The sequence below is a fragment of the Saccostrea cucullata genome, unplaced genomic scaffold (assembly GCF_032062105.1).
Source record: "Saccostrea cucullata isolate Sc308-1 unplaced genomic scaffold, CSIRO_AGI_Scuc_v1 ctg659, whole genome shotgun sequence".
In the NCBI taxonomy this organism is placed as follows: Eukaryota; Metazoa; Mollusca; class Bivalvia; order Ostreida; family Ostreidae; genus Saccostrea; species Saccostrea cuccullata.
The window spans coordinates 223954-295362 of record NW_026927632.1 but is presented as its reverse complement, the minus strand read 5'-3'; the positions used below and the strand labels follow the sequence as shown (position 1 = coordinate 295362).

Below are 71409 nucleotides of genomic sequence, written 5' to 3'. Positions count from 1 at the left end.
TTTCATATAGATAAAACTTCGTTTTATTTTTGTGCTTTATTTAACGTTTGTATTATCTCAAAAGCGGTTGAGAGTAAGAACTATATTTTTGCACGTAACTTTAAAATGGCGACTATGGGGTTAACATCCTGCCTTGAACAGGATCACATAAGCCGGCAATTGCTCTTTGAGCAATAAGCCCGGCTAAAAATTCTCTATTCTATACATTCGCTCCAGTGATAGGTGAACAAAACTCATTATTTTGATTTCGATGGTTCTTTTAATTTTTGCTATGTCTAGTCTTCAATTTTGCTTTAATTGCCGAAAAGTACAACTTGAAAAATTCGGAAATAAAAAATTTTAAAAATGTCGAAAATGAAATATAGCAAATTTCAAAAAATGAAATGCAGCCGAAAAATTGAAGTCAGGATAAAAAAAAAATAAGTTCTGCATTTTTTTATGCTCCGTATTCGAAGATTCGAGGGTATATAGTTTTTGTGCTGTCCATCCGTCTCTCTGTCTAAAAAAGTTTGCCTGGTGTCCACGAAATCTTTAACCTTAGGTAAAAATCTAAAAAAAAAAATTTAAAATTCTAAAACCTGTTTGGAAATTTGAAAATTTAGATTTTTGAACTTAAATATTAAGTTTCAATATACCAAATCAGTTTGAGTTTTTGAAACTTAATTTAGAAATTTGAACTAATACATAAACATTCTAAAACTCTAAACATTCTAAGTGTTACACTGACCTAAATGTTCAAAATTCAAATTTCCAAAAACAATTTTTGTATTTTAAAGCCGCTTAACCCGAAACAGGCACATATTATCCTACTCAATAAAAGTACGTCATTACATAGATAATATATAAAAATAAATTATAAGATTGATTTAATAGTTTATTACAACAATCCTTACATGGAAAACGCAGATCAAAAACCTTATTGACAAACAGTAGTTCCTGACGGAAGTTAAAGATATGTTTGCCGTGTTAAACAGTATTTTTGCACAGGTGAAACCGAACAAAAATTTCTGGAGTATGATAAGCTACCAAAAATGAAGCATTCTTGCAAATTCGACGAAATTTTATTCGGTATTAACAAAGTACTGGTCAGGAAAAGAACACGATATTCTAATGCATATTATAAAGGACTGACGTTTATCCTGGATCTGCGCATGTGCGCGGGAAAAGCATCGCGAGAATCATCAGGTCGAGGAAAATATTTTTGTGACGTCTGTTCAGTGAGGGACACAAATAGACCAATCAGCTCAATGAGTTGCATTTAATGCATTTATGGGTTACTACATAAAATACTACATGTGTTTTTCAAAAAGGCTAGTTTTTTAAATCGCTCTCAGAAAGACTTGATGCATTATGTACATTATTATCTACTAATCCCATGCTCATATTTGCATACAAATGATTATTAATGATGAAAATTAAAGTTTTCCCCACTCCATTGTACAGATCCGTTTATTTAGAGTTTCCCCGTGCTGTACTGCTAGTGGACATTTTCGGTTGGGTGAACATTTACGGATCCTCAGTGTGGAGCGCATTATGCGCAAAAAATATTTTATGTCAAGTACTATGTATGGAAAGTAATTTAAACTGCTATGTTTACACCCTGAATGGGATATCGTCAATTATCCCTTTTGGTTTTTTAATATGAACCACATAACATATGTAGATGAAACTTACATACTATACATCTTGCCTTCTTAGAAATATAGTTGGGCTAATAAAATAAAATTGGTCAAGGAATTCCAGGCCTCTAAAAACTATTCCAGTTTGAGGGCACAACCAAGCATTTCGATGAACACCATTAAGAAAAATTAATTCAGGTAGGTAGCATCGGTTTTTTTTTTTAAAGTGGGTGGGGGGATAGAACAGTTAGAATAAAAATCAACTACCTAGAAGAAATCTGACAAGTAAAATAGGTTCCAATATCTTTCACTACTAAATTTTATTCATTCACTACAATTTACTGCCAAACTCCAAATTTCACTTTCGAATTATCCCGAACCAATGCTGATAACCTACCTGCAAGATTTTTTATATTATTTTCAAGGGGTCAGAAATACTGTGGTTCATATGTAAAGAATATAATTATATTATTTAGTAGTATTCTGGTTTTGGCATTCGGTATATTGTGCAGATGTATACATGATATTCTGTGGAATACTTTTTGTTGTTTTGAACCATTAAGAAATGCAGAATCGAATGCATCTAATAACCATTTTGATTGATCAAATTATATCATTTGTTTGTATTAGTTATTTCATTTTGGCACAACATGGTTTCCACACTTCTTTATCCATAGTTGCTGACATCTGTAGAAGTTCACCCAACCGAAAATGTCCATTGAAAAGACAATTGCACGTGATTATTCCTCGGTACAAAAAGCAACCAACTCTGAGGTGCTCTCAATATTGACTATCCCTAACTCATGTGTTTGTAGTAAAAACGTAGTAGACCGTCATGCTTTTCGGTTCATTCACGAGATTGGACCATTGTTTGCTGTAAACATGCGAGACAACGTTATCATGAATATTTCAATAAGAGGCGGTTTTTTATCCGACACGGAGAGAAAATAATTTTTACCAAATAATATTTCATACCTTTTAAAGGTGATGGAGTGGAATTGTCTTACTTGCAGAAAGTATATAACTTATATAACTTGATGAGACACCACATATATTTATTACTTTTAAAATAACACTAATACGGCATATATAGCTTTAAGATCTGTTGTGAAGTCAATTTTGAAAAAAATAAGTTTATCGGATATATCTAATAATGAAGATAATTCAAACCCGAGTATTTTTTTCTCTATTATTAGAAGCCTTAGTCATAATACATCTTTTCAAAATTAAGAAATTAATTGAATATAATCCATAGTAATTTTTATATTAATATGCATATTTAAAGAATAAAGGAAAATCAGATATTTTAAATGATTTTTTTAAAGGAGCTTAAATATTATCCGTGTACAGGTAATATATGTACTTTGTTGTGAAAAAAATGTTCGGGTGTGTTCTTCATGAGATAAACATGTAAGCGATAAATTCAATTTTTCGAAGGTGATATCAACAATGATCAACATAGCATTATTTTTTGTGTGGCCTAACAAAAATTATTTTTTTAACTTTTGAATTTTGATATCTTTTAAAAGAAAAGGACTTTGGGAATATAACTTGACAAAAGTTGAAACAATTTATGGACAATTATTTTTCAAGAAGAAAATCGAATATATATTTTTAGCGATCAGAATCGGACCAAGCGGCTTTAAACGTTTGACTTTTTATTCTACCGTTTGTTCAGAAAGTTTAATCTTAACAATCTAAAGTTCAGTAACATTTTTCGTAAAATTATTTAAGATTTACTTAAAACTTTTAAATTTCAACTTTCAAAACGTTTTCGGTTTTTTTTTAAATTTGTTATTTTGATTCAAACATTCAAATTTCAAATATCTAAAACACTGAGGGTTAGATTTTTACTTTAAATATCCAAAATATCAATTTCCAAACCCGATTTGAATTTTGAATATCAGTTCAATATTCTAAATATTTAAAACCTCTTTTGCAAAACCAAACGAGTTTTTGAAATAGTTTCAAAATTTAAACAAGGTTTGCAATTTGATATTTTGCATATTTGAAATAAACTTCTAAAAAATCAAAATGTAAAAAAGTGTTTTGGTTTTTTAATAGTTGAGTGTTTGAATCAAAATTCTAAATTTCTAAAAATCTAAAACGTTTGAAAGTTGGAAGTTTGAAGATAAATTTGAGAAATCGGAAGACGAAAAAAGTTACTGAATTTTAGATTGTTAACCGTAAACTTTCTGAACAAACGGTAGATTAAAAATTTAAAAGTTTAAAATGCAAACTTTGTTTTTAGAAATTTGAATTTTAAATATTTAAGATAAAAATCTGAAAACTTAAAATTTTCAAAGTTGTTTGGAAATTTGAAAATTCAGATTTTTGAACTAAAATATTAAATTTCAATATACCAAATCAGTTTGAGTTTTTGAAAGTTAGAAATTTGAACTAATATATTAACATTCTAAAACTCAAAATCATTTTAGAAATTTGAATTGTTAAATGTTACACAGACCCTTTACATGTGTGTTCATCGTGACAAAACTTTTTAGCTCACCTGAGCCAAAGGCTCAAGTGAGCTTTTCTGATCAAAATTTGTCCGTTGTCTGTCGCTGTCGTCGTCGTCGGTTTTGTTGTTGTAAACGTTTCACATTTTCATCTTCCTCTCAAGAACCACCGGACCAGTTTCAACTAAACTTGCTATAAAGTATCCTTGGGTAAAGGGGATTCAAGTTTGTTCAAATGAAGGGCTACGCCCTCTTCCAAGAGGAGATAATTATGAGATAATTATGAATTAGTGAAAAATTAATGGCATTCTTAAAAAATCTTCCCAAGAACCACTGGGCCAGGAAAGATGAAACTCATGTTCAATCATCCTCAGGTAGTGTACACTCACGTTTGTTCAAATCATGACCCCCGGGGGTAGGGTGGGGCCACAATGGCCGATCAAAGTTTTACATAAGAATATATACTAGGAAAAATCTTTAAAAATTTTCTTCTCAAGATCCATTGGGACAGGAAAGATGAAACTCATGTTGAATCATCCTCAGATAGTGTACATTCACGTTTGTTCAAATCATGACCCCCCGGGGTAGGGTGGGGCCAGAACGGCCGATCAAAGTTTTACATAGGAATATATAGGAAAAATCTTTAAAAATCTTAAATTTTTCTGAGGATCCATAGGGACAGGAAAGATGAAACTCATGATAAATCATCTTCAGGTAGTGTACATTCAAGTTTGTTCAAATCATGAACCCTGGGGTAGGGTGGGGCTAAAACTGCTTACAGCAATGTAATAATGGGTTATTTGTTATATTTTAAACTGTGAATAAATTAAACATAAAATGAGTTAATAAGCAAACTTACTGCCATAAATAAATAAATATGAATTTAAACTTAAATTCCATTTGATAATTACATTTACAAAACTTACTTCAGACACTGCATGGTAGTACTTATTTTATGTTTAGAGTTATCTTTTCTTAGTTAGAACTCTTTAATTCATTCAGGTAGTTTTCAGGAGAACCAGTTTAGGTCAAGCGTAGTCGATTGGCTATTCTTGTTTTGCAGAGTTTTTATTGGTAGGTCATTGAGGGTCAAATTCCTTAGTGAGTTTTCTTTTGTTATTTTAAATTTTAATTCCAGCCATAAGCCAGAGTGCTGGGATATATTGTCTGATATACATTTAGTTTGATATATATATAATTCTTTTGTGACTGGACATTAGACCTGCTTACAGTAAGTTCTTTATTTTCTTTTACTAACACTTTGCTTGGTTGAATGAATGAGTATGAATGAAATATAGTATTTGATGAGTTAATGGAAAATGTGTAAAATCATATAGTAAATGGTTTAAATGAATATAAATCTAAAGATCTGATTTTAAGTTACACTAATATATATGAAATATCTTTTATGATGAAATCTGACCTTAGGAATATGTAATTATTGTATACTAGTATATTATAAGATTTAGTCAATACAACCATATGTTTTATAATATAGGTCAGATATGGTTTGGAAAGGTAGATGTGACACCCAGATTATTTATTCGAGGACAGCCTAGGTCCACAACTTGGTATCTATTTATATTATTACTTATTTTGAGAACTGTAAATATTTTTGGTAAATTATATGAATTTACTTGAACTTATATGCATATGGTTAAATATGGTGAAATAAGAGTTATTTCCCTTTGATAATATTCATGAAGTGATTGTAAATATAGATTTTATGCTAATGAAATAATTTGTGATTAAGTATATACGGTAACCTATGTTAATGTTATGAAATATTTATTATGTTTACATGTTTTGTAGGGTTGTTATCCATCTATAATTATACTTTCACATATTAAAAAGAACCCACATCCAGAACTGATTTTCCTTATCATTATTTGGGAAAAACCCGGTTACAGCAACATAACAAAATACAGGAGCGTAAAGGATCTAATCTTGACGGATCCATTTTTTTAACATTCAGCCATGTAGAAGATATGTAATCTGGTAATTTGGTAATTTTTTAGAAAAATTGAAAAATATTGCTGTTTTCTTTATGATTTATGCTTAATTTGACTAACTTTATTGATTCATTTTCATTAATCCCCATTTTCAAAAGTGAGTTATCTCCCCTCAAAATCGGAACTCTTCTACACTAGCCTAACTTCCGCGGACTACGCAATACGATAATTCAACAAAATAGTGATCAACTTACACGCTGTATTTAAAAATTTTAAAAGAAGGAAATGGTTTGCATTTTTTTTAGATAAATTATTTTATAAAGGGTCTGTTAGCCCCCCCTTTCTAGAAAGCTATACGAATTAGCCAGGCATGTAGCATCGTCTTTAAAAGTGGGGGGGGGGGGTAGCCAAAGAAATATTTTTTTCTTACCTGGAAAAGTTGACAAGCGAAGAAAAACCTTGCCCAAAGTTGAAAAAGCTACTTATTTCAGTACCAGTTCCTTGGCATACAATACTACATTTCCCTTATATAACTTTACCGTGGTATAAACTGTGTGTGTGTGTGGGGGGTGGGGGGGGGGTTGGCAACCTGTCTATCAATGAAAATTTTCAATAGAAAAAGTAATATTGGGAAAAAGTGGGGCTGGGGCTAAGCCCCTTGACCCCCCCCCCCCCCCCCCCCGTGCGTAAAGGTACAGAGAACGAACATGCAAATGGGTTGAACAGTTGAATATGAACCATAGTTGTGAAAATTAAAAATTATTAGAATTATTAATTTTGAATTCAATAAAATTACTGTACATATATTTTTTCACAGATGTACATGTATGTCAGTTACACGGGTCTCTCTCTCTCTCTCTCTCTCCCTCTCTTTTACACACTTTAAAAAAATACATAACACTTGAGAAAAGAATGTTTTCCGTTAATTAACGAGAAATACGCTAGGAAATTATTGTATCAATTTCGTGTTTCTGCTCTCAATTCTCTGATCTAAAACAAAATGTGTGTTTTACTCGGGAATATACATGTACAAGATACAAGATATGCTTAGATCCTACACTAAAACTTTGATTAAATGCAGCTTAGACTTTATACGACATATGTAACACGAATTCAGGTCGATGCTATTTTAATTAGTCTTTCTTCGTTACATGAGCACATGAGATTAAATTATTCATTTAGAATTCCATTCAAAGTTTTAATACTATACAATGAATCAATTATTTTACTAATAAAAAAATTCTAGAAACACGGTTAATTCAAATGAAATAGGCCTTTAATTGTCACCAAATGTGTTCTTGTAAGTAAAAGTTCTATGTTATGACATAAAATCGAGCAAAAACGCAGTTTCTTGGTATCGGTCGCAGAAGACGAACTACTGCTGTATATATGCAGCAATGTCAGAGGTAAAACTGTAGATGGACACGTCATCAGTCTCCAAAAAAGTCCTAGAGATACAAAGAAAATATGGCTGCAGCAGGCTAGATTAATTCTTAAAAACTTTATAACTAAAAATTTGTTCCGGACATTTTTTAAATAATGATGTTCCGTCTGCAGAACATCCACTACCGAAAATTAGCTTTTGTTTTTTTCTTAAATAGGCCTATTCGAATATGTATCAGCATTTTATCAGTAATTTGTTTCGATTTTTTTTTTTGTAAGGGGGGGGGGGGGGTCACACAGCACCTTATTATAGTACTATACAGATTAATACAAATCCAGAAAGAGACTATGAGTGGGCAATTAAAAAAAAATACGAATCAGTTAAGATTTCTTTTTATTCACAAACACAATAACATTTTTCCATATGACAGAGGCATTACACCATGAACATGTTTACATCAAGAACGTCCGCGGAAGTGACTTTATTTATAGCGCATGCGTATTAAACACAGTAAAAGAGTTCCCTTCAGGGGAAATAACTCACCTTTTGAAAATGGGGAATAGAGGACTTTCATCTTTCAGCTTCCTCGGACCCGGGAGAGCTTGGTATCTGATCAGCGGGGGGGGGGGGGGGGTTCTCTATATAAGATTGTTAAACAAGGGGAGATAATCAGGAAAATAAAACCAAAAGTACTGGTTGCTAAAAAATCTTCCACTACAGATCGAACCACTAAGCAGATTTTCACCAAACTTACAAACAAGGATCAGAATATGTTCAAGATTTAAAATTATTCAAGGCATCACCCTGGGTCAAAGGGCGTGGTCTCAAGTTCACTTCAAAGTTGACCAAAATTTACACTTATTAAAAACGTTGATATTTTGCTTACTATAAAGACTAGGATCATCAAATCTTGTAAGTTGTTGCATCTTAGGACTTCACATCATGTTAAATCAAAAGTAGGTTACGGCTACCTACTTATTTTTTTTAATTTTGCGGGCATTTGTTTTCAAATTGATTTGCAGGCATATTCTGGACACTTTAGGCCTATGATCATCAAACTTTGTCAGTTGTTGCATCGTGGGTCCTCGTAGGTCACTGTGACCAACTTTTTGAATTTTGATGGCTAATCTTTTCTAAAACATTTAATCCCATTATTTCAGACACTGAGAGGTTCAGAACTATCAAATCTTGTAAGTTGATGCATCTTGGGGCCTTAAAACATATTTATGAAAAAGTAGGTCACCGTGACCTACTTTTTGAATTTTGCAGGCATTTGTTTTCAAATTATTTAAAAGGCATAATTTGAATACTTTCAGACCTATGATCATCAAACTTTGTCAGTTGATGCATCTTGGGTTTTCGGAGAACTTCAATCAAAAGGTAGGTCACGGTGACCTATTTTTGACATTTTATGATTATATTTAAGTATCTCCGGTACTTATTGGCTTAGAATCAGCAAACTTTGTCAGTTTATGCATCTTGGGTTTTCGGAGAATGTCGACCAAAAAGAATGCATCTAGGGGTTTTCGAGAACGTCGACCAAAAAGTAGGTCATGGTGACCTACTTGTGACATTTTATGGCTATATTTAATTATCTGGGATACTTATTGACTTAAAATCATCAAACTTTGTCAGTTAATGCATCTTGAGATTTCAGAGAATGCAGGTACTTTTTGGCTTGCAATCATCAAACTTTGTCAGTTGATGCATCTTAGATTTTTGGAGAAGTCTACCAAAAAGTAGGTCACGGTGACCTACTTGTGACATTTTATGGCTATATTTATGTATCTCAGGTACTTATCGTCTCGTCAATCTTTGTCAGTTGACGCAACTTGGGTTCTCGGAGAATGTCGACCAAAATGTGGGTGATGGTGACCTACTTTTGAATATCTGAAGTACTTATTGGTTTAGAGTTATCAATCTTTGACAATTAATGCATCTAGAGTCTCAGAAAATTTCAATCAAAAAGTAGGTCACAGTGACCTACTTATGGTATTTTAAAGCTATATTGAAATATCTTCAGTCCTAACTGGCTAAGAATCATCAAACTTTGTCAGTTGATGCATCTTGGGCCCTAGGATACTTGAAGTTAGAGGCATCAAATAGAAATGATAGTACAATTTATCAGAAGAGCGATTCAAGGCCCTTGGGCCTCTTGTCAGTTGGAATATTTTTTTTTTATCTTTTGACCTTGACTTTAGAGTTTGGCCCATTTTGTAAAAGCTCGAACCTTGACCATAACTTCTGAATGGTTAGTACTAGGGATTTCATATTTTACAAGTGTATTCCATGTGAAAAAAACTGTCCTCTAGATACCAACAATTTTGATTTTGAAGTTTGACTTGGACTTTAGAAACTTCAACCCTTGCCAAAAGTTTCCATATGGGGGCATCAGTGTTTGACAAACACATCTTATTCTATAAGAGAAATACGCTATGAAATATAAAATATAAATTCTGTCCCATATGCATATGTAACTTTAAAAGATTAAAAAATATATGTCTGTAGTAGAATTAAATATACATGTATAATGTATAAGGAAAACACTTATTATACAAGATACCTAAAAATTTTCCCATGGAAACTTGTACATGTACATCTGAGAAAAACTTTATAATCAGTTTAAATGACAAAATTGTAAACAACCACACATATTGAACATCATTTCTGTGCAAATCATTTAAAGTATATTGCATAAATTCCTGCTGATATTTAGATCAAGGAACGGTCACTCCACACTCGTACCAGGAATTGTAAAAGTAGGAATTGATCCTGTAACTTACGTCTCCGTACATGAATTGTCCCCCAAAATGGGAGTGATAATATCCTGAAAAACATACAAGAAATATTCAAATGAAATCATAATATCAATTTTATAAACACTTTTGTAATATTAATTTTATCAATACACATGTATTCCTTTCAAACTAGAGGTACTCTGAGCAATGAGCTCACTAAATGATACCCCCCGCCCCCATATGATAACAATATAATCAAAATTAGATCATTTACGCTCTTGTATTTTGTTATGTCGCTACAGCGACATACAAAATACAGGAGCGTAAAGGATCTAATTTTAATTAGATTGCATATGATTACTGTTTTGCTCTTGGAGACCTAAATTAACTAGAGGTACTCTGAGCAATGAGCTCACTAAATGATACCCCCCGCCTCCCTTATGAAGATAATGGTAGTGTCCATGTTTTGCTATAGGAAACCCAAAATATGTGTCGGATCAAAAAGTAAAGTAGGAGGTGCACAATGGCAAATTTCATTCAGTGGTATGAGAGGAGTTGCGGATAAGATATGGGTACCCCAAAGCGTAACAGACGGACGTAGAGACAGACCGACGGACAGACATCCCGAATACTACATACCCTTCTGCTTTTCAAGCGGGGAGTATAAAAAGTAACATAGGAGGTGCACAATGGCATTTTGTGAAGTATCATTAAATTTTATTCAGTGGTATAGTATAGGAGGAGTTGTGGATAAGAGTACCCTTCAATACTATTCAAAGAATGGCAGTGTCAATGTTTTGCTCTGGAATATGGCATGTAAACCGTTGCTGTCTTTGATAATCTTCTGATGTATATTCAAAATCGTGTGATGTATGTTCAAAATCTTGTGATGTATATTCAAAATCTTGTGATATATATGCAATATCTTGTGATGTATGTTTAAAATCTTGTGATGTGTATTCAAAATCTCTGGAAATGCCAAACTGCAAAACCCAAAATATGTGTCCGATCAAAAAGTAAAATAGGAAGTGCACAATGGCATTATATAACAAAGATTCTGTGAAAGTCTCATAAAATTGCATTCAGTGGTCAAAGAGTAGTTGCGGATCAGAAATAGGCACCCCAAAGCGTAACAGACAGACAGACAGACGGACGGTGACATACCGATTACTATATACCCTCCCGCTTTTCAAGAGGGGTATAAATCTGAAAATTTTCTCTTGCCTCCAATTTACACGCAATGATGACATTCAGGACTCTTCTAATCTAGATTAAAATTATCATTTTAATATTTTTTAACTATATATAATATAAATTCTATAGGTCTACAAGAAGCCTAGCTATGACTTCACAGCCTACTCCAAGTACGAATCCGGTGAAGCTTGAAGCGGTTCGAGGACTTTTGTACATGAAGTCCCACTATGACAAGATTATACCTGTTACTACTGGTGCGTACGGATAGTCGCCAGCTAAGTGAGCATTTCCCTCAGATCCGCCCACCAATTCACAGTGATCCGCTCCCGAGCCTGATCCGTCAGCAATATTTAGAAAAGTGTCTGTTAAACTCTGTCCTCCAAAGATTTTGTATCTAAAATTCAGAATACGGTTACTGCCCTAAACAATGCAATAATTTTATCGGTAAGTGTAACATTTCTGGGTGCAATAATTTAATTAGTAACTGTAATGATACTGACCTGCACAGTGCAATAATTTGATTGGTAACCGTAACGTTACTGACCTACAGAGTGCAATAATTTAATTGATAACTGTAACGTTACTGACCTACACAGTGCAATAATTTAATTGATAACTGTAACGTTACTGCCCTACAGAGTGCAATAATTTAATTGGTAACTGTAACATTACTGACCTACAGAGTGCAATAATTTAATTGGTAACTGTAACGTTACTGCCCTACAGAGTGCAATAATTTGATTGGTAACCGTAACGTTACTGACCTACAGAGTGCAATAATTTAATTGATAACTGTAACGTTACTGACCTACAGAGAGCAATAATTTAATTGGTAACTGTAACATTACTGACCTAGAAGTTCAAGTTCATTTATTTCACTTACACCAACATCAGTGGTACATGAGGTACATGTACAGTGTACAGTGTATGAATTAGTCGTCATAATTGTAAAGAAAATAAATAAATATAATTATGATACAATAGCATAAAAGGAGAGGCGCATACATATGTACAAAGTATAGCTATGGCAAGCCCTTTTACTATTTATTCGTGAAATAAAATTTTTTTTCAATAAGAGAGATATCTCTCTAGCATAGAGAGATATCGCTTTTGCTTATAGAGATATCTCTTAGACTAATAGAGATATCTTTTTACTTTAAAAAGATATCTCTTTAAACAAAAGAGATATCTCTTTTTGTAAGAGAGGTACCGGTATATCTTTAAGCGAGAGAAATATCTTTAATAGCTAGAGAGATATATCTTTAAGTGAGAGAGATATCTCTTAAAATTAGAGAGATATCTCTTTAAAAAGCTTTTCAAAAAGAGATATCTTTCTAAGCTAAAGAGATATTTCGTTAAATGAAAGAGATATCTCTTTTCCAGTCATCCTTAAAATAAAATAATTCGTCCTCCCTTTTAAAATGAAAGCGAAACAGGAAGTAAATATTAAAGTCTCTGGAATAAGTTCGTTGTTATAAGAAAAAAGACTTCGAAGAGCATGCAATACCCAGAATAATATATGTACTATGTAGACAAAAATGCTATAAATCCCTTGTTTGAAACAACAAACAATAATATCATGAATATGTCGAAGTTTTAAAATACTTTAATGTACTTCCGTGAATAAAATGCTTACTTCCGGTAAAGGGAGAAGTCATTTCAAATGGAATCTAAATAAAAATAATGAAGAGAGATATCTCCTTGCAATAAATAGATATCTCTTTTTGCTTAAGACATATCTCTTTTAGACACTTTTGAAAGATATCTCTTTCACTTTGGGAGATATCTCTTAATACAAACCAAGAGAGAAATCTCTTTTACTTTAAGAGATATCTCTTTAACTTGGAAAGATATCTCCAAAAGTAAAAGAGATATCTCTCTAGGTGAAAGAGATATCTCTTTCTCACTGAGAGATATCTCTTTTCACAGAAAAAGATATCTCTCAGGGAGAAAGAGATATCTCTTTCACATAGAGAGATATCTCTCTTATAAAAGAGATATCTCTCTACGTACATGTATAAAAGATATCTCTCTAAGTTTAAGAGATATCTCTTTCTCATAGAGATATCTCTTAAAAATGAGAGATATCTCTTAAAGTTGGGAGATATCTGTATTTTTTTAAGAGACATCTCTCTAAAATGAGAGACATCTCTGTAATTTTAAGATAAATTTTATTTTCCGAATAAACAGCAAAAGGGCTTGCCACATATAGCAATAAATATACAATGAAAGAAGAAAAAATGGTATGATAACATTTAAATTATGGAGGACAGACGGTGTCGTTTATTTTAGATATGAATATACATGTACATGTACAAAGGTTTTCTAAGATTTTTAAATTTGTCGTTGACATAATTTCAGAAAACTTGAGCGTATTTGGCGTTTTACAAAATCTGGGATGTATAAGATTCTTTCTGATCCTGTTAACATTATAAAATGAAATGAAATTTGTCTGCTATTTGCCCTGTATTTCACAATGTACAAACTCTTTCATCCAATTGAATATTTGACCATCTACCAGTTTGCAGTACTCTACTATACAGAGTGTAGTAGTTTAAGCGGTTATTGTAACGTTACTGCCCTACAGAGTGCAATAATTATAATGATTACTAGAACGTTATGACCAAAAAGTGCAATAATTTTTATGGTTATTGTAACGTTTAATGACCAACAAAGTGCATTAATTTTAATGGTAACTTTATAAAGTTACTGACCTGGTACTGTTGCAGAGCATTACAGCGACCAGAGGCATGGAGGTATATGCTGTTTTTCTGATATATGTTATGCCTCCAGAGCAATTATTCCAAGAGTTGTCCACGGTAACGTTGTATTGATACCAACATGACGAGGAAAAGTTTAAGCAATCTGAAAGGTCTTTCAAAAAGCAATGATTTAATTATGATATTCTTTGTGCAAGATCAATTACACTATAACATCTATGAACAAAATTTATATATGCTCTATGCATAAACTGATATAAAGTAAGATAAGTAAAATGTTACTTTTTACGGGGTCTATTTCTGAAATACACAGTATTACCATCATGAATGTACACGTATATTCTTTTTTTCCCTTTTGTTAATTACCCTTAATCATAGAGCAGAGTTCCAGCTGGGATGTCCATGTTCCATTAGGGAGACAAGTAGAATTCAGGGACACATACACATATACATTTGGGAGTTTCGAACAGTGATAGTTCAGAACCGTCCCTACAGCGGTGGAGGTCACAACTACAGAAGTATTACCTCTGTCTGGGTGAAGGCGAGGACAATCTATCAAATACAAAAATCAATCAGTTAATCATATTACATCCTTTTACTTTCCAAGTTGACTTTTTCCTATTAGGCCATCTTCGAAAATTCGATTGGTTGCCATCTCCGGTTGGCTTAAAATGATCAAAACTTTTTTAATCTTCATGAAACTACCGGGTATTATTTTTGTATGCGATTTTAATGTTGTATTTTTTCTGGAAAATAAATCCTTCCTACTTACTGACCCATATTTTTTTTTTCATCCCGAGCCAGAATAGGACAAATAAACATTAATTTATAGATGATCTTATCATAAATATGTCATCACCAATATCAAACCTGACTTGACGCAGACTGGACCTGAAGCTGTTTTCACACATTTACTCTCGGAGGAACAAGATTCACTGCATTCTTCAAAATATCTCTGGAAAAGCAATTTTCAGGTTAGAGATTTGCATAACCTTTATCTAAGACTATAAAGTGGAAATGCGAATGGATGTACTTTGAACCAATGGTAATTGATGTCTTACATACATTTTAACATATCAAAACAAGTTAAATGTCCCCTTTCATATGTTTTGTTTTCCATTTATTGCATGACTTTCAACTTTAAAAATATAAACGTTCGAAAATGAGAGAAAATATTTAGGGTTTAGTAATTTAGTCATTTTCTCATTTTAAGCAAGCCGATACAAATCTTGCATTTCTGTTAGCTCTTTAAATTAATATTAACATCAAATGAATATTACCTCCTTTATTTCATAACAAGACCATTGTATTTTATCAGTCAGTAAACACTGCTAAACATATCACCTGTACAGAGTCTTCATCACTAGCTTTTCATCAATAAACGCGCAAGGACGTACTACATATTAATAATACAATATCTTGATTTAAATGATTAATAGTACAGAAATTTATTTTTAATCTAAACAATAATATGCATTTCTCTTTTTTTTGTACTGGACTTATATCATGTATATATATATTAACGTTGCAGCTATATAATTGCAGAAAAAAAAATCACAAAAACCCGCGTAATTTTTCTGCAACACCTGCAACGTTAACTCCGGAATTAAAAAAACATTAAATAAAATAATTTTAATCTTTATTTGTTAACAGTTACCTTTGGTGCTTTTTTCATCTCAACATACACATATTCAGGGTCCTGGACTATATCTGTAGGATGTAAATCGCCAGTTGATGAGGAAAGTTCACATTGTAATTGTTTTCGGTAGAAATTCAAGGACGCACAAATAGATCTAGCCAAGCACTCTTTCAGACACATCTGTAATCCGATTGGCGATATTTTGTCTACAACATGTCCCATTAAACGAGTGTTCGGAGTGGTTAAATTCGAAATACAGCTAACATTTTTACAAAAAGAAAAACAGAAAACTGTGCCCATCAAAACTGCTCTTAAGAAAAGCATGATTATACAGTGTACTCACATTTTGTAAGGCAAAAATTTTTATCGACAGAAAATTGATTTGTCTAGGACTTATGACAAATAAATCAATGTGTTTTTGGTCAGATTTCAGAGTTTTAAAATTCATAAGAACATTGAATTATTTTTTTATATATAAAACTATACAGGTGTATTAGGATTGTTAATTTTTGATGAAATATCATGCAGTGGCATATTGATACTTTCACATTAAGAGCTGCACTATGAAATTAAACGTGTAATTATAATGTTTTTTTTTTTTAAATTGAGGATCTACCTTTTGGTATCGATGATCATTTACAGCATCTTAAAAATACTTCATGTATTATTAATTAAAATGAAAGGAACTTTTCCACCCACAGTTTAACATTACCTCTGATACTGACTGTATAGATTGAGTATTATCAAATATGATATCCGTTCGCTTTTAAAATAAACACCTCATGAAAAATTAAGTTCATATAATCATACACACAGATGTCTTTTTTCATAGGACAAAATAACATTTCCTGGAAAATTTACCTTACCCTTATGAAAAGCAACTATCACTTCTTTTATGTTAATATCATATCTCCTGCAAAGTGACTAGATATACAACTGATATATTATATGAATTTTGGCACAGGTTGTCTATCAATCTATCAGTAAAAAAAAAATTCAAAATAATTTTAGATTCCATGACGCAAAAAAATTTCAATCCTACTTTGAGTTCTTAATGCCAACCTTTGTGTACATTTAGTCCTTTGAGACAATGCCTTTCAATAAACCATTGGAATACCGATGGGCTCTTGTTGTGCTCCATTATGAGCCGACTTGTTTTTATATTCCTTTGAAGTTGAATTGAACAAAAAATCGATTAGAAAAAGAAAACACTTGCTGTGTCAACCAAGTCGACATTTAGATATATTTACGACTTTTTATCAAATGACAACAGTTACTTCCATTCCTTGAAATTCCAGAGGTTGAATAAGGCACCTTAAGAAGAGCTCTTCAGAAATGTACACATTACATTTTTATTTTACATTAATAGTATTTAAAGATTAACTTTTTTCTTTTGGGTACATGTTTATTTTTCAAGATATTAAAAACTAATAAAAACATACATGTGCTTATATCGACCATATGTATGTATTTTATGGATCAAAATGTTTTCACATGAGTCATTTTTCTGTCAGGTATATAAACAGCCGTCACTAGATAAGTCTTTATAAGAATACTCTTCTTTGATTCACTCCAGCTACATCATCGGCAACTTATTTTTAGCTTTGATCTGGATAGCAAATGCATCCGCATTGATTGAATCTGTAAAAATAAAATATTGAAGCAATATGTATATTGAAAGAATTAAAAATAAAATACAAGTATAATACGAAAGTACAATAAAAATATCCATTAAATGCATACTTGTGACTGTAATTACAGGCATTCATTCTTTTTAGCTATATGAGTACTACAATTCTTTAAATGAGTCTACACTCATTGGTTAAAAATAAAATTGTAATAGGATTATTATTTGATTATTATCTGATTATGAAATAAATAAAAAAAAAATAGAAAAGTACATGGAAAATAACAAATACAAAAACCCCTTACCTATGAAATCTGGATAGGACCATGCAGTACACTATCGCACCATCCAGCATCGACTTTAAAGGTCGATGGTGCGATAATGCAATGGCGCGATAACGATGGTGCGATGACGATGATGCTATTGCGCGACAATGCAAATGCGATGGTGCGAAAGCACGATGGTGCGTTAGTGAATATTGCACCATTGTCATCGCTATCGCACCATCGCTTCATCGTACTATCGCACCATCGCTTCATCACAGTATCGTTTCATCATACTATCGCATCATCGTCATCGAATTATCGCGCCACCGTATCATCTTCATCGCACCATCGCTTCATCTCTATAGCACCATCGCTTCCTCGTCATCGCATTATCGTGTCATCGCAATATCGACTCAAACTCGATGGTGCGATGATGCGATAGTGAAATGCGTGGGCCTATCCGGATTCCATGCTTACCTCTTTGCATATTGCACATTGTAGTTCCGGGACAGACGACGAAGTTTGGCATGGCTGATTCTCGTTTATCAAAGTCACATCCGGTGGGAGGGTAGAATGAGGTGGTAAACCAGGCCCTATCGTTAGGACATCCCCCAAAATTGTGGGAAATTGACCAGTGTCTGTTCACTCTGCCACTGAAATAAAGATTAAAAGAAGCTTAACTTTAATTTCCCTTTTTATAGCTAAAGGTAGGGACATCTCATTGGCAAAACAAGGTGGGTTCCAAATTCCAACAGTAATCCCTTCTTCAAACTATTTTCAATATTCCTATCCCTAAAATGGGACTTCAATATTTTTAGTGGTTTAACTGATTTTTCGCACTTTTCCCTTGAAGTAAATACTCTGGAATCGCGCTTCAAAAAATGCAACTCATATAATCTGACAGGTACTATCACTTCATCCAGTTTGCTGTATAACTGTCTGTATGTATGGTTTTCGAGTTCTGTATTTTTATTTGTCATAAATTATGCTTGATCTATATTCGTATAAATTTCATAATCTTTATAGAAATCATCCCTTTAGATCACATTCAAGTCATATGCGTCGGAAGCAAATTGAAAGTGTTGGGGGGGGGGGGCTAATTGAAAGTGAGGGGGTGGGGTGGCTAAACCAACAAAAAAAGGTAAACACCAATTTTCAATGCCTATATTGTCTATCTTTGCAACAAAAGCCCCCCCCCTTCCAACGCCTATGCAAGTAATTTCATATTTATTGATATCATTTATGTCTAGAGTCATTAATTACGTACTCTTGTATTCCTTGAAGAGAGAAAAGATTGTATGTTTGAGTTGGTGTGAGATCCGTCCAAGATGAATTTAGGATCCGCCGACTAGAAAACCAGTCGGTGTTGGTGCTATTTTTCCCGTCAAAAATAATTTCTCTCTGGACTTCACTGTTGATAATAACCAAAAATCGAACCTAAAGTGGAATATTATCAAAATCTGTAATTCCTTACGATCAAAAATTAGTTGTTTTTTTTTAAATCACAGACTAAATTTGCTATAAAATTTGAATTACAGGTATTAGTAGATCTGTATTGTTATTTCTTGGTGATTTTATCAAAATTACCTGTTGAACGTCTAGTTTTTGCCAGTCGTCGATCAAACCAGTTCTGTATGGAGTGAAACACCCTGGTACTTTAGCCAGCTCGGTGCAGTGTTCAGGAAATGAACCCCTGACTTCGTGCCGAACGCCCTGTGATTTGTAGATTTCATAGGGTGAAATCCCCGTCAGACTCTGGGCTCTAAAAACAAGAGTCCAATCCCCGTCCTGTATGTCTATAAATAGAAAGAGGTCATTTATTTTAACTAGAATATTTTATATATTTTCTATATATTCGATCAATGCATACTATCTTTGCAAGATATATAACTGTATTCAGCGGCAGCTCACACATATTGGTCCGACCAAAATAATTCCATCATGATAAGTAGATACAACATTATTGTTGATGATAAGAGTAAAGTTGTGTATGTCATACGTTAAAGAAATCAAAAATAACGTCAAAATATCATTAGAAAGTCACTTTCCCCCCGAAATGTAAATAAAAAATATCAATATTCCAACAAAAGCTCGCCCCTCCTCAGCCTTTTTTTTTTACGTGTTTGATAACAGAGAATAATTAGGTCATTCTTCGTAATCTTTTCACCAATGAATTGATAATACTATATCAACAATTGTATTAAGTACATGTTTATAGTCCGTTAATTATCATACAATTTGTTCTTAAAGAAAAAATTAATCATTCTGTGTGTGTGTATTATTAAATGACGGAATTTTCAATCCCTGGCCTGCTCGTGTGTACACTTTGTAAACTGTAGGGTATGTGTGGCAAAACGAGAGCTCTCTCTGGACTTCACGTGTTGAAGTTCAATACCATTATATATAGAACTTGAATAATGTAAGTAATTTCTGCGACAAATATATTAGTATATTTCAGTTATTTTCAAAACAAAAAAGGTTTTCCATGTTTTCAGTTTAGAATTTTCCGATCACAGTCCTGATTTTCCCAGCCCGGCCATTTTAAACACAAGTTGTTGCAGATGCAAATGTTAGAACAAACTGTATAAAGTTCAACAGGGATTGTATAATTTTTATTAATCAGAATTCGTATTTATATGATCTAATTAAGAAAAGAAAAGTTTTGTCTGACACCGTAACTTCTCGGCAAAACAAAACGTGTTTCTCCGAGCTCGCTGGATGCGTGTGATACCTCCATTGCACGTGTGTAGACCAAGGCTACAGGTACATGTAGGCCTATGTGTACTGTTTGTTAGGAGACTGGGTCCCCGTAATGCTATGGAATCACGATATTTACAACAGTTCCATAATTAGACAGTGCAGTTTTTTTTTATTAACGTCATTATAAACACTGTTAAACATATTAAATCTAACAGTCGAATATCTTTGGATATGGGGTAACCCATATCTATTCTTGTTTATAACGATTTGTGATAATATAAATTTATGGTATTTCTTGTGAAAGACAGAAATAATTCGAAGAGAAAAATATTTTCTCAATCTTTACAAACATTCATGTATTTTAAAAGACTTACATTTTATGACTGGTTCTGTGTTGGAAACTAGGGAAAAAATGCATTCATTGTTAACGTTAAAGTAGATGTTTCATTTCCTGCATCAATTTAAACTAACATTAAATTGTCCATGTCTTTTTTTTTTAAGAAACAAAATTCAAAGAACACAAAGATATTTCTACATATCATGAGAAAATTAAAAACAAATAGACTTAATTAAATTCTTTTATTAACTCAAATTTATACTCACATTTAGTTGAACTGGAAAGTTCATTAACAGAAACTGAAAATAAACACGATTATATCATAAATTAATCAAGATTAATATAGATTAATTTTTATTAAGAAAGTAAATTATCAAAGGATTAAATGAAATACAACATAAAACAGACATAAAAATACTATACCAAAACTATAGCTACTTCCAATGCTGAGCTTTAGGTCAAATGCAAAGTTTTCTATATTTTTAGAGGCATCATCTCCTGTTAAAATTATATTTCTTCCCTCGCCCAGGGTAAAGCACAATACACAGAATACGAGTTGTGTTTGAAATAGCAGCATGCTTAATATCTAACTCTGCTTCAAATCACGAATGACTTTATTATAGGTCTATCAAATCATATTTATACAAATAACGAGACTAAAAACTGAAATGATGTATTTACAAGTATTTCGAAATATTACGCTCATCATAACTAGATGCATTTCCAGTCTATTGTTGTCAAACTGCTTTGACCTAAATTACTGACGATCTAATACACGACATGATTTGCATATTTTTATTTACACATAAATAAAAATACGTCCATGTGCAATTTTTGTCGTATGAACTGATTTACTCATATGCAGATTCTGCACAGTTGAGTAAATTAACACCTGGTCAGGACTAGGTGCAAATTAACTTTTGAACACACTTTGTAGCAAATTATTAGTTCATGTGTGTAATTTTTGACGTATGAACACTCAGCAAATTTACTTATGTATTTATTTTGTTATGTTTATTGCAAAAATCTCCATTTTAAGTGTTGCTTTGGTTGTGTATGAATTGGCGTGTAAAATATCACTTGGTAAACATGGTGGATAGAAGGCAAAACTCTAAACAAGGAGCCATTATTTCCTCCGAGATGAATTTTCGAATTTGTCAAAAATGAGGGCATCTAGCACCCTTTCTGGCAAACCTATGTTTATGTCTCAAAAGTTATAGCTGTGGTCGGAAATAAGTGCCGTGTAGGATCAATAAGTATACTGCAGTGTCCTTACGATACAAGTTGTCTCCTTTGGAATGCTCCGAAGCTATGATAGGAACATACATTCCATCCATTGCTCGGGCCCCATTACCGTTTAGCTCTTCTACCTTTCTCTGTTTTTAATTCAGGCAAGCTACTCACATATCACATATAAGTTAATGTTACAGGAATTTCAATAAACCTGTTGAAAGTAACATGCAATCGTAAGTATCCTCCTTGGTATCTGATCCCAGTATGAATGTCCAGGGGTTCGTGTTAATTTCCTATTCACATATTTGTATTGTTCAAAGATTTTTGAGATCGGTCACTGTTACAGTTGTCTTCATCCTTTTCATTCTCCTTGAAAATACATAATTACATGACTGACTTTTTCATATTACTTGTTTAGTCAATTGTATATACATGTACACTGAATTGACGACGGATTTTTTCCGTTAGTTCCCGGTCATGACAATGAGCACACGACGAGTGTGACCGGTTGGTAGGGTATAATCATTCCTCCATGATACCTGATCCCACCTCTGATGTTTTGGGGGTCCATGTTTGCTGTGCTCCTATTTTTATTGTTTTTTTGGAATTTGATATTGAATTTTTGTTCGTTATTTCAATATCCTTCATGTATCATATTCAAGCGGATATTTCATATACTGGCCTCACACACTTGATATACTGTAGATTTCCCAACACCAAAAAGATTCCAATTGTCCTATTTCTGCTGAAGACGTCAATCAGTAGACGGCAACAGTCACCTTTTTCTTTACACCCAATGGCTTTTCTACAGTCTTTAGGACCGAGGCCAAAACATTTTCCAACATTAAACAAAAATTTCATTACCAATAAATTACTGGATCGGATTTCCATCCCAGTCTTTAAGGAACATTCAAAAGTTAGTCTTTTACCCAAACAGTAAGGAAATGCACTTTTCTATAAAGATTCACAATTTTGTCCATCTCATTTTATATGAAAATATATGAGGATTTACTAACAGTACAAAAATCTCATCTGAACGCATAGCAAATTAACTTTTACTTACGTGTGTAGATTTACTCATATGTATATTTGCACACTTGCAAAAATTCGTCGTATGAATGGGGTATAAGACACATACAATGATGCATTGAAGACAAGTACATGTTTAAGCACGTTTTTGTTTGTTTGTTTGTTTGTTTTTTTTTCAAAACTTACGTTGACTCACAGTCACTGACACCAGGGTGCTCATTTTTACTGTACACGTTATTAGGTCACATCACTTTTTCTCAAATCATTAGATATTCTTCTTTTTTGTTTTGTTTTTTTGCAATCTTCGATAGTTAGTTTTAACAGTATACAAAACCTAATGGTCATGTCTACCATTTGGTATTTTAATTCAGTATAAAATGATTTGCATATTATTTAGCTTTAAGCTTTCTATAAGGTACCTGATCCTAAATTGTACAGGTGTAATTTCAAGGACATCTTGCTTTGTTTCCCTCCATATTCTGGATTTGTGTTGTTTATGGTATTTATGAATTTGATTTCGGTTCGCTGTCTTCACCGTGGCCTTTTCTGTGTTTATCAACATAATCAAACTGATAAAACTTAAGAAATTTTCCCATCAGAAAACAGATCACATTCTATATGAACATTACATTTAAAGAATTTGATCAGGTGCCAAAGATCAGTAAAATACGATTTATTTGTTTCTTATTTATGTGCTGGCTTCAAAATTGCCTATGGCTCATAAATTTCGATCGGGTGTGGAATTCCAAAAAAAGAAAAACTCAAAAAGTCGACTGTCAAAAGTGTCCTGGATATTAACAGCTGTATACACAAGGAAGACGGTAATATGTGAACAAATCTAGCCAGCGCCGAGATTTTTTGTTAGAAATTGCAATTATAACACCTTCCATTAAATAGTTTTATCTGTTTTTGAAAGAGGAAGCCTCCTGTTTTTAACTGAACCTAGCTACCATCACATTGTGATTCACATTAGCTTTACCCGATCAGTAACCAGTATAACAAATTGAACTTGGTTGAATAATGAAGGGATCTGGGAATGTTGCCCTACAATATGGTGGCTAAGGGGAATAACTCCTGGACAAAATATGTCATAGGAAAAGGGTCAATAGGGGTACTACTAAAATGTAAATACTATTTAAATCCCAGAGAACTCTTAGAGAACGCAAATGATTTCTAGTTATTTATTGTCTGTAAATGAAATATATATATAAAAAAAAAATTATATATTTTAAATATTTCAATATAAAATAATTAATATATCATGCCTTCAAAAAATTGAATTTGAAAATAATATTCTGACAAGTATTTTTGCTTAATAAAATTTGATAAATTATGATATAATCTCTTAAGTCTTAATAAAGACTTTATAATAGATTTGGTGCTTAGTCTAATAAGAAATTAATTAATATTTTAGATCAGAGTAAATGGTTAAGAATTATACATAACATTAAAATTAACTAAAATTTGAAAATGGTGTGAAAAATAATTGTAAAATTACATGATAAAATTATTATTTCCATAAACAACGTTTTTTATATTCATTCGGGATCTTATAGAAGAAGACAACTCCTTACTGGGAGAAGAAGGAACCATCACTCTGGATGAAGCATAAACAATGCAGTTTCTGAGGTATAGCCCTATCAACAGTCAATCTCTGAATTTTATTTGAGAGAATTTCATTTGATTTTGATCTCATATATAATGGTAATGTACAATAACTACATTCTTATATAAATTAAATGTAGACTGTAAATAGGTCTTTACTAGCTGTAATAATGAAGCCCTCTCCAATTTTTTTTAATCTGATGTTTCTGGAGAGGGCTACAATGCCACAGCATCTCTGTAATGGTGCAAATATATTTTTTTAAATTCTGGTAACTGCAGGCAAAATAAATTGTTTTTACAATCAACAAACATCTGATAAGACGAAATCTTTATTATTCACTTTCAACAAGATAGCCATTAAATGCAAAAATTGTGTAAAATAAATCTGTGTTGTGTTTATCAGTCACTCTACTCAGAGCAGCTATGACAGTTCACACATGATATACTGAGACTTGCGCTTGAAATTTAGAATAACTCCATAAAGCAAATTTGGTGTTTATAAATAATTGTAATGAAAAGTATCACTAAACATCGATAAATAAAACCATTCCATGTGTTACTTTTGTTCCATGTGTTATTTTTTGTAAACAGCGATATATGTGCTTGAAATAAGGGAAGCCACCTCGATGTTAAACATGCCAAACCTGTACACAAAAACTAGGTATAAATTAATTACATAATTCTCTCGTTATCCGCTCCTACTAGATCCTAAATTCTCATTGGCTGTCCAAAAATAAAATCTATCAAGGTCAGTAAACATGGCAGATAAATTCAAGTTGCGATGTTGACATACACGAAAAATAACCGATATATGGATCTTTCTGTGTATGTTTGGATAGATTTATGTTTTGCATTAATTCATTTTTGGAGTTCAGGTAAGAAATGTTAATTAAATAATTAAATAGCCATTTACTGATAATTTAAGCCAAAATCCATGCTGGAGTGAATCACTGTCGCACTTGCACCATTACGGAAATCCTAAGGAGTTGTAGCCCCTCCCCCCCCCAAAAAAAGGGAGAGGGCTACATTATTGCAGCTAAATCTCTACATACTTGATCATGTTCGCTTATGAAATTACAGAATTTCAGAAGTTATTTCCTTTAATTCTAAGACATTGATTACATTTTGTGAAAAGAGAAGTGATTTGAGACAGTTATTTAAAATCATTTTTCTTGTGTAGTTTTCTGATAAGTCAGTCAAGATTCTATTTATTTTCAGAACTAGTACTTTTTTTGGGGGGGGGGATCAAGTTAAATTTCTGATTGTATACATAATCTTTTCCAAATAGATTTTGAAATTATGCATGAAAATAATTTATTTCACAGACCTGTTGCTCTATTACATGTTTACCAGGTGGATGCAGTTGTTTTGCAATAACAGGTTTAAGAAAGTCAAGTAGATTAATTGTAAGATGTTTTTATGTTTTATTATTGTGCCAAGTTGCCTGCCATCACATGGGGCCCTTGTTTTTAAGGACTCGCAACTTACAAGTGTTGTGCACTTTGCAAAAGATCAGTTGCAATCTATTTTTAATCGAATTCATTGCTACCAGGCCATTGTGAACACTGTACTGAGGGAATTAAAATTCTAAATATAAGAAATGTACATGTTTATGCCTGCCATCACATGAAGGAAAATTAACCCTTGTTTTTAAGAAATGTACTTGAAGAAAAATAAAACTAAACTTTTCACAAGTGTTGTGCACTTTGCAAAAGATTTTAGTTGTAATTTTTTATTTTTAATCACAAATTACATTTATTACATTAAGTGATGTATGTATGACAGTGGAATATTGTTTTTCTCTTTCCCCTATGTAACAGCAGGTTCAACCCATCAAAGCCTTGTGAACACTGTACTGACTGACTGCTAATTAAAATTCTAAATATAAGAAATGTACATGTTCATGTTATGGAGAACTCAACTTTTAAGAATTACACATCACTTTTAATTTGCAAGAGAAAACTTTCATATTGTAATTTTCAAGATTCAAGAAATGTACTTGAAGAAAAATAAAAACTATAACCACATAATTTCAATTAAGACAGACATATATATAAGCTGGGCCAGTGTACATAGATTAGTCAAGTAGTAATTCCTATAATCTGATCAATTGACGAGCATTTTATGTTATAATTTTTTATTATAATTAAGTCACAAATTACATTTATTACATTAAGTGATGTATGTATGACAGTGGAATAATGTTTTTCTCTTTGTTCCTATGTTTTAACAAATGAACAGGTATATAGTTATGAGCAAGGGACATATCTGATTGTATTTCAAGCATCAGCATAGAGGGGGGGGGGGCATATACAAAATGATACATGTACATTTTTTTTGAAAAGCAAGGCTTGTGTGGACCAAAGCCTGGAGGATTCCTGTGTGGTTATGATCATCAAGGATTACATTTGTTGAATCAGTCTTGATGGGTATTAAGTAACCAAACTAAGGAACTGCTACAGTGTAATAATATCAACTTGTAAATGTTAATTTCTAAAACAAATTCAATCACTGGAAAGTTGTTGAATAATGCTCAGGTGACCTATAAGGCCCATCCTTTTTTACTTCCACTATGATGATGTGCATGGTGAACATATTTTTTTGTTTGTTTATATTAAGGAATAAACATTAATACATAGGAGTAGTTATAACTATAACTAAACTTAGTAGGAGTATAGGGTTGTCTCAAAAGATGTATTGAAAGTCTGAAATCAAAACATCATCTTTACTAATCAATTCATGCAGTGAATTTATTTATGGTTGAAGAAATATCCAAATTGTATTTTTAATAGCCTCAAATTAATTTTACCAAGTATACTAAAATATTACTATAGAATGCTACTATATTGCTAGGTAGTTTGGTTCAGATTGTGTTTAAAGGGGAATAACTCTTTAAATTTATTTTCAAAAACATGCTTGAAAACTCTTCATCTCTCATAATCATTCTCCTTGAAGTGATGAAAAAATTTAAACAGAAATTTAGTGAATATTTTCATCTCTTTTTTTATATTATTAGATTTTAATCTTTTAATTGAGGTACAATTTTTTTCTAGCTGTACATGTAAATCATAGTATATTTTAGTCAATTGTTTGACAAAAATTATAATTTTCGAAAAGGACTTTAAATGTACATGAACTAGCTAGGAATTTAGGAATCTTAGGATGAGAGAACAACGAACTTATGCAATTTTTTTTCTTTATCCTGAATATTGCCCATTTTGGAGTCCTAAACTATGAAGTATTTGTATCCGTTCTGGCTTAGTTCTTAATGATTAAACACTTAATGACTTATGTGCAAAGTGGAGACGAAATACTTAAAGAATTAAGAAAATGCACGTGATTTTGAATTTGATAAATAAGAACATGATACTACGTAGAAATTTAATTATGTAGGTCATGTTTATGAAGTTCACGTGCCCTGGCATCTCTAAAGTAAACTCTTACATGCAGGGGAAAAATTTGATTCGATGGAAAAAACCCAGAAACTGTATAGAAATTAGGTGTAAGTAAAATTTGCAGTGATATGTCAATAAATTTTGTAGTAAAGAATGATCATTAAATTATAGCATTCTATAACCTACTTTCTTTGATTTTAAATGCGTTATGTTTCTGTTTTAAATAATTGATAACTCTTTATTAATTATAATTATGAACTTATAAAGTAGTGAAGAAAACAACTGCATGGTATTTTTGGTTTGCAAGATTTATTATTTTATTTTAATTGGGGGTTTAATTATTCTTAGATTGCATGAATACGCACTGACACTTTATATATTAAACTTTTCTGTTTGTATCTACTTCTTGACCTAGCCACTAGATCAAATGTTGTTAAACTTTTGATTCATATATTCAATGACGTATGTCAGATTAATCCCCCCTAAAAGATTTTGTTTTTGTTTTCAAACAGTCAGGAATCATGCGACATGGTTTATTTTTGCCTTGAGGGAAGGGCTTATGGCCAAAGCTGTAATCTGATTGGCTGCCTCTAATAGCATGACCTGCCAATATTATGGTGAGACTATATAACACTGGGAGTTATGAGACCATGTTATCAATGAGAACATAGTCAGAGGAATAAAGTACCCACTCAAAACCAGAAAAAACCAGCCGTTAACCGGCTTCAACCAGCCTTAACATCTGTCCTAAAGCAACCTAAGGCAAGTACTTGTTTTCTAAACGCTATGAGTTTGCATGGAAGTGATTTAAAGACTGACATGTATATTAAGTTTAAAGTGTCAATTGTCGATCGTTGTAAAAAATCCAGCATCTTCCTCAAAAGAAATTGAAGCTTTTTTTGCATCCTTCATTTGTACTATAATAAATGACCAAAACTAATGCCAATTCTGAATTCTATAGAGAGAGAGATTCAGAGAAAGAAGAGTTTTAATGGAAGTTTTTGAAAACTACTGTAATGATTTATTCGCTCATACTCAATAATTGGCATGGGAAATTTTTCAGAGTATTCATGCAAAAAACAAGCAGAAACTGTAGGGCCTTAATCAGAAGTAGATTTTGAGACATACTACTTAAAACTTAGATTTGCAATGGTTCAAATAATCTGTTTAGCACACTAGGGTGTTCATATCTGCTTTGTTTCAGTATTGAAACAAAGGAATCACGAACATTTAAATGTGATAAACAAATTCTATAAAAATTGCTACACTCTCTTTGTCTGCCTTAATTAGGTTATATGCAGATATTCCCTGATACAGAAATGGGAGAATTTTGCAAATCTATGACTCACTATTTTATGATGTTTTAATGGTCTTTCATTGCAAGTGCTTAAAAGCAAAAAGAAGATGAATATATTAAATCACCCAAACCCAATAAATAATAAAGGAATTTAAACTGGGTTAATTAATTAATGACCTTAATAATAGTAAAAAGCAAGTACAGATTACAGACTAGTTGGGTTTGAGTTAATCTTTGTAAATACACAGCTTTAATTAAAAACAGACCAGTTTTACTTGAGTTAAATTTATCTCGATCGTTAAATGAACTCAGTTGAAAATAGATCAGTTTTACTTTAATTTGAGTTAACTTCATTAAGAAAATACAACTCAAATGTATTTGATACTCAGAAATTAAGGTTTGCCTTTGTTTATAATTTGATGAACATATATTTTCTATCTTCACATTTATAATTCCCCCCTTTATTTTTGCTGACCTCTGTGAGTTGTATAAATTAAGGATTGAATCCTCTACATAGAAGCATGGCAGAGCATTCCCTGAGGAGATTTGGCCATAATATTTTTTTGTCCAATTAGGCTAAATATGGTAGATATGTCTATAATGGCTAACACCAGAATCTATCAAACCAGAGAATGGTATATCTCCTGAATAATTCATCAGATTGTCAGCTCATGGGACTACTGATGGCAGAAAATGTTAAAAACGCACAGTCTTATTGCGAGTCGATCTAGATCCATACATCACAAATATTGACGCAAGATTTCTAGATAACAATGTTCATTGTCCATGCTCTTACACATCAAACTGTGTTAGTCGCAATATCGCACTCTGTCAAATCCATTGTAGGGGGGTAATTGACAAATTCCTTGGGATTTTCAGAGAAAAAGATACGTTTTTTTAATGTTCTCAATATATGTAAGATACACCATCTGTCCTGTTTTTGACCAGAAAGTCTGAAATCAATATTAATGCTCCCTCCTCTTTTGGAATGAGGAGATATCGTATAACCTTAGTTTATTGACATTGTAATACGTTTGTTTGTTTAACATTAGTGACTGTAATGAAAGTCACCAGATAGTGACCACCATATGTCAATAACATGTCATTATTTTTCATTAGGATTCTAATGGGAGTGTAATTAATTTACCGTTCTCTACTTTGAAACACTAATACTGAAGAGCCGCAAATGCTTCAAGGCCTTTGTACTTCAGATAGTACCAATATTTTTTTTGTATGTTCTGAATATATATATCTACATGTGAATGCCTTCAATTATAAATACCTGCAATGATAAAGTCAATTTCTTTTAATAGTAATATTAACAAATCAAAAAAATTGAACAATATACAATGTAGGAGCTCTGTTAATATCAAAAATAAATTAAGGGATACCTGTGTTTCATGGATAAAAGGTAGAATTTAGAAAATTGAGAATATACAAGTCATAGTTAAAATATTGACATTAACCTGTCTTGTAAGGTGGACTAGCAATAGTGTCAGATATTTGAGCTAAGAATTAATAGGGTTCCATTCACCGAGTTAAATGAAGTGTGGGGGGTCCTTTATACCATACTGACCACGGTCTTACTCTGGAAACTAGGAGAGAGAGGGGGGTATGGAGTAGCATGGTACTGTGTTTATATATTCAAATCAAGTAACTCCAGTACGTGTTGTATTAAATAACAATAAATCTAGACAAGTCTGTCAAAATGTTCATTATGTGGAGTGGTAGTGTGTAGTTAAGTGGTCCCTTGAGAAATATAACCAGTACTGACTGGTTTTCTGTGTTCCATGGGGGTTTGTATGTTAACAGGATAATGCATAAGAAACTGCATGCAAAGGCACACCTTAAGGTTGTATTTGATAATCCATTTATTTCTTGCCCTGTGACTCACCGCAACCTGTCGAATCTTGCAAATGTTACGTAATTTGATCCAATTTACTTTCCTCACAAGAAAAATTTTGAAACACTAAGTTAATATTTGATATTTTGAATAAAGTTTCCTCAATATATAACGTAATTTGATCCTAGCACTAAAAATAACTTTCTTTTTCATATTTTCTCATCTGATTAAAAAGAGATTTGCGGGATAACATTGTGTGAAGGAAACCTGATTAAGTTTGAGATAATGCTTTATTGTAAAACTAAAAAAATAATTTATAGGTCGGGAAATCTGAGCATAAAAAAATATGAGGTTGAAATTTATGTTTAAAATCATTAAAAACATTTGCCAAAGTATCATATTTTGAAATCAAGCATAAAACATATGAACAGTATAAGTAGTTTATATGGTGATAAAAAAGCTCTTTGTTATGGTTTAAAATATTTTTGATAAAGAGAAAATAAAAGGTAACCTGAAACTGCTGTCCTCTTATTCAGAGGTTATAATTGTTTATACAGAATTACACTATTACCATCTTGACTTGTCTGCTATAGTCCTTGCCTCTGAAGGCATCTACATGATGTTTTTTTTTTAAATCAAAAAAAAAAAAAAAAAAAAAAGGAAAAATCAATGGTTTTTTGGAAATGTATTTAGCCCTGTAAAGTCACAAATAGTAATGTCCTTGATTTTTTTTTAAAACATGGAATTAAATAAGATTTTAATTTCATAGAAAAAAAATTTAAACATTTTTTGACAGTATAAATTTCTCCCTGGTAATGTTTTAATCCTCCCACCCCTTCTCCATTTCTTGAATGTATCTAATTTGCTTATTTATAGTAAATATAAAATTTATTTTACTTATTTTCCTTGTGTGTAATTTGTGAGATGCACTCTGATTTTTTTCCCCTGTTTCTAATTTTCCTCTTCCTTTCATGGTAACGATTCCATCTTTTACAGGATGAACACCAAGATTGTAGTACTGTTAGTGGTCGTGCTGGTGGCAGTCTCTGTAACTGAGGCTCGACGAAGGAGAAACAAGGCCAACAAAGATCAGGGTAAATATAGTAACATTAGGATTTTTCTTAATTTTATGTTATTCAGATATTTGTTATTCTCAGAAAATCATCATTTGTAACCAAGTATGTGCATGAATATACATAAGCTGTTAAATTTATAAATATAATTTGTAATAAAAAATAAATACCCCCACTCTTCAAAAAATATCAAATTTTGCAAAAAATGGTGTTTGGAAAAAAAAAAATTGAGCATGAAATTTTTCATTGTGTTTGCAGACAGATGTAGGTACAAGAGAGACAGAAGTGCGGGGAGACCCGAGTGTATTAAGGGTACTATGACCCTCACCCTGCAGCTGAAATCGGGACCAGCTGATTGTGAGCCCACCCTCACAAAGACCAAGAGGTGCCGAAACAAAGGTCAGTGTACAAATATAGAATATGGATTGATTTATTTAACCCCTGTCAGTCACTCCAGAGGAATATTTATTGAAAAAGACATTTGAGTATGTATGATAGATAATTACTCAAAGTTATTACCCATACTTCTTGGTAAAAGAAGGGACTTAAGAGACACCCCCCTACCCGTCATTTTAAACACACACTTATAAGTATCAATATTTGCCATATCTCTCTTTTTTTTTCAATATCTTAATTGGAACACCAAGATTAAGTATAATAGAACTAAATATTTTTTGGATTTTTTAGACTGCAAATATGATGTGGTCAGCTCAGTGTGCAACCAGGAAACCAACAGAATGGTTAAAACTATGCAGCTGAAGGAAGGAGGCGACGAAACCAAGTGTGAGAAAACCATCACAGTGGAGAAGAGGAGGTGTAAGAACAAAGGTAGGCACCTATCTGATTGAGAGATGGGTTTGGGAGGGGGGAGGGGGGCAGGAGAGATGAGAATCTATGGTGATGGGAGTCAGTTCATATTTTTTAACGTAAAATAAGTCTCAGCTGTATAAAGCAAAGGGAATTTCCCTCCATACTTAAGGCTGTACCTTATCTTAATTTCCTTAATCCCTATCCTCCTGTGATGTAAGGATTTTGTACTTTCTGACAGATAAATGGAGGTATTTATTTCATGTGCATTTCAAAAACAGTCTTATTTTTGTCTATGGTTACATTTGAGATAAATTAAACATCATTTACCATGACAATAAATTAGATTTTCGCTTTCTTGGCTCCCAGTATAGTTCATATATAGATATAAGTTGTTTACTAGTTTTGTGACAGGTTAGAGTATAGTGATTGGTGTAATATATTTGTACAAGCATTGGAGAAATTCTCCAAGGATTATCTCTAATTAGGGGAAAGGGTCACGGCAATGTCATATTAGGCAGAATAGCGTAATTATGTCCCGTATTATGTGGAGAAAGTGATGTCTGGCCTCTCTAAGCTTAAACAGTGAACCTGTCAAGATATTTACAGAAAAGGGAATTTGTATAAATTGGGAGCATGTCATAAAGGAGGAAGAATATAATGGATATAAAATATTTTGGTCAGTTCTGTATTGTTCTGCTCACCTCTACGAAGTATTAAAACTCAAAAGGCTATAAAGATTACATGGGCAATAAAACACTTTCTTTGATGTCAATTAAAGTCTGCAAGGAACATGTACAGTTGTATATTTGTCCTTAATAACCTTATAAGATGACCTGACACTTTAAAGTCTGATAAAAAAAAAAAATCGGAGGTTATTACGACTAGACGTTCCTTTTCTTAACTACCCAGGTAGGCATTGAATAAAACTGAATTTACAGGAAATGGGACAGAACATGTAAAGGATTTTTTTTGGTAAGAGCTTACACCGATAGTGCGGTATATCGATCTTAGTCAAGAGAAACCCAGCTACTGCAAATTAAAGGGTGTGAATGTTTTATCAGGAAGAAGCTGTTTCCGAGATTTTTATGAATGTATAGTCTCACTTTTGTGGCTCACTTCTTTGAAATTATTGATCAATATCTGGAAGTGAACAATATAAACGAAAAGCAATATTGAATTTAGAAAATCTTCCTAAAGTGCAAACATTGTGTTTCAGATTTATGGTCATTTTTTTTTTCCTTTGAACCTGATATAGAAAAGCTACATTGAGATATGAAAAACTTCCTAAAATGGTAAAATTTGAATAGATAATGTTTTTTTCAACACCCTAACCAAATTGATTTTATACCAAACTTTCCCGGGATTAATAAACATTGTGTAATCAATACCTTAAAGATTTAGCTATATTGAACTGAATCAACATGCCAAAAATTCTCTTCAGGATCATCAGCTATTCACCTTATCATTTTTACCTTACTCTCCAGCCAGATTTCATGAATTAAGCTAGCTAGGTTATAATTTACTTCATGTAGATAATTAAAACAACTCAGTCAACCTCCAGGTTTAATTGGAAGGTTCATAAAATAAAGTCTGCTAGTGCTAACTTACGCAGACATCTTGTTTAGGAAGGACCATTAAAGCTGAGTTAGAACTTTTGAAGGCTGTAGTTACGTTTTGATAAATGTCCTGAAAGAGTTGTTAACATGGTTAAAATTTGCCCTGAATATTTTCTGTGTCAGAAAGAGATGTAAAGAAGTCTATTTTGAAGAACATGTTATGTCTTGAGGCAGTTAGGTAGAGACTTGAGATATTATGTAAAAGAGTGGTCTAGTGTGTTTATGCAGAATACATCATTCTTTTTCATTTGAATCCCCCTGAGAGGAGACTGTCTAGAAGAGCTCCAAATCAATGCAGAATCTACTTTATCCATATTGCATGATCAATGTACAAGATCGCTCCTACAGTGAAGGGAAATAATTTTGTTACAGCATCAATGCTGAAACTTGCTGATTTTGATGCTTTATTTTGATGCTATCCTTATCCTGATCCTGGTTTGATCCTTATGATGCTGGTTTGAAACTTGGTCAATGTTATTGCTAATGATCCTGCCGGAAGTGGATAATTCAAAAACACAATTTTAAGCCATTAAAAATAATTTTTGGGGTAATTTTTATTTGTAATTTGTATTAAATGACTTTCCTTTATCTGTTTTCACTTTGGTCAATGCTAATCCTTTGCTTGTATGCTGATCCAAGAATGCTGTTTTTTTAAATGCTGATGCTTGTGTTCTATCCTGATCCTACTTTGCTGATCCTGATGCTGGTTTATGTAACAAAATTAGTTCATTGATAGAGTGTTTAATCATACCAGCATCAAAGAGATTTAATGACTTTTTTTCATAGTTAATGTGTAGCAGTTTTAAATTTAACTGGAGGTTTTATAGTAAAAAGCAGTTTATACTTTTTTGTGAAATTGTTGGGTCAGGCTTCTATCCTTAGAAAGCTGAGATTTTATTTTTTTGTGAAATTGTTTGGTGATTTTTATTCTCAAAAAAAAGTTTCTGAAAAATATATTTTAAAAACTTTTGAACAATGCTTTAAATCTTATTTCAGTAAATCAGGTGTTTATGTGCATTTTCAATTTTTAAAATTTCAGGTGACAAGGCAGCAAAGAAGGCTGCACGAAAAGAAAGGAAAAAGCTCTCAAAGGCCGAGAAAAAGGCTGCCAGGAAAGCAGCTAGGGCAGAAAGGAAGGGCAGAAAACACAACAGAAGAGAAGGTACCACCCCCGCAATGATTGAGGAGCCAACAGCATAAGCACAAAACCAGCACATTGTGCTAATGTGTGCTCTCCCATGTGCTTCATGCTCCCTGGTTCTTTAGAACAAACTTAATGACTCAATTGCACCAATGATTCATCTACTTAAATTTTGTTTTGGATTTTTTTTATCTCTCTCAGAATGCAAGATTAATTACAAAAATAACCAGCTTTTAAATTATTAAGATAAGATTGCTGTTTATAAATGCTTTTTAAATTTTTGAATTTTAACATGACAGCCTTTAGCTATAGCTAGTCAATTTTTTTTTTACCAGTCGACAAAGCACAAGGAATGAGTTAATTCATCATTTATCTTGAGGGAATTCATAGTTCATAAAGTGTTCACTGCATTTTTAGGCATAATTTATAATTTTTTTACATATAAAATTAGTCCCATGTAAGCATGAATTTAAACATGTATTTCCATATAAGTATTTTACATTGTATATGCATGTATGTTAGAGACTTTTCTATTGCACAGAGCAGAAGATTTTTTATGAGGAAAGACTTTTTTTCTTTTCGTTTTGAATGTTGTTAATTGTTGATTTTTATTTTTTTAAAAATTCTTTGAAAAATGTAGATAAAGTTAAACACAGGCCAACCTATGAATTGTTGGTTGGTGCACAAATAAATTCTTAATCCTGTAATTCACCATGGAAAAAATCAATACAAGATTAGTTTTCTCACCGATATTAAATGTACTGAAAGAATAGTTGTCCCAAGAATTTTGGAAAAAAATGTAACAGAGCTTGTACTTTAAACCAACAATCTAAGGTCTGCCAATAAATTCTTTGTTGGCTGGTGATTAGGGCTCTGCTAAAATTAATGTGATCTGCAGAAGTTTCCCTCTGTATTTAGAGTGATCAAAGATTTTTATATCTTTTTGTGTTTTATAGAAATTTTCAACTGTTTATAATAATATGAGCTGTGAAGCAATACAGCCTTTGTATTTAATCATTGTGTGTATTGTTTTATCTGTGCGGTTTCTCTTCTCATCAGTCAATAAAGTCTCTCTAAACTTGATCTCTGTGTTGTAGTTTTTAGAAAAATTTCAATTATTATGTGTTATAGTTCTATACATATAAAGTAGTTCTCGTGCACAAAATCCAGTCGATTCAATACAGAAGGATTTATTATACAGACAAACCTTGTCATCTCAAACTCAATGCGACTGAGAAAAACTTTGAGATACTTCAAGATATCCAGGATAAAATACTTAAAGAATTAGGAGTTGGGACTTCCAAATCACTTTGACATACCCATGCTACTCGAAATATCAGTATTTGAGATTGCGAAGGTTAATTGTATTTATATATAGAAGAATGTGGCCATAATTCATATTTGGAATGTTGTCTTTATAGTCTGAACAAGATACCTGATTGTTAGTTTCTCTGATCTAAATTCTTTGAAATCATTTTTTAATAGAAAGTGGAACTTAAATGTAAAGATAACTTGAGCACCCATACCTTAAATCATATCTGATATGTCAAATTGATTTTGGAAGTCTCAACATATTATTTCTATTAGTATTATCCTTGAATTCTTGGTTAGGCCATCTTTAATAAATTGTTTGCTTGCCCTCAGCTCCCAACCGACTGACTATAATGGCCCGACTCAGAAACCTTTTTTACATTCCAGGACATGATATTTTCTTTTTATTCCTCTTTTCCAGGTAACAAATATGTTGAAATTTTCTGGAAAAAGTTTTCCCACCAACATTGACCCAATAATTTTACCCCGCATTGGGAGGGGGCAAGCAAACATTATTTTAGAATGGCCTTATTGATTATCATAATTTTTTTTACTCCGTCCCATTGAGTTTGTGACAATCATTGGCAACAGAAGCAAATTGAAAGTGGGAGGAGGGGCAAATTGAAAGAGAAAAAAATCAATCCAAAAAAAATACTTCACATAATGACGAAAAAAAAAAGAAGGGAAAATAGTGATACTCCAAATGTGAAAATCCAATATTCTGGGGTGGAGAGGGTTGGGGTAGAATCAAACTTCTATCAATGCTAGTTTTTACTCGCACTCTACCGCTTACCCTTGTTTGACTACACTGAAACCTCTGCCTGTTGAAAGGGGGTGGGGGTGGATAATCCTACGCCCCTATGTGAAATGGCTAGATTGTGTATATTTTTGCAAAAAAAAAAAAAGAAGGGGGCAGCTTAGCTCCCCATCCCGTTCCGACGCCTTTGACAATGAAGGAGGTGTGACTATAAGATCAACAAAAGAAATTGGGAAGGGTTGTTTGGAGTTTATTTCAAAAGATGCTAATAAAGGTAGAGAAAGAGAGAAAATGAACATAAAGAGGGTTTTTGATGACAAAAAATATTGAGTGAAACTTTGTCAAATCTGGATGTTTTGTAATCCAAAACCTTGTCTAATACCATGTAAACTTAAAGTCTCATTGCAATGAATTCAATTGTTTTTAAATGTTGAATTTAAGATGTTGCCTCTTTGCAACCAGTGTTGTCTGGATCTGTGTGTACAAAACTTGTTTGATCGGATCAGACAAGTTTTGTACACAGACAATTAGAAATACAAGGTCAAAACATTAAAAACAACAATTTTACTATGTCTTTCAAAAGGAACAAAGATAAAGAGAATTTTTACAGTCAGGAGACTATTATGTATGTAAAGTTAGACAAAATTTCAATGGTTGGTTGTTTAAAATGTTATATAATACCCAATCCTTTCAATCTTGGATCCAGATGGAAATGAAGATAGTTAATAATAATGTGGCTATCAGATGAGAAAGTATAAGCAAAGTTGTAATTATACCTAAAAGAGTCCCCAAAGTTCTTCCTCAGAATCTACCACTATTTTTATGCCCTGCCATGAATATGAATGGCAGGGGGATATAGTGTTTGTCATGCTTGTCTTCTGTTCTTCCATCTGTCCTTCTGTCACACTCTGCATTTATCTCAGTTCAAAGCTATAAGTTTCAAAGAAACTTAATTCAAGATATTTTTATCAAACTTCAATGCCGATACATATTAATAAGAGCTATTCAACAGCAGCAACATTTTTTTTACCTTGACCTCACTTTTCTTAAATTTGTGTTTAGCTCAGTTTTAAAAAAAAAACATTCAAGATAGCGTAACCAAGCGTAATTATGCTGATACATGTTCAAGTAAGCTATTCAACTGCATAAAAAATGTTTGACCTTGAACTTTCCTGTGACCATGACATCACTTTTCTTAAATTTGCATTTTTCTTAGTTTTTAAAGAAATATTTTTATGTAAGCTTATGCACTTATACATTATTTGGTAAGAGTTTATCATCTACATCAAACTCTTTAGATTTCAGTTTCAACTGCAAAAAATTAAACTAGTCAGTAAAACTCATTTAGTATGAACACAGATATTGCGAATTCATGGATATCGTGAAGTTTTTTTAATCCACAACTATATAAGTTTTACGAATTTCTTAATTTACTTATACTGATATAAGGTATTACGGATATAGCAAAGTAATTTCACTGATCCCAGTGACTTCAGTATAACCAAGTTTCACTGTACTCAAGATATTCTCTACAAAGTTTTATGCACAGTTGCACTAATAAAAATTTTCATGTTGCATTATTAATATCCCCTCAGTGGGACATTCAAGTCCTATGGACATATTTTTGGTTTATGTTTTTACCAAAAGAAAATTAAGTCTAGTCAAGATTTTGATTTTACATAAGATCAAGGTCATAGTCATATAGGCAAAGGTCTAATACATGTACTATTATTTTTTCATTGCCGTCACTATAGAGGCGTACTTCTATTTGTCTCACAAATAAATAATTTTTTGTTGTAATGATTGGTTTTGAATAATTGAACAAGAATAATTATACAATATACCCTAACACCAGTATATGAAAAGTACATGACTGAGACAGAATTACCATGATTGTGAAATGTAATCCAAGATAGCCTGTGGTTATAGTTTTCAGTAGTAAATATATGAAAGTACTTTTATACTTAAAAAATAGGATTTTAGATAATTACGGATTTTTTTATGACAGAGTAGAATAATGGTTATTGGAAAATGAAAGATTTTTTTCTACATTTTACTGATCCAATAATTTTAACTATATTGCAGAATATGACGTTAAAATTTCCCATTTTCATAAATTGTACTAGTCTAAAGGCTCATTGTCTCCAAGCAGCACTATATTAGACCCTGGCAGATGACCAACTCCATGTTTAGTTAATATTTTTGGGATTTAAGGATTGATTTTGTGGTTGTGATGGTATAAGTTTACTCAGTTTCCAGTGGTATTTTAGAGTCTGGACCCATTACTTGATAGCAGTATTGAGCTTAGAAAGTGTCAATGGACCAATTCGCATAGCAGTTTTTGTCTGGGAAATTGTGATTGACACATCAAAAGGCTTCCAGCAATGAAACAATATTGATCTCGCCGATGCAATATTTTAGTCTGTAAAGAAAATTACATCTTTTGTGACATTGTGTAAATATTTTCTCAGATAATTGTTGGTATCAATTTAATATGGCTTGCTTTCTATAGATCATATAAGGCTTTGGCATTGGTATTTCTGTACAGAAAAAAATGTTTGTTTGATTAAAATGTATCTTTATCAAGAACCTGAAATTCAAATCAACAATACTATATTATTAAATAAGTGCCCTGTCCTTCAGTTTGAGCTTGTTATGCAATAGCAATATTAGTTTTAAAAAGAGAGTTGGAAACTGTTATTTAACAAAGGCCCTTTTGATCAGAGGGGGTGTCATATGATCCTCCCTAAAAATAGTTTGACAAAGGGGGGACTGGGCTAAATTTCTACTGGTACCTGACTTGAGAAAATAATGCTAATATAATCAAGCCAAGGTCATTTGTGAAAAAAGGAATATTAAAAAGTCATTTAAATAAAAGTGCTGGTACTCACATATTTGAATTAAGATTTTGAATGAAGTAAACAAATTAATTGTAAAGACTGGATTTCTGGTTTGATTCTTCTTCACACTATATACACAGCAAATTGTTGTCAACATTAAACAAAATGACTCCATTGCAGAGCCTGCAGAATTGGGCTATAATTGTGTGAGAGAACAATGATTTGGTTTTCTCATGTAATAACAAAACTCGGTAATTTATGTCCTAATCATGGGACAGTTAAATTTCAGTCAGACCTCTAAACTAACTCTAAAGTATTTTCACAGAAGGGCTGACCATATTTTAGGGTTCAGTAAATACAATGGAAACGTTACTTTAATTTATATAAGCTGCAATTAGTCTACGGTAAAGAAGAATTAAGGACCTGAAGTAACAGTGAAAAGTTTTTCATCACGTTTCATATGCTAAAATTACCATACCAGTATCTATTTTATTACAGGTAACAACATATACACCTGTGGATATTTAGATTCAATTTATTATGCCCCCTTGAAGAAGGGAGGGCATATTGCTCTGCTGCTATCTCTCTGTCGGTTCACCATCAGTTTCCTTTCGTTTTCTTTGAAGAGGTTGCTCATATTGAAATGAAATTTGGTACACAGATTTATTATAAAAATATCTAGGTCATGTTCTGTTTGGGACACCATCGGGTCTCTTTTGACAGAGTTATGCCCCTTGCATTTAAAATTTTTTACAGCATTTATAGGTAACCATAACCTTGTGGAAACACAGATGTAATTTATTATAACAGGTTAAAGCACCTGTGGATACACAAATCTACATTGTAATTTATTGCAGGTAACCACATTGTTCATTATTAATATGGTAACCGCATCTTTTGATACAAAGATATAAGTTATTATAAGTAATTATTACATGTAACATACCTGTGAATGCACATATATAATTCATTTTTTTTTCAGGTAACCACACCTATGGATAGAGAGATCTAAGTTATTATTACAGGTTACCTCACCTATGGATACACAGATCTAAGTTATCATTACAGGTAACCTCATCTATGGATACACAGATCTAAGTTATTATTACAGGTAACCACACCTATGGATACACAGATCTAAGTTATTATTACAGGTTACCTCACCTATGGATACACAGATCTAAGTTATTATTACAGGTTACCTCACCTATGGATACACAGATCTAAATTATTATTACAGGTTACCACACCTATGGATACACAGATCTAAGTTATTATTACAGGTTACCTCACCTATGGATACACAGATCTAAGTTATTATTACAGGTTACCTCACCTATGGATACACAGATCTAAATTATTATTACAGGTAACCTCACCTATGGATACACAGATCTAAGTTATTATTACAGGTAACCACACCTATGGATACACAGATCTAAGTTATTATTACAGGTAACCACACCTATGGATACACAGATCTAAGTTATCATTACAGGTTACCACACCTATGGATACACTGATCTAAGTTATAATTACAGGTAACCTCACCTATGGATACACAGATCTAAGTTATTATTACAGGTAACCACACCTATGGATACACAGATCTAAGTTATCATTACAGGTAACCTCACCTATGGATACACAGATCTAAGTTATCATTACAGGTTACCACACCTATGGATACACTGATCTAAGTTATTATTACAGGTAACCTCACCTATGGATACACAGATCTAAGTTATTATTACAGGTAACCACACCTATGGATACACAGATCTAAGTTATTATTACAGGTAACCTCACCTATGGATACACTGATCTAAGTTATTATTACAGGTAACCTCACCTATGGATACACAGATCTAAGTTATCATTACAGGTAACCTCACCTATGGATACACAGATATAAGTTATTATTACAGGTAACCTCACCTATGGATACACAGATATAAGTTATTATTACAGGTAACCTCACCTATGGATACACTGATCTAAGTTATTATTACAGGTAATCTCACCTATGGATACACAGATCTACGTTATTATTACAGGTAACCACACCTATGGATACACAGATCTAAGTTATTATTACAGGTAACCTCACCTATGGATACACAGATATAAGTTATTATTACAGGTTACCTCACCTATGGATACACAGATCTAAGTTATCATTACAGGTAACCTCACCTATGGATACACAGATCTAAGTTATCATTACAGGTAACCTCACCTATGGATACACAGATCTAAGTTATTATTACAGGTAACCACACCTACGGATACACAGATCTAAGTTATTATTACAGGTTACCACACCCGTGGATACACAGATCTAAGTTATTATTACAGGTAATCTCACCTATGGATACACAGATCTAAGTTATCATTACAGGTAACCTCACCTATGGATACACAGAACTATCATTACAGGTAACCTCACCTATGGATACACAGATCTAAGTTATTATTACAGGTACATGTAACCACACCTATGGATACACAGATCTAAGTTATTATTACAGGTAACGTCACCTATGGATACACAGATATAAGTTATTATTACATGTAACCTTACCTATGGATACACAGATCTAAGTTTTTATTACTGGTAACCATACTGTTGATTATTATTATTACAGGTAACAACACCTGTCGATATACAGATGGTCCATGGGAAGCATGTGATGTTACCACTGACACAATGGCTAAAACCCTGACCTTGACCTCTGGTGACACCAATAACTGCCCACAAACAAAGGTCATGCGTAAACCATGCCGAAAATGTTAGTACCCAAGTAAGCAAAGTTGATTATGCACACTGAATTTTGGTTGAGGGTTTCAATTAATTTTAAAATGAGTTTAATATTCATCTATTTATTTATTATCTCTTTGAAGTTTATAAAAATATTAAAATTCTTCTGTAACAATATTCTACTAGTAATTTATTATTGTCATCTTTTGTAGCCTGCCAATACAAGGCTGGTAAATGGGGGCGCTGTGATCCTAAAACTGGTCTTGTAGAACGTCAGGATCGACTCAAACCTAACAGTGCTAAATTCTGTGCTCAGTATAGAACTCTGACTAAAAACTGCCGGAGAATGAAAAAGAGTGAGTAATTTTTATTGGAGGATTTTCTTTTTAAAAACATTTCTTTTTCTAAAAACACCATTTATTGTCATGCATCTTTTTTTATATATATTTGTGAAAGTTTCTTTAATTGCAATGTGGTGTTCTGTTGTAAATGATATTTCAACAATTTGAATATTGATACTATAGCAATACCATGACACATCAATAGTCTTGTCCTGAAACAATTCCCTCAATAAAACTGTCACTTGTAGTTATGAACCTTATTTGTAATCAGAAGCTGAATTAAACTTCTACTAAACACTGATTCCCCTAGCTTTCCGCATTTCTTAATCTATTACTTCTGGCATGGAAACCTTGCACCAATAGCTTAATTTACCAAAGAACATTTGCATTCCTGCCCCAGAACAAATAATAAAAACTGAAGCGAGAGGAAATGAATATTTAAATTTGTAGCAATGGTCCCTTACTACAAGAAATTCATTCTACAAGTAATTTGTCAGGAGGAAGAAGCAATCAGTGTTGAACAAAGGCTAACAATTCTTTTCAATGTCCATTAATCTTTTAGCTTGACCTGAGCCCATGTGTGTGAATACAATGTTAGAACTATAGAGTCTATGCACCAGCTATTGTTTCTTAAAATGTACATGAGTTAATTTGTTCAATACCTATGATGTACGGTTTTACTTTTAAACTTTAATTACAATGTTCAAACTGGTGAATGTACATACTTCTTCTGTACTTAACAGAATGCCCTAGCTGTCATCTACTTTATTAATACTTATAACATTTTATAAAACTATGCACTATAGGAAACTCCTGCAAGTACACAGTGAGTCCATGGGGACCATGTGACCCGTCGACTAAGAAGAGGACCAAAGTCTTGACCCTGGTGAAGGGAAACGCCATCAAATGTAAATCTACAAAAGAGATTCACAGACTCTGTATCAGACCAGATGGAAGAGGTCAGTTTGTCTGTCTGTATTTGGGGGGGGGGGGGGGGGGTGGGGCGGGGGGGTGGGAAAGGGTGTGTTTTTTTGTGTGCGTGTCGAGTGTGTAATAACCTCATATGCCCTGTATCAATACATTTCACCTCATGTTGACCTTTATACATCAATTCTTTTTCATTTAAAGTTATTATTTCCATTTTTGTGTCCATATTTGATCAGATGTCATCAGAAAGTCTCGTAAATAGACCTCAGATGTGTTTGAATGCTGTGAAAATAAAAGAAGAAAATGAGGTTTGATTGATGAAAAAATCTTCAGTCCGGAATGGTCTTGTTAGAATAGAGAATATAGATTAATATTGTGGTCAGCTGAATCTCTATCAGTGTAGCAGCTGTGAAATCATTCCCTGAACAAATTGATCGTATTTCACTCTTTCATTTTCACTAATCACATCATGGATTGACACTAAATTGTATATAAAATGTACTAGAATATCACGTTCACTTAATCTTACATGGTTTTTCTTCTTTTCATATTTTTTATGGCAGTTTTGGTGGGGGATATTTCAGTGGTATTTTTTTTAAATAAAAGAGTCCAAAGGGCTTTATGGATCACCTTAGTATATTTACTATATTACAGATGTAATAAATCCACTTTGTAGTATAAAATAAAATAAATAAAAGTATTAATGTGGATGTGCCCCGAGAGCAAGATATTCATCAAGAGCCATGAATTTCACAATTTCAGAAGAGACACCCTAGCTGACTTATCAAAGGCATGTAGACTACATGTACCGGTATATTGTTTGTATGATAAATACCCAGGGACAGGCCTAGGATCAAGGATTTTCAAAGAATTTTTGCATCATATTCACCATATAATCAATAGAGAGCTGTCCTAACCGCAAACCCTTGAATCAGGAGCCATGATTTTCACAAGAGGCACCCTTCTTTTCATTATCATGCATGCACTCAGTTTGTTTCCCAAATACTGAGGGGAGAGATGAGGATTTTCATAGAGTTAATGAATTTTCAATTTAAAATAAGAGCCCCAGGGCTATTCAGAACTTCAGTCTCATGGCTATGAATTACAAAGTTTTGGAAAAAGCACCCTTGCTAGATGTTACAATATATTGCACTTAGTTTGTTTGCTAATTACCAAAGTGCATAAAAGATTTTCACACAAATAATGCATTTTCATTATGGAGGAGGCACAATTTTTGGCACAAATTGTGTTCTCTTTCAGCCATAGTAGCCATTTTAAAAAAATCCATATAATGGTTTAGGGGTTCCAGAGAACAAGTTAAAAAAGTAAGTAACGTAACCATGTGCATGACGTATGACACAAACGAAAAAAGATCGCAGAAGGTCACCCAAAAAACCTTTAAGAAACCATGCTGTTAATTTGGAATTCTAAAACTCTTTAAATTACTATAAAGGATTTATGCTTTTTTCTTTCAGAACGCTGTTTCTTTGGCCAGTGGAAGGATTGGGAGGGGTGTCTTAATGGGGTCCAGAAGAAGCAGAGGGAGGTCCTACAGGGGGGAGAGGAATGTCAGATCCGCGCGGTCAGGACGAGAGCCTGCTAGTCACAGAAACTCTGTGTAGAGGAAGGATCTCCCCTCGTGTGCAGTTGGATCACTGAAAACAATTATTATTAGTGGTCAGGAGCTGATTTTTTTATGTGTTAAACTTATTTAATTATTCATAGTGTCAATTATCTTCTGTTCATATTGAATGGGACTAAGACTTGTGGTGTTATATATGATGATGTTTCCTTAATCATTTGTTATGATATTTAGGATGCATATAGAGATATTTATTTTCAAACTTAATTATTAGACATTTTACATTTGATTAAACGTATGAATTTTGAAATTTTTACGCACAGGTTAAAAATATTAGACTATTATAGTAATTATTTTCAAATGAAAAATATTTTACGTCATCATATTATGGACGACAAGAAGACAGTGCAATCCACACAAGTATCATTTACTCTGACATAATTGTCAGTGAAGAAGTTCAATTTCAAAACGCAATGGTGCTGAATATTTTATTACGTTTCTCATTTTCAATTTTGATTGATTTTTCTCCTTTTAGGATGTGGAAGCCATGTATCTCAATTATTAATTTGAATTTATATCATTGAGGATGTATAATTAGAATAAGGTCTTGTTAAAATGTCTCCATATTCCCTGAAAAAATAGATGGAAATATCAGAAGTTTAAAAACAACAGATGTGAAAGAGAAAATTTTCTGCACTTAGACTCAATTTGATTTAGTTGAGCTGAAATGTTATTTCTTTGTAAACACACAAATTACTAAGGCTTTGCTTTTTGACTTATTATTAATCGCAGCCAGATGTTGTAGGGACTAAATATTTTGTCTGGTGTCCCTACGGCATCTCGCTTAAACCCCAGTCACATTTCCAAAAACGACCAACGGCCGACGGGTTTTGAACCAAAAATGGGATTCTTCGGGTGACAGTCGGCAGTTCATCGGCCGTTGTCTTGCCCGATTTTGACCACTCTTTTTTGTCGGCCGACCAATTTTTTGTCCATCGGTCCAAGTTATAATATTTTCTGCATCGGTGGCCGATTTCTTCACTTGAAGTTATCTGTCGACCAACCTTCGATCATCGTCCGACTATCGGCAGTCAGTTTATTAAGTCGGTCGTCCGTCGTTTGACAATAAGGGTGTTTAAAATTTCGGCCGATGGTTAAAATCAAACTGTAGCTCAGAGCTCGATGATCGGGCGACGGTTGGTCGACTTGAGAATATTTTACCTATTAAGGATGCAATAACACAAACAAAATTTTGATGCATGGATTGATGTATATTTTTTGAACGGAAATAACATAAATAATTAATCCGTGAGATATAAAGAAATCTTAAGTATTATTTGCTGCATAGATATGTTTTTATGCAATTCTATACAAAATTTTGCACAAATTTTAACATTGAGTCGCAATCTTATAAAATTCTGCCACTTTGCCTTGCAAACATTATTCACGTCATCTATTTGAATATAGATCTATGAAAAAATATTGCCAATTTCTAAAGAAAAGAGATTTTTTGTGTTATTTATCCAAGTCATCGGTGTTTCTAGGAATCAATGTGACTGCTCCGTGTCGCCCGATACTTGTTTCGGCCGATCATGTTCTTTCAGCCGACAAGACCAGAAAATTTAATCGCCCGACCATCGGCTTAAATGTGACCAAGGCATTACAGATATCAACTTATTATTTAATCTGAGAGATACATGAATTTTTTTTCATGATAATCTGTCAGAAATATCATTCCTCTTCAAACTGAAGTTTTATATATCCATTTTTTCAAATCAAATTTTAAATCAAATTGTTATCATGATTTTTACTTATAATTGAAATTATTACAGTGTACATGTACTTAAAGTAGATACATTTTTATTGTTGTAAATACAAATTGTTGTAAATACAAAATTTATATCGTGACTCTATACATGTAGTAGAAATTTGATTAAGTATAAATTAGCAATAAATGGAGCTGTGAAATACAAAAGGTAATTTTTGAGGGGTTTTGTTTGAGCACTCCATGCAGATTTTCTTTTAAATGTGAAATAAAAAACAACGAAAAAAAGTCTCAAATTACTGATTATTTATTAACAAACTTTTAGATGCTAATATCCTATCTATTCTGATTTTTGTTTTAATATTCTAATATTTCATTTGCTGTTTTTTTTTTTAATTAAATATTTAGATTAAATTTTGTTCAATGCTGCCAGACGGAAATGTTACAGTAACCATTGTTCAGACGTTACTTTCCAACATCCATTTTCAGATTATCCAGAAATCTTGTAACCTCATGTGAGTGCCGAAGAGAAACAGCATAACAATGTCTGTATACTCTTACCTTTTAGTGATAGATGAGACCAAACATGTTTATTTTAATAATTCAAAAAAGTTTTACCTATATCTGAATGAAATTTAAAGGCAAAAGAACAAGGTCAAAATAGATCGAGGTATTAATACATGTATTACATTTTGTCAATAAATTTTAATTTTTTAAGATTTATACAGCAGTTATGACATTACTTTTGAACCAATCCATGTAATTATTCCCTCAAGAACTTGCACAAACGTGGTTGTGAGATAATTTTATAGATTGTTAAACATTCAGAGGAAACTTGTTTGCCATTAGCAACTCTCATTTTTCATAAAATTTAACAACTTAATTGCTCTCTGTGAACTATATAATTAAGGATAGCTAATAAAATATCTGATTTTAAGCATACTTTCCTGAACTTATTGATTTCTAACCAACAGTGATAAAATCAGTTAGAGTTTAAAGAGAATACACTAGGGAAAAAAGAAAGAAAAAAAAATGATAAAGGAAAGACAACTCTTGACTTCTACATAGAACTTAGTAAAGGAAAATATACGTATACTTAAAATAAATATTACTGGTATATACTGTATGTGTACATTAATTGGTGTATTAAAAATTTAGCTCAGTATCTAAATATCGAGTTTTTGGCATATTTAAGAATTAGCAACACACACCAATGCAGTGCGCATCTTGTATTTATAAATTTTTTAAAGATTTCATAGCGGACTTCATGAATTAGCGCATCATTGTCTGCGCCAGATTTGCTTGAATATGAAGCCTGCTATTTTATGTAAAAATACAGTATGTGTGCTGTTATCTGCATACTTTATTTCATGCTTTTTATTAACATAAAATCCTGGATAAAAATGACAAAGCAAACAAAAAGAAAAAGACAGTATCTGGTTTTGAATTTTAAGTTTAATCATTAAGTAATCATCCTGCTCGGCAGAAATGTATGACACACCCTCTTATATCACAGTCATTAACTATCACTCCCAGAAAATGATCCAAACACACAACATGTACAACAAAACAACAATTGTAACAAAATTATGTCTTAACTGACAGACAGACGGCACCTGTTTCAAACTTATGTTGAATGATGGACAATAGTAATTCATTTGTACTATTAATAAGTGCTATGTGTATACGTTTAGTAGTTACTCGATTTTGAAGTAAGACTATGAATGGAAACATTTACATGAACCAGAAGTTATCAATGTATACATACATATATAGCAAAACTTTACTGTGTGTTTGTTGATATTATACATATGATAAATTATATGGCATCTAAGAGTTGTTACATACCAGTAAATAAAGAACATACAGTTAAAGGCTAAAAACAGCATATGTAACAATTTTATATCACTGAAACAAGAAAACTGATGATGATCTGTCTGCTACAAATACAAATATATGATGATATATCATTAACCGATTTATTCTATACTTTAGAAACCTACTAGTACAATTCTATTATTGAAACAGAGTCCTTATCATAGGCATTTTATAGTTTTAGTAGCATTGGTTTTTCACCTATAAAACAAAAGTCTGGTTTTAGCTGGACATTAACCTCAGTCACTGTTCATCTGTAGAAGGGAGTTGATGGTTGCGTCCTTGTTGCCACGGTTAGCCTCCAGCACTGACCTTATGACCTCGTCCTCCATATTGGGGAACATGTCCTTGACCTGCTTGAAGTCTTCCTCTGTGAATAGAGGGCGTTGTGGTTGGGGGGTTCCCCCTTGTTGAGGGTAAACGGGCATTCCAGCGGGCACAGGTTGAACTAGAAAACAAAAAAATTTAAGTTTGTATTAGACTGAAGTGTTGATTTCACTACCCAGCAATTGAGTATATCTTAAAATGATGGCTATGAAAATCTAAAGAAGAAGTATTTTAGGCATTTTAAACATTTGTGTAAAGTAAAGGGATTACAAAGTAAATGGATTTGGCATTTTTTATTTTTCCTTGATATAGGTTTACACTTGTATACCCATCTTACATTGGTTGGCCAGATCCAAGAGAATGAATCAAGATTCTTAGCTTTAAATCAAGGGACCATGTAGAAACTGATTTAAATGATACTTCAGGTGTGCAAAATTATAGAACATACAAAGGCAGGTTAACATTCTAAATACATGTAAGTTCTATGACTATGTTGTCTCACTGCCCATGTATTTATCTTGAACTACATATACATGTACCTTTTAATATAAATTAAAGAAGTGAAGAACAAAGACAAATTAATGTTCTGATTGACACAGTATCATACATTCAGGTTCATGAAATTACCATGATGTACTTAATTGTACAAATATTTTAAGAACTGCCATAACCAAATAGAAACTACAACAAAATTAGTATTGGTATATTTACATGTATATAGATAAACATAACTGTATACTAGTATATAAAGGAGCAATAAGAATTGCAGTACATCTATTCATTTTTGTCAAAACCATGCAAAAACATTCTAGACTAACCTAATGATTCTGAATATATGTACATAAACTTAATTTTATAGGAAATGTAAGAGCATGCACCAAAATTCCATACAGACACAACTTAAATGCAAGAACATCTGGAAAATAAAAAAGAAAGTGGAAACAAACCCTTAAATTTTTTTTTGGCTGAAATTGCTGACTTGCATAAGTTTATATATGCATGGTCACACTTAACCTCTTCCCTACAACACATTGATTTACAGAAAGGACGATAAACTTGTATTACATAGCCTAGGCTGAAACAATAATTTTCTTGTCAACGAGTACATTATCTAAACAATTTCAATGCTCTTCAGTTTACTATTTGTTTTCAATAACAAATATTTTTAAAACTACCAGCAGTGTGGGTAGGAGCAAGTGTCCATAGTAAATTAGTAACAGTTGTAAATGGCCCATTTATTACACCTGTACCTACACCGTGATTTTCGATTCTCAGATGGGGGATGAAAATTCCACTTAGGAATTAACCTAATCTTAATGTTTTGACTTAATCATTCATTCATCAAAGATATATTGTCAAGGTACTAGCTAGCCAGATGGACAATGTGATTGCTATACTTATGCCCCGCTTCTTAGGTCCCAGGTTCAAAAAAGGTATTAAAAAAAATAGGTACACAGACAGTCCCTAAAATTATATGAGGGGTTGTAATAACAAGAAATTAAAACAGATGCATAGATTGATAACACAAAAAATTCCTTTCTTTATAAAGTATGGCTATACCAAATAGAAGTTGACAAGGCCAGTAGATGTACATCAAAACGCAAAAAGATTTTTTAAAAACATTGTAAATAACAGTTAGTAAAAACCTAAATTTTGCCAACACAATGCACATTACCTGCAATGGGAAACCCTCCTGTAATATCGTAAGATTTTATTTATGGTTACTCTGCTCAGAATAATACTGCTAGGGATACTGAAAGCAGCCAATTCCAAGTTTTATAAAATCACACAATTCCAATGGAGGTTTCTAGTTTTATTAAAACATTGTTTAGATCCATGTATAGAATAGAATATGTTTAGCAAAAAGCAAAACAACTGCCTTAATACAACCATATTCCCTTTAAGCCTTGAGTAAAGCTTTTAAGAAGACAGACATCACTGGCATTGGTAGAGCTCTGAAGAGAAACAGCTCCTTAAGGACTTACCTATTGGTTGGGGGTAGTACACGACGGGCTGCTGGTATAGAACTGGGGTGGGTTGTACTGCTGGTTGCTGTACCTCCTATGAAAACATAAAGAAACATGCTATAAAGTACTATATCCTAACCTACTATATAAATTGTAATTAGGCATTATACACTTATTTCATGGCTACAAGGGGAACAGTCAAACTGTTGTCCTTCAGCCTCGGGCAACAGTTTCCAAAGTCTTCCCCATTACCTCGGGACAACAGTTTGACTGTTCCCCTCATTGTCATGAAATAAGCGTATACTGTATTCAAATTCATTATCAATACATTGTGCACACAGCGTCAATAAACACTGCACACTTCATGCCGATTTGATCGTCTTATAACAACTTTCTTTGAATTCTCGTTGGGGTCCATTTTCTTCATAAGTTTTCAATCTAGTTCGATTTTCTCACCTGGTTTACCTTAGCGCCATCAACTAACTAGATTACCAATCATAGTTTGGCACTTGCATTCATTGAAGAAGCCATTACAAGATACAGAAAAGCGTTTGAAAGATTACGATCAGTCGGTTATAGGGAATTCGTACGAAATTTGGTCAGATTGACACAAGTTCTTCTGTCAACAATTACCAGTCATTTGGACTGACACGGAATGCAAAGTAATCTGTCTTTGGTTGTTTCTATCGGTTTTGCTGACAGGATCGAAAGATTTCAAGAACTCTGAAACTATGGGACAGCTTATGTTCAAAAGAATAGCTTCAACCTGTAACTTACATTTAGTGACATAACAAGGTTAATCATTCCTTCCTTCTCGTCTCCTTGACGACCACTCAGGGGGAACCACTCATTCATTGTATCACCATTGAGGACAGATTGAGGAATGCTAATGTATGCCCAGGCAATGCGGTCATCCATTGTAAACTGTTTCTGTAACAAAAAATACAAACAAAAATTACCAAACTCCATACTACATTTTTATATTTCGAAATAATTAAATTTTTCATATGGTTATTAAAATCAGAACACTTGATACACATTTTCTGAAGGCACTTTATGTGAAAAATTTATGTTACATTTAGATCTTCTTTATTTATGGCAGTACATATGTATTTTTTTCATAGCTATATAATCGTATAATTTTTTTTACCTCATCAAAAATCTCTAAATACATAGAATCTACTCCATGGGGGAGATATCTACAAATAAGACAGAACAATGTTAGAAAATAAATTTACATTTTGATGAGTAAATCTTCAGGAAAAAGTCAATAAGTTCAAAGATAATGATGATGTCCTTTATGCAAAGATAAAAATTAATTAAAGAAGAGGCTTAAATGCTGTAACACCCACTCAAGTAACTTTGATAATGCGTTCTTCAGGAGCTGGTTATTTATTTTTTCATTTTTCCTCATAATGATTGCACAAAAAATATTGATTCAAAATTGTTGACAAAAGAGTTATGATAAATTCACACACTTTGGGATGCTTTCACCATTGCAATGATCAATACATGTATAGCCCTATTGTTCTGGGGAAGATATTTTCCTTTACACATGCATTACCAGTACATTTTGTATTACATAAATTTTGGATTTCCGATTCTGTCCCAACCTGCTTCCAATCTTCTATGTTTATCATATATATACTAAAAAAGAGTTTGGTGTTCTCCAGAGATTTTAAAAGATTTTTTCTTATATTCCTTTGTAAAAAAATTGCTCGTTTGTTGAAATTGTTCCATACTTCTGGAGAAGGAGATAATTTTTTTTGACAACAACGATATATAGTCAACAGACATTTTTTATCAGAAAAGCTCACTCAAGTCTTTGGTTCAGGTGAGCTAAAACAATATGGTATACAAAAAAATGTAACATTGACAAATTGTAATTTCACCTGCATAAACATAAAGTACTGTAAACCAATGGAACTTTTCCTACTGATTAACTAAATGATATATAAATTTACTGATACAGTATCACATCATATTTATAATGCCTACAAATTGATGTCTTTGTTCCAGCGTGGATTCTTTGACCCATTGTAAGCTGTTGGAGTCTCTATCACAGAGTGACCAATCCTGATTCGGACATACGGATCCATCCTTGTTATTCCATAATTCTTTGCTAGTTTAGCCTGAAAACATTCATTATCTGTCAATCATAGTAATAAACTATTATTTTATGAAACAAATGGCAAAATGTGACAACCAAATATAATAGATATAAGTATATTCATCTTTAAAAAAATCATAGCATATTTTAGACATCAGAGTTCAAAATACATGTCTGAACATTTGTGAAATTGTTCTCAATTTATCTCTCATTTTAATGAATGTAAACAAAATTGACCAAATGTTAATTTTGATGTTTAACTCGTGTGTTTTTTAAGCCTATGGATGATACAGTAGAGTTACTTTATACCTGTACAACCGTTAGACTAAGACGTCCCTGTATGTTAGCTGGGATGGGGGCCATGAACCTGCTTGCCTGCTTGCTGCTGAGCTTGGAGGATCATGAGCTTATGCGTATTACAGTCCCCCAATCACTTGTTGCTGTGTGTTGTTGTAGGACACTCGCAGGAAGTCATAGGTTCTGATATGACTGCAACTGGAGAGTGTGGTGGAATGTTCATTATAAGAAGAATCAAAGAATATTCAAATATTAATTGAAAACCACATAAAACTGTTCCAGAATAAAAACAATGTATTGTAAAATAAAATAAATCCAGTTTAATGGCTACTTCAACCATGTATAGAATTTAGAAATTAAAATGTGACATTTCCCTCTACTTGTTTGTAGGATGTAGATGGTCGGATGGGCATGGTGGAGTGTATTCTGTCAGAGAACAAGGAGAAGTGGCTCGATTCTATGATGTAAGGTTTAGTCAGTCAGTCCCTTCTAAGACCACACTAAATGATAATACTCAAATACAATGTATTGAGTTGGGATTTACAGGAAGCAAATACTTTTTAAAATGTAAACTCTTTTGTTGCAATTGAGCCTTGGTTTTCAAATTATTTTCCTTTCCAAGTTGAACCAAAGCAGAACTCACTTAGTACGTATTATGACTGTTAATGCAAAAATTCAATAATCTGTAAAAAAAAAAAAAATGCCCTTTTTTGTTGCATGAGACTTAAAATTGTGTGACTACAATAGCATGGTTTATAGACACTGATACCTCCCCTTTACATTGAAGTTATTCCACCTAAAAAATTATTTGCAACTTAAGTTAGCATCATTGGTCATGTAAATATGTATTTTTCATGCATTAAAGAAATAAAGAGATTTTGCAAATTTTGTGTGCCGTTACAGTTTGTTTATCATTTTACACATCATGTTATCTTTGGACCAGGAAATTCAAAATGATGTTTGCTGATTAAAAGCAGAAGGAAACATTTATTTTGACTGTTCAACAATAATATGAGTTTGAAATATAAATCTATATGACACTGTTACACGTACAACAAGTAATTTCTTTTCAAAATGCAATATCAGGGTGTCAGGCTTTTTTCATGATACTCTTGACCTTGGCCATCCTCAAAGGGGTCGGGGAAGACTGCATATTTATGAAAAGGATGGATTCCATCTCAAGCAATGCAGGCATGTAAAAGAGATACTGTAGAAGATTTGTAAACCATTATTAAATGAATGCAAATTGTAATGAATGCAATGAGAAATGAACTACTCTGTCTGCCAATGTTGGCAGCGTATTCACAGGCATTTTAAGTTTACTTTATGAAATAAAACATATAGTACTGTTTTCTTACATTTGCAGTCAAGTAAAGAACAGAGTTATTGGAAACAACAAACAAAAAGATGAAATCATCCACCAGGGGGTAATCCCAAGGTAAAATTGTTTTCACTCTTACACAATACAATAATTGTCAGTTCAGTACATTCCCTGCAAAATATAGTGATCACCTCAAAAATGCATTAAATCAACCTGTACCAACATATTCTGACTTTTCTGTTGTTGCTTGTTTAAAAAAATTCTGCTGGTTATTTATTTAAAAACAGGTGCTTCAAATTGTTATAGATATGAATGTATTCAAAATGTTAGAAGCTTGCCCATTAATTGGTAAGTCATTGTTTTATCAGGTTATTACAATGGATCATTGATGAAGATATTCCAGTTGAACTGCGTACAGAGTCGGCCATTGTTCTAGGCAGTCTGGCCAAGGGTACCCCAGAAAACATCAGCTGTCTCGTGGACTCAGGCTGTGTGGCAGTACTACTCAAAGGTTTGAATTCTGTCATTCCTGTCTGAGCAGTGTTGAACTCTTACTGCTGTCAGACCATTTATTTCAACATAACCAGAATGTTAATATTGTGATGTATCAGTAAATTTACTCCTTTATTTCAAAAATTCATAAAAATTATTTCTTGATAAAAATAGTCTTTTAAAAAAGACTTCATAGTTCTTTTGTCATGGAGATACATGTAGTGGGATTGTTTATCAAAATTAATAATATTTTATTTAAAAAAATCTATTTATCCACAGCAATTTTGCAAGAAAAGAATAAATTTATATGGTGGTAACTGACATTATGGGATGATTTGATGCATGATGTAATGAATCTAATTTTTCAGATACATGTATAAAGTACTGGTATGCATTTTGTAGGGTTATCTAGCAATAATATCAAGTTTATTGAAGCCTGCTTACGATGTCTAAGGACCATATTTCTTAGTGAGAATTCTCCATTAGATCAAATTTATCAGGTTTGTACCAATTCATCTTGCTGTGAAATCATTATATTCAATATCTGTTGGTGTCATGGTTAACCCTTCGGATAGATTTATACCAGGTAAATATGAATCTCTAAACTAGGTATATCTTACATAACTATACATTCGTCAAAAGAAATAACATCTCTAACAAATGTGTGCATATAAAGCAAGGAATAAAACTGGCTCACATAAATTCAATCAATTCTAAAGTACTTATTTATCTCAGATGAAAATACATGTCCGTATTTTAAGTCCTTTCTCGTGATCTGGGAATTAGTTTTATAATGCATTATGTTTGACTTTTGACCTTATTGTCTCTATCAGGATCCCACAGTAGTTCCACATCTCATCAACATTCTGTCCAAGTCCCTGTGTACTCAGGAGTGTATCACTACTATATTCAGCAACTGCTGTAAGGTAAGGGTTGTCACTCTGTTGTTTGTTCTTGACACAAATTGCCTTCCACATCATTAGCCTGTTTTCTATTGGCTTTCGTACTTTTAAAACCAATAAATTGAGCTAGTAAACCTTATAACTTTAAATGCTTTAATAGAAAAGATTGGAAAAAAATGGTTTTAAGTAAAATATAATTTAAAATGGCAATGCAAGGAAGGGGGACGGTATATGGTTGGAGACCAAGGGCGGAAAGCGGAGAAGCTCTCAGGCTTTATAGTTTTATAGAAAAAAGTTTTCAACTAATTCAGCTAAACTTAATGTTAAACTAATGCAATTTCCTACAAATTTTAATACTTTTATAAAAAAAAAAAAAAAAAAAAAAAAATTCAAAATAAAAAGAAAAAATGATTGCTGCACTACTCATAATATTTGATTTATTTAATTATCAGATTAAAGTAAACACCATTGAATTTCGACGTGACTTTAATTCACAGTCGCAGTGTTAAGGCTTTGCATGTTTCAAGATTGTCAATCATTTGTCGCTTAAAGTTTTCATTTAAAGATGTCATTCCGAAATCGCTGAGAATCTCTTCTACGACAGTTTTCTCTCCCGCCAGTTTAGTGCTTGCGGAACGCTGAAAATACGTTATGCTCATATAAAGGCCGAGGATACCCGCGTTCGCATAACGTAATAGTGAATCGACATAATGTAGAAGAGTGCGCACAGTATGGCATAGCTTTTCACATCAGTTAATAAAGACTAAGATTGTCATGAAAAGTAAACATAACGAAATGCAAGTTGACGAAATAAAATTGTAGTATGTGTAAATGTCATAAAGAGTTGATATATGTAAAGGAAAGTTAACACGATGCAAAAGTAGTGTGGGTTAATGTTATAAAGAGTTGACATAATGTAATGGAAGGTTGGCACAATGCAATAGTTGGGTTAATGTCATAAAGAGTTGACATAATGTAATGGAAGGTTGACACAATGCAATAGTAGGGTGGGTTAATGTCATAAAGAGTTGACATTATATAAATGTTTCTCCTAATATTGTTGACACCCCAAGGAAAACCATTGTCAACCGACGCGTCAGCGGAGGTTGACGAGTTTTGGGGCAATTTCAAATGTTACCCTACACAGGCACCATTAATCTTATTATACTGAATGTCTTATTGCTTTAGGACAAAAAAAAACGTCGATCGTCTTTACGTTCATGTATATCTGCTTTCAACTCACCGGTTCACTAATCTCCTTATTGTTTGTTTGATACTCGAATTAGAGTCATTTATCATATAAAGTTTCAGTTAAAGCATGTTTCACACTCGCAAGCATGTATCGTCTGTCGTTTGTTGTTTTCAAGTAAGCTATATCGGACAGCTTTATTGACGTCAAAACCGGTTCTTTCAAACGCGCAACTAAGTTTTGAGAATTCTACGGTGAACCGTACGCGCACAATTTCCACGCATGTGGCATTACCGTTGTGTTACCCGTTGTCACGTGTGTTGCTAAGGCTCAGGGTAATCGAACGGATTGTTAACTGCGTGTAAACCGAAAGATTTTAGTAAACATGAAAGTATAATAAAATGTCAATGGAAGGTTGACACAGTGCAATAGTAGTGTTCTGCTATAAGGCAGTGACGGCGTTCCATACTTTTGAGATAAACAGGCTGACTATATATCAGTTCACCATATAAACTTGAATGAAGTATGAGTCCATTCCTCACTATGTTAACCAAATTACAAAATCCTATTCTGCACATGGAGATTTTAATTTGGTGTATCCAATTTTAATGCAATGGAATTTTAACTTTGATCACTTTAAAAGCCCATTGGGGATCATGATTCCTCTCTGTACCAAGACAAATCCTTTTAAAAGTGGATATATCAGCAAGTTATGTACCGTACGTTTTATATTATTAGTTATAAATATTATATATAAAAGAACATTTATCATCATAAAGCAAGACCTTTATTACTTACGGCAGACTGATAGACGGAGTGTGTAAAAATATATGTCCTCTCTGGCTTCCGCTTCGATTTCTCAGAATTCAACTTTAGGCTCATTTTAGCGATAAAAACAAATGTTCATACATACATTGGTCACTATTTAATTTTCATATGATTGAAAATATTTCTTTGCACAAACATATATAATTATTGTATATTCTTAAAGATACAAACTTAAGGTCACCTTGACATTTTTTAAAAATAATTAAATGACAAACGATTGCTGTCTCGGATTACTTTATATCATGTAGGATATTAAAAAGTGTATGACTGTATGATCTCATTGTCAAACTACCCATATTATCATAGTCCTCTGCATCGATAGGTTTGATAAAACGGCACCTATATAGCGGAAGTTTGATCTCAAGCACAGTGTATATGGTAAATTAAGTCTGTAGCTCGATGATAGCTACTACAGCTCTATCCATAGAAAAAAATGTATATTTATTGCACACACAAAAATTAAGTGCACTGTTTCATGGATGAATGTTACCGAAGAAAGAAAATAATGGCAAACTATAACGACTAAAATTGAAAAATAACATGATGTCTTCCACAACTTTTCTATTGCAAACATCCTTTACTTATTTATGTATACTAACTTTTAATAATAAATATAGCAAAAAATACTATCATCACGTGTATAATACTTATCTGATCACGATTGGTTCAATCCACAAGTCATAGATCATGTTCTCGGTGTACATGTACCAACGATATCTAAACTAAGGTGGTGGTCTATTGTCAATCAAGTTGAAGCAGCAAGGTATCAACCGTCACGTTTTAAGTGAATATTTCACCTTTGGTCAACACAATGGCCTTTATCGACCGATTTTTGAGTTGATATGACGTTTACTAGTATTTAAAAAATGATTTGTCTACCGTGACGGTTTATTCCTTTTTACCCAATCAAAACAAAGCAAGGTTTCACGGCGAGTTTACACCGTAACCGGTCGGCCAAGCTACAGTGTATTTTCTATGGCACCCAAAACCACCACCGATGTTTACTCCGCTCTCAATAATTTGTATTATTTGTTTAAATATTACTTTTTGTTGTCTGCACATTTCATAAATTGACAAAGCCAGCTAGATTTAACTGCCTTTCTACATGATATATCCCCCTTGTCAGCACCATTGACATGTACATTAATGACACTAGATTTAAGATTTGACATCCACTGAAGTCTTCGGACCCTATTACACTAGTATATTAACAGTTTTAATAATTGTATTATTTTACTGAAGGGTTACCAAGATATGGCTTGGATTATCGTCGCAAGCCACAGCCTTTGTGTCCAAAACTGAGATCTATCACCACAAACTATATTTGTTATAATTAGAAAATTAAATGAATATTACTTGTAAGATGAAATTTGATTATAATTTTACCAAATCAACTTGAGGGATCAAATGAGATTGCTTCGAGGTCACGTGATGGTCAGTATTCAGAGATCCTTGGAAGTATTGAGGTAAAAATAATGATAATATCCATTTTGATTTAGATGATTTCCAGCATCCCATATACAAAGGGTGGGTATGGGATGGGCATTTGATCCCTCAGTACTAAGTTGATTTGGTAAAATTATAATCAAATTTCATCTTACAAGTAATATTCATTTAATTTTCTAATTTTACCAAATCAACAGTACTGAGGGAACCAATGAGATTTTAGAGACAATACTTCCAAGGATTCAAAATGTATTGTATATATTAAAAACAAATGCAAACAGTTAACTTTTATTTTCGACTAGCTAAATAAAACATAAACATGCATTTAACATGATGATGTATTGACATTTTAAAACAAAAGCGACACAATTGGATTTCATGACTTTGAATAATTTTCCAAAATAATATTTCCTACATTCACTTTTTCTTCACTACATGGCTTATTATATGCGAAATGTACAATCTGATTTCCAACCGGCAACATTCAAAATGGTCGTAATTGGTACATTTGCGGATTTTGCAGCACTCATTGATGCTGTGTGCTGTGAGCCTTAAACATTTTTACATTAATACCAGAATTTTCTAACACAGTCCTTATCCAGTTGCTAATTGTCTGTTTGGAAATCTTTTGATGAGGTGTCATGGTGCTAACGAACAGCTGTGTTTCTTCGCCACGCAAAGATTTTGTACAATAATGTAAAGTTTTCACTACACATAAGCGTTCATCTTGTTTGTATCGCACAAGTTCAATAGGTTGTAAATGACTGCCAGGTTTGGATTGTTTTAACAAGTCTCCGAAATGAATTTTTACAAAATCATTGCATATGAAAATATTTCTAATATCTATCAGATGTAAAGACTGACATCTTTGTCCTGTCAATAAAGCAATCAACATAGCTAACTTCCAACTCAAAAGTGACTAATAGTATTTACAGGAATAAGAGTTTTCAAATATTTAAAACTAATGAAACATCCCATGACATGCATATCTAGGCAATGATGGTCTTTTATTAAATATTTCATTCTTTTAATCAAACTATTGCTACCAAGACTAGTTTCTGGATTAATAATTTCAAACACTGAAGAAATACATGACTTTGCTGTGTTCACAGCACTATAACCTAATCCACTGTTGTACAATTGTAATAAGAACTCTAAAACATTATTTACAGATGCTTGAAATGTATTAATTGATTTTTTAGCATCCATTTATGGAAATACGTATATTGTTGTTGTGTGGATTGTCTCCAAGATGACAGCAAAATGTCTGCAATGTCCTCCGATATATTTTGCTGTCTGAGGCTCTCCCTGATATTTTGCACACAAAAAGTCGCATTTTTGACAGTGGAATGGGAAGAGTTAATAGATGATGTCGCTTAAATTAGAATAGGTGGTTCCACCAGTAATTGGAGTAATTTTGTGAACCAATGCTGAGTTGTCCAAAGAGGTGCCACCAGAACTGCTTTGCATCTGTCTGTCTCTACCTTTTGAATGACTCTTCCCAACAAGCTAAAAGGAGGAAACATATAATATAGTTTATCATCTGTCCATGCAAAGCTGAAAGCATCTACAGCAATTGCTGTAGGGTCTGGTAAAAATGACACATATGTAGTCAACTGTGTATTGATTCTGGAAGCAAATAAATCAATGTCAGGGGTTCCAAGCTGTTCACAAATATTTTGAAATACAGTCTTGTCTAACATCCATTCCATATCCTTAGATAAGTTTCTTGAGAGTTTGTCTGCTTCATAATTTTTCTTACCAGGAAGGTGACATGCAGTTAACCAAATATTTCGACGTTTACACCAAAGCCAAATTTCTCGTGCCAAGTTGTGTAATGTCCCTCCCATATTTTGCAAGTAGGAGACAGCTACTGTATTGTCCATGCACAGTTTTATATGACAGTCTTTCATGATAGAGCAAAAACTTTTTAAGGTCAAGAACCCAGCTAACAGTTCCAAATAATTGATGTGGTTTTGCTGTTCTGTTTGTCCCCCTGCTTGAAGAGTCACCTTGGAGTAGATCCTAAGCCTGAACTATCGCTCTCTAACACCACATGTGGTTCGGGTCTATTGATAGGGTAGAGACTTGTGTGGAGATTGTTAATCCACCATGATAAGATGTCTCGTGCTGATTCTGATATTTTGATAACTGAATCATAATCACCTTTAGCACATTTTAATGCTTGTTCTTTTTCATGTTCTAAGTCTTTCAAAAATAATGGTGCGAACTGGACCCCTGGCTGACATGCAACCAATTTTCCTATGATTTGTGAAAAGTCTCTGATAGAGATTTCAACTTTACTAAGAACTTTTTTGCACAGTAGGACAATTTTGTCTGCTTTTTCACAAGTTACTGACACATATTTTTTCTGAATTCAATAAAAATCCCAAAAATTCTATATTGGAACAAATATTGACTTCTCCGGAAATGAACTGTTAGTCCTAAATTATCCATAAGTGTTACTGTGTCTAACAATGTTGTTTTTACAATGAATCACCCTGTAGCAAACAGTCATCTATGTAGCACACTATTGAATGACCCAATTTTCTCAGTTGTGAAAGAACTGGTTTCAAAAGTTTTGTGAACACTCGTGGGGATGTAGATAATCCCATGGGTCCTTATCTTTCCACATGAATCAGATATTTTCTGTCTGCCCTTGTTAAAATAATAGGCATCTTTTAGGTATGGAAGCAAACCAACAGTCTTGTTTCATTAGGTTATAGCTGATTTTAATGTGTCCATCGTTTAAATGTGTCCAAAATGTGTTTCTACTTCTGAATTAAATTTTTTCAAATTCAAAATACTGATTGAGCCATCTTTTTTCTCACGAGGAAAGATTGTTGATATATACTGATCACAATAAAAATCATTCCCTTTTTCAATTATGTTTTTATCTAAGAATTTAGAAATTTCCCTATCTAGACCTTCTTCCTCAGCCATAGAAAATTTTATGTTCCTTGGAACCAATTTTTGTAAGGGTTCACTTGCAAGTTCAATTTCATAACCTGATACAACATTTAAAGTCCAGGGATCAGAGGTGATCTCTGACCATTTATTTCTGAATGAAGAAATTTTTCCCCCCACAAAATTGTCAGGGTTATTTTTCAGTCTCATGTTTCTTGTATCAGTACTTACAGTTGTAGGGTTTTGTTCTATTCTTTTTTGTTCCGTTGAAATTTTTGGAACTGTCGCTTCTCTAAAAAAGAGCTCTTGGTGGTGTTGTTCCTGTTCATTGTATGTCGTCCATAAGATGGAGACTTAAAGCTGTTCTGCCTGTTCTGTGTGTAACGGTTCTTGAAATTTGAATAAATGGGGGAGTATCGCTGAGACTGGTTGTGTTTGTCAGTGATTTTCCTGCTGACTTTTTTGGCATCCGTTATTTCTTTGATTTGTTTCTCTAGTTCGTCCCCAAACAAATGATCTGTGACAGGGATTTCTGCTGCACATAATGCCTTGTACTCGTTAGACAGCTCAGGTCTGAGTGACAATCTTCTTCGTTGTGACATCTCCGAGAACCCCAGTTGTAAAAGTTTGAAAGTGTCATTGCACAGAGCAAAACAGTCTGTAACATCTGTCTGTGCAAGTCCCTGTTTCGCTGTCTGTGCTTTCAGAAGTTTGTCCATTAAGTGTATCAATGGATAAAAAGTTTTACACATAGTACTCTGTATGTGTTGTAATTTTAAGTCTTGGTCCCGTGCTTTCCTTGGTAGGCTTGACCAGATGCCCTTGTTAATTCTTGGGACTGTTATTTTCTCACAGTTCTGTGGTTTCATGTGTTTTGCCAGTAAGTCTTTCTTTTTTGTTTCTCCAATACGTGTCCTCATGCTATCATTTACAATTTTTGCTAGTCTGTCTTCAATTTTACCAGAACATTTTTCTTCCTGTTTATAGAATAATTCCATAGAAGAAAGTAAGTCATCAGAGTCCTTTTCTTCTATAATATCATCCTCGATTGCGCATCCGGTTCTTCAGTTTGATCTCAAATAATGATCAGCTATTTTGTCTAGTATGAATTTTCCTTGTATAATGCGATTGAGTATGAATTGTTTTCATTTTCGTCCAGTGGTCTAGTTATGGTTGCCGTTGGCTGGCTTATTTTTGGCACATGGCTCATATTAACCATCATTTGCTGCATTAACTCAGTTTGTTTCATGAGAAATGTCTCCAATGCCGATGGCATCATTTCTCCAGCTGCATTGTTTTTGTTTTTGCCGGAAGTCGTCATTTTTTGACATTCCGATCCCGATTCAGAAGCATGGGTGCTGGATATTCTGTTACGTATTCTCCAATTTCGCAGTCAGCTATGTGAAAAGATCCAAAATTGGTTTTCGACTGCGTCTTTGTCCCAAAATTGGGCTCTGTATTTTCAGAACTCTCAAACCCAGAATTGGGTATATGAGATAAAGCAGTGCCTGGCCCACAATGGGGTTCAACAATGGCAGCATCAACCTCCCGCCTCGCGGATCGTGGCATTCTGTATTTACAGAAATTATACCACTCTAGTAAAATGTTCTTAGTAGTTCTGTAACTATTCCACAAGTTTTAACGCATTCAATGGCGAGCAAACAAAGTCAGAATGACTTTAAAAGTTAATAAATTCCACAGAGATGAGGATGCACGTCTTCGTAAACAAAGGAACCTCAAAGCACTGACCATCACGTGACCTCGAAGCAATCTCATTGGTTCCCTCAGTACTGTTGATTTGGTAAAATGCAGTCTTATAACTAGGAACCCTGATACCAGTGTGATAAAACCATCTCTTTGCCTATCGAGATCAACCCAAAATTTTGAATATGTTTCAAGCAAGGTCATTGTCAACGGCATCAAGTTTTACCAGTTCTAGTCCCAGGGTTCGAGAGTTACTGTATGACTTGTGCATCATTTCATAATTGTATATTTAATTTACCTTTTATAGTACATACATTGTATCACTATACCTTATTATGCAACATACTGAAGCGCCTCTTGAAATTGAGTTTATTTCAACTTGACATTTAATACCCCCAAATATTCCCGAGTTCTGACTTGAACATGATTTGTGATGAATAGTCAAAAGAGGGAAACCATGCATCGTAACTCGTTTCCCACCTTTCCAGGTAAAAATCTACCCGCTCTCCTTTCAAGATTTGAATAATAAGAACATCAATGTAATACAAAAACTGTTACATAAAACAATCTTTTGATAGTTACCCAAACTTTCACACAAGTTTTTTTTTTATGATTGAATGTTGAAAAATCATTTGTAAGAAAAGTTTGCAGTTAGTTAAAGACCGGTATTAATTCAACAGTTCCCATGAAAAAAGTTGCACGTTTTAAAAAAATGAATTAAATTGTCAGAACATTCAATTTCTCCATCACTTTCTGGTGCTACCTCGACGTGGAGCCTTTGCCTTGAACACCTCACTGTATAAAAAGAAACACAACATTAAACATCACAAGTGTTCGAAGTAGTTTCTTTCTTGATAATCAATACAAGTGTAAGCATTTTTAGCACTCTACCATACATCGATCGGTATATTAAAAATATAGTTGACATGTGTATGTATGTAGGTTTTTAATTAAGTTAATTCTTGATACTTTTCATCAGGAACAGACTCCTGTACAGTTATCGACCTTTACCTTATATCCAATACAACATTCTTAAGTCCTTTTCCAATTTCCGCCTGATTGGTAGCATCATCAAAATAAAACCGGTTCTTGAGGGTAATTTGTTGCACTTTGGTGTCATCCAGAAGTGCACGTGCATTTCTCCATGTCATAATGTACGTCTGCAATAAAAAAGAATTTGAAGTTAATGAGAAAGCATCCATGGGTATTATTAGCATACACTTTGTTTGTATGCTTATACCCAGGATCGTAGCCAAAAGATTTTCATAGAATTAATGCATTAATTTTCACTCTGTTATCAAAAAAGTTTCTGGGCACACTCTTTTGCATGCCATAGTTTTTATTTGTAAATTTTGATTTGATAACATCTTGCTTCCATTATTTGTTGCTGTACAGATGATAATTTCATCACTTGAAAGAAAAAAAAAGAAATGTTGAAAAATTTACAGAGGAACATCCAACCCACGACATAGGGTGTTAGAGTGTATAAAGTTTATTTTTCACTTTTATTTTACTTGTCAACTTTTTTATGCCCCCCCCCCCCCTCCCCTAAAAACCATTGCTACAGGCCATAACGTACGATGTCGTCATCTCTGGAGTACAGGACCAGTGTATTTGTGTCACATGTGGTGACATTCCAGAACATACTGAGGTAGTAGGCGTACACACGAGCATCATACAGCACGTCCTGGACGTTAGAGGACCGGCTAAAACAGAAAAGAAAAACACATAAATATACAATTAGAACAAATATACAATAATTTAAATTGCAAGAATAGCTGAGGATAAACTACTAGTATATTCACTTTACCCAAGAGAGAGAGAGAGAGAGAGAGAGAGAGAGAGAGAGAGGCTGTTCCTTTATATATTGTACGACTCTTTATACCATTTATTTTATGGAAAAGGGGTTCATGGTAATTTCTTGTTACTTTACTAAATGAATACTTCCGAGAAATCTCGGAAGGGGTGGTGGATAAGATGCATCCCCCTTTAAGCCCCTTATAGAATTTTCCATGATGTATAATTAACACATGTGTTTTACCTACTTTACAATTCTGTACATCCGGGGCATTATGGCCACCATTATGGGATACCCCTGGTTATTGGTTGCGCACTCAGAACACGGACACTGAGTGGACTCGTATGTATCCCGAACCATTTCTTGTAAAGCTTCAGCTGCATATTAAAAACAGACAACGAAGTCAATCACTGTTCACCGTAAAGCATTAATTTCCAATGGAGAACAAGGCACAAAAAATTACATAACCTTGAGACGGATTCAAAAAATACAATAAGTGTTGTATTTACACAATAATGTTTTATTCCTATACACATGTATTATTAAATTGGAGCTAGCTAGAAATCTGTGTTTTCGATAAAAACGTCCCATCCCTTACCGTCGGCTGAGGAGATAATGCCGTTGGGGTCACATATCCAGGAGGACTCCTTCATACCGCACTGTTTGGACTGATACACGGGGTGAGGGAAGTCCGTCACCCTCCACTGAGCGGAGGACTGGGCCCCAAGGACGAGTGCCAGGGTCAGGACAGCGTACAGATAAAACGTCTTCTGTAATACAATTATAGTACTGTAGATTAATTACACTGTACAATCCGACACCCTGTCTATTCCGCCACAAAAATCGTCTCCCAGTGCATGTCGGATTAGTCAGGTTTTACTGTATATAACATCAAAATAGGTATAGGAAATAGAAACACAAATTTTAAGTTCTTTATTAGTATAACTATACTATTAATTTTTAGTACAATCAAAAAGATAGTAATTTCCACCACTTCTCAGAAGAACAAGCTAAACTACATCATGTACATGTGTACTATTATTTTTGAAAATAAAAAAAATCTAACGATATAGGACCACCCATCTCTCCCCGAAAAAATATACCCCCCCAAAAAAAAATAATATATATATATATATGTCTGGATCTGTGGATGAGGACAGCATGTGTGTAAAATGTATTTTACAGTTCTAGATTTTTAAATATGTAGATTTGCTTTATTTTGCCAAAGAGCATTTTTATGTTTAAGGCGATTTTGATGAGATTTTTTCATTTATTGAAAATAATTTTATCTAATAGTAGGTTGTTTCTACTAGATCCTCATTTTTTCAAAATTTTCCATATTAGAGCAAAGCAATGTAACATACGGTATCAACAAAAATATACATATGTACTAGAAGTTGTTTTCCTGAAACAGTGAAAAGAAGTGATGTTCAGTTCCTCATCCTCTCTGACATAAGATCATATTATAAAACAAGCTAGTAAACAATGTTAGGGATTTTTTTTTTAAATGAAAGAATTGATAGTACACTTATAAACATATACAAAAACTAAAATAAGTTCGATTAGATATAAAAGAAACAACTAAGATTAAAAGACAACATGTCTTCAGAACTAATGAATTCTAGCGAGAGTCTCCTCCGCGACATTGAACAGAAAGATGTCGAAGATATATCATGTATATACTTTTCTCAAAGAGAATTTGCTGATAAAGTTACAATGTATAAATTATGCTATATAATTAATTCAGATGACTACAGATATTACATTTTATCGTAGAGAAATTAAGTAAAAAAATAGATTCAATACAAAATGGCTGCAGCAGTACTACTCACCATGTTGGTTCTCTGAGGGAGTTCTCTTTGTGTAGACGCTGTATCTTTACATCAGACATGCCAAACAACTCAGCGGGAAATACCTCCCGAGGTCAGAGGTCAAGCGGGGGAGTCAGAGGGTGCAAAACAATGACACAATACTTATATATCTTCAGTGGTGAAGTATATAGATGCTTAGATTTTTTGGACTTCCGCTCTATATTTAAATCTTTTTAAATTATTATACGCTTAAAATATCTTTCTTTATTTGATTCTCATAAAAAAATCTACTGCTGTTATGATATGTATAAGTATATCCTTTAGAAGCGCGCAAAATGGCATAACATATTACATGTGTATTATAACAAATAAACTTAAAATTCGTACTATTTTTTCCAACCTTTTTCAGGGGATCTTAAATGGGGAAGTGGCATTCGGGGGTTGAGACCTTCCATTGTAATTTTCAGAGTTATAAAATTTATATTGAAAAGTAACGAAAAAATTACGGACCCTACAATTTTAATTAAATGGTAAGAAGAATCATCATACCGAATGGTTTTATTTTTTTCTTCTTCAGATTTTGAGCAAGTTGAGTTATAAACAGTTTGTTTTTGCATGAGCATGATATTTGTTTGATTTAACGTGGAAACATGGATCCACTACTTTTGTTTGTTTCCTTTCAATAAGAATTGGCTAAACAATAAAAACCAGTTGTGAACCATTCATATACTGAGTACATGTAGCACAATTGTAAATATGTATTTATATTGTGATACATGAGTACATGTTTTTTTTAAGGCAAAAATCATTTCATTTAACGTGAGATATCATACAAACTTATGTAATGTTATATTCAACCTGTCTGTGAAATTCTGTTACGGGTTGTAATTCTTTTATATCATAATTTTTTAGTAAGAAAGACAAATTTAAATTGAAAAATTCAAATTATTCTAAAGGACAGTAAGAGGATAAATTAATTTATATTCGGTGTCTTAAAATTTCTGTGACATTGGATAGAAGTAAATTATGTTCAGCCCCTCTTCCTTTGTTTGATTTTATAATAAATTGATTATAATATAAACATTGTAGAAAGAAGTTCGAAGATCAAATCTTGTAATACTAAGTTATAAACTCTTCATTGCACTGCATTATAGAAAATCAACATGCACATTGCGCCACCATCAATCTTTTTATTTGTGCACTGTTTATCATCATAAGTAGTTTGCAAATGATAGCAGTGAAGGGTCCACTCCATGACACGCGAAAATATAACCTGTCCCCCAAATTGTTTGGTTGCCTCCTCCATCAGCGGTATCAAATCTTATCTATTTACTTATTTAAAGAGGTCATGCCTGAATATAGACCTACATGTATATATCAAAGTCTACTGAGGGACACAATTTAAGGGATACGGAGATGGAGAACAAAATACCGAAATCGGAATCGACTTTAAAAGCAGTCAGTGTAATTGAAGTGAATTTGGAGAATGGTTCTTCGCCACCCGCCTACGAATCAATAACATCACTGCCTATAGGTCTGTTAAAACCCTTAATTTCTTTTTATTGAACTTTTTCCACGTGTCTTCAAAGGCTGCACTTTAAAAAAATGACAATATTTAATTACAAGCCAAAGATTTCTGATACAAACTTCGCAACTTAGAGAACTGTGATATTGTATTTTTTTTTAAATTTACGTGGAGAATAGTAGTGGTAAATACAACCATTACAATATGCTAACTTAATATATAGTAATTTTTTCATTTACTATTATAATTATGGTAAATACAAAATTTACGGTAAAAAAAATCAGCATATTATTGATCATATAAAAAAACTAGAGGTATACTGTGAGCACTGAGCTCACCAAATGATACTCCCGCCGCCCACATGATTATAATGACAAAGAATCTTTGTTACATGTACATAGTGTCATATTATGGACCTCCTATTTGTCCCCCGCTTGAAAAGTGGGGGATATTAATTTGGGTTTGTCCGTCCGTCCGTCCGTCCGTCCGTCCGTCTGTCCGTCCGTCCGTCCGTCTTTCTGTCTGTCTGTAACGCTTTCGTTTCCACACGATATCTCGAGAACCCTTTGAGCCTTTGCAATGAAATTTAGCATAGCAACTCCCTATGGACTAAAGAAGACCCCTATTGATTTTGAGGTCAAAAGGTCAAAGGTCAAGGTCATAAATAAGCAAATTCTATCTGTTAAAACACTTTCGTTTCCACACGATATCTCTAGAACCATTTGATCTATTGCAATGAAATTTTACATAACAACTCCCTGTGGCCTATTGAAGACCCCTATTGATTTTGAGGTCAAAAGGTCAAAGTTCAAGGTCGTAAATTTACACATTCTGTCTGTATCATTTCCGGGCGATATTTCAAGAAGATTTTGAGCTTATGCAATGTAATTTTATACCAAAACTCCCTAGGACGTCTGTTCGCCCCTCTCAAAGTGCCCCGCCCCGTTTG

General features: G+C 33.0%; 8 protein-coding genes across 9 annotated transcripts; 3 read left to right on the top strand and 5 right to left on the bottom strand.

The window, feature by feature from the left end:
• Positions 1-10018: 10018 nt before the first annotated feature.
• LOC134275044 (uncharacterized) lies at positions 10019-16003 on the bottom strand. Its single transcript, XM_062757284.1, has 6 exons — positions 15724-16003; positions 14937-15021; positions 14433-14618; positions 14061-14211; positions 11589-11740; positions 10019-10241 (listed from the first exon to the last, which is right to left on the bottom strand). The coding sequence occupies exons 1-6, from the start codon at positions 15925-15927 to the stop codon at positions 10132-10134; spliced, it is 888 nt and encodes a 295-aa protein (XP_062613268.1). The 5' UTR covers positions 15928-16003; the 3' UTR covers positions 10019-10131.
• Positions 16004-17102: 1099 nt separating this feature from the next.
• LOC134275043 (uncharacterized) lies at positions 17103-21221 on the bottom strand. 2 transcript variants are annotated; one of them, XM_062757282.1, is made up of 7 exons: positions 21059-21221; positions 20902-20934; positions 20673-20699; positions 19186-19394; positions 18866-19035; positions 18076-18251; positions 17103-17346 (listed from the first exon to the last, which is right to left on the bottom strand). In XM_062757282.1, the coding sequence occupies exons 1-7, from the start codon at positions 21210-21212 to the stop codon at positions 17282-17284; spliced, it is 834 nt and encodes a 277-aa protein (XP_062613266.1). In that variant the 5' UTR covers positions 21213-21221; the 3' UTR covers positions 17103-17281. The 2 variants fall into 2 exon arrangements, with proteins under 2 accessions (XP_062613266.1, XP_062613267.1); XM_062757283.1 differs by having other exon boundaries at positions 21065-21221.
• A 7282-nt stretch (positions 21222-28503) lies between these two features.
• On the top strand, positions 28504-36760 carry LOC134275055 (uncharacterized). Its single transcript, XM_062757297.1, has 5 exons — positions 28504-28659; positions 32034-32131; positions 32369-32509; positions 32798-32938; positions 35576-36760. The coding sequence occupies exons 2-5, from the start codon at positions 32035-32037 to the stop codon at positions 35734-35736; spliced, it is 540 nt and encodes a 179-aa protein (XP_062613281.1). The 5' UTR covers positions 28504-28659; position 32034; the 3' UTR covers positions 35737-36760.
• A 6460-nt stretch (positions 36761-43220) lies between these two features.
• LOC134275054 (uncharacterized) lies at positions 43221-48898 on the top strand. Its single transcript, XM_062757296.1, has 4 exons — positions 43221-43377; positions 43559-43702; positions 44494-44646; positions 46090-48898. The coding sequence occupies exons 1-4, from the start codon at positions 43296-43298 to the stop codon at positions 46215-46217; spliced, it is 507 nt and encodes a 168-aa protein (XP_062613280.1). The 5' UTR covers positions 43221-43295; the 3' UTR covers positions 46218-48898.
• A 498-nt stretch (positions 48899-49396) lies between these two features.
• LOC134275048 (toll-interacting protein-like) lies at positions 49397-54760 on the bottom strand. Its single transcript, XM_062757287.1, has 8 exons — positions 54731-54760; positions 54550-54630; positions 54129-54262; positions 53281-53329; positions 52908-53060; positions 52149-52224; positions 51839-51856; positions 49397-50284 (listed from the first exon to the last, which is right to left on the bottom strand). The coding sequence occupies exons 1-8, from the start codon at positions 54758-54760 to the stop codon at positions 50076-50078; spliced, it is 750 nt and encodes a 249-aa protein (XP_062613271.1). The 3' UTR covers positions 49397-50075.
• A 163-nt stretch (positions 54761-54923) lies between these two features.
• LOC134275042 (armadillo repeat-containing protein 8-like) lies at positions 54924-57359 on the top strand. The gene is made up of 5 exons (XM_062757281.1): positions 54924-55001; positions 55904-55975; positions 56227-56369; positions 56753-56850; positions 57184-57359. The coding sequence occupies exons 1-5, from the start codon at positions 54943-54945 to the stop codon at positions 57331-57333; spliced, it is 522 nt and encodes a 173-aa protein (XP_062613265.1). The 5' UTR covers positions 54924-54942; the 3' UTR covers positions 57334-57359.
• A 4712-nt stretch (positions 57360-62071) lies between these two features.
• On the bottom strand, positions 62072-64663 carry LOC134275041 (uncharacterized). Its single transcript, XM_062757280.1, has 2 exons — positions 63854-64663; positions 62072-62224 (listed from the first exon to the last, which is right to left on the bottom strand). The coding sequence occupies exon 1, from the start codon at positions 64618-64620 to the stop codon at positions 63871-63873; it is 750 nt and encodes a 249-aa protein (XP_062613264.1). The 5' UTR covers positions 64621-64663; the 3' UTR covers positions 62072-62224; positions 63854-63870.
• Positions 64664-65862: 1199 nt separating this feature from the next.
• LOC134275040 (uncharacterized) lies at positions 65863-69077 on the bottom strand. Its single transcript, XM_062757278.1, has 6 exons — positions 68957-69077; positions 67723-67894; positions 67372-67501; positions 66906-67032; positions 66338-66486; positions 65863-66121 (listed from the first exon to the last, which is right to left on the bottom strand). Exons 1-6 carry the CDS (start codon positions 68957-68959, stop codon positions 66073-66075), a joined length of 630 nt encoding a protein of 209 aa, XP_062613262.1. The 5' UTR covers positions 68960-69077; the 3' UTR covers positions 65863-66072.
• Between the last annotated feature and the right edge of the window lie 2332 nt (positions 69078-71409).

Excerpts from the sequence above, each read along its gene's own strand:
- LOC134275043 (XM_062757282.1), bottom strand. The coding sequence starts at position 21,212 with ATGCTGCTATTTCAAACACAACTCGTATTCTGTGTATTGTGCTTTACC. Across the intron at positions 20,700-20,901 it reads ACTTTCCAGTTCAACTAAAT|TTTCCAACACAGAACCAGTC; the intron begins GTGAGTATAAAT and ends TTTTTTCCCTAG. Across the intron at positions 19,036-19,185 it reads AAAAACTAGACGTTCAACAG|GTTCGATTTTTGGTTATTAT; the intron begins GTAATTTTGATA and ends ATTCCACTTTAG.
- LOC134275048 (XM_062757287.1), bottom strand. The coding sequence starts at position 54,760 with ATGAACATTCCACCACACTCTCCAGTTGCA. Across the intron at positions 54,631-54,730 it reads CACCACACTCTCCAGTTGCA|CTCAGCAGCAAGCAGGCAAG; the intron begins GTCATATCAGAA and ends TGATCCTCCAAG. Across the intron at positions 53,061-53,280 it reads ATTTAGAGATTTTTGATGAG|AAACAGTTTACAATGGATGA; the intron begins GTAAAAAAAATT and ends TTTTTGTTACAG.
- LOC134275042 (XM_062757281.1), top strand. The coding sequence starts at position 54,943 with ATGGGCATGGTGGAGTGTATTCTGTCAGAGAACAAGGAGAAGTGGCTC. Across the intron at positions 56,370-56,752 it reads TGTGGCAGTACTACTCAAAG|GGTTATCTAGCAATAATATC; the intron begins GTTTGAATTCTG and ends TGCATTTTGTAG. Across the intron at positions 56,851-57,183 it reads CATTAGATCAAATTTATCAG|GATCCCACAGTAGTTCCACA; the intron begins GTTTGTACCAAT and ends TGTCTCTATCAG.
- LOC134275054 (XM_062757296.1), top strand. The coding sequence starts at position 43,296 with ATGGCTAAAACCCTGACCTTGACCTCTGGTGACACCAATAACTGCCCA. Across the intron at positions 43,703-44,493 it reads CTGCCGGAGAATGAAAAAGA|GAAACTCCTGCAAGTACACA; the intron begins GTGAGTAATTTT and ends TATGCACTATAG. Across the intron at positions 44,647-46,089 it reads TATCAGACCAGATGGAAGAG|AACGCTGTTTCTTTGGCCAG; the intron begins GTCAGTTTGTCT and ends TTTTTCTTTCAG.
- LOC134275055 (XM_062757297.1), top strand. The coding sequence starts at position 32,035 with ATGAACACCAAGATTGTAGTACTGTTAGTGGTCGTGCTGGTGGCAGTC. Across the intron at positions 32,510-32,797 it reads CAAGAGGTGCCGAAACAAAG|ACTGCAAATATGATGTGGTC; the intron begins GTCAGTGTACAA and ends TGGATTTTTTAG. Across the intron at positions 32,939-35,575 it reads GAGGAGGTGTAAGAACAAAG|GTGACAAGGCAGCAAAGAAG; the intron begins GTAGGCACCTAT and ends TTAAAATTTCAG.
- LOC134275041 (XM_062757280.1), bottom strand. The coding sequence starts at position 64,620 with ATGGAATTATTCTATAAACAGGAAGAAAAATGTTCTGGTAAAATTGAA.
- LOC134275040 (XM_062757278.1), bottom strand. Across the intron at positions 66,487-66,905 it reads ACTCCAGAGATGACGACATC|ACGTACATTATGACATGGAG; the intron begins GTACGTTATGGC and ends TTTTTATTGCAG. Across the intron at positions 66,122-66,337 it reads AATGTTGTATTGGATATAAG|TGAGGTGTTCAAGGCAAAGG; the intron begins GTAAAGGTCGAT and ends CTTTTTATACAG.
- LOC134275044 (XM_062757284.1), bottom strand. The coding sequence starts at position 15,927 with ATGGGACATGTTGTAGACAAAATATCGCCAATCGGATTACAGATGTGT. Across the intron at positions 11,741-14,060 it reads ATGCTCTGCAACAGTACCAG|ATACAAAATCTTTGGAGGAC; the intron begins GTCAGTAACTTT and ends TCTGAATTTTAG. Across the intron at positions 10,242-11,588 it reads GTACGCACCAGTAGTAACAG|GATATTATCACTCCCATTTT; the intron begins GTATAATCTTGT and ends TATGTTTTTCAG.